Source organism: Nicotiana tomentosiformis, chromosome 12 (assembly GCF_000390325.3).
Source record: "Nicotiana tomentosiformis chromosome 12, ASM39032v3, whole genome shotgun sequence".
In the NCBI taxonomy this organism is placed as follows: Eukaryota; Viridiplantae; Streptophyta; class Magnoliopsida; order Solanales; family Solanaceae; genus Nicotiana; species Nicotiana tomentosiformis.
The window spans coordinates 80,826,200-80,898,288 of record NC_090823.1 but is presented as its reverse complement, the minus strand read 5'-3'; the positions used below and the strand labels follow the sequence as shown (position 1 = coordinate 80,898,288).

Here is a 72,089-nt window from a genome sequence, read left to right as displayed (position 1 = left end):
TGGATATCTGCTCCGCATCTCCCGCTCGGTCTCCCAAGTAGCCTCCTCAACTAGCTGACCTCTCCACTGCACCATTACTGAAGCTATGTCCTCTGACCTTAACTTTTGAACTTACCGATCCAAATTGGCCATCGGCTCCAAATCATAAGTCAGATCACCATCCAACTGAACTGTGCTGAAATCTAAAACATGATACAGATTGCCGACACACTTTCGGAGCATAAAAACATGAAATACTGGATGCAGACTCGACAAAATAGGTGGCAAGGCAAGCTTGTAAGCCACATACCTAATCCTTTAAAGTACCTCATATGGCCCAATATACCGAGGGCTAAACTTGACCTTCTTCCCGAACCTCATAACACCCTTCATGGGGTAAATATTGAGCAGTACCTTCTCCCCAAATATGTACGCAAGATCACGGACCTTCCTGTCGGCATAACTCTTCTGTCTAGATTGCGTCGTGCGAAGCCGCTCCTAAATCATCTTAACCTTGTCCAAAGCATCCTAGACCAAGTCAGTACCTTATAGCCTAGCCTCCCCAGGCTCAAAACACATGCTGCACAGAGAACTCACATGCTATAGTATCAATATCTCACAATCAGGCCCTCGACCTTACTCAGTTATAAATCTCTCCAGTCTCTCAGGCTCTCAGAAATCATGAAAATCAGCCCCAACAGAAACGATATAATGCATCAATAATGAACAATAGAGACTGAGGTATAATATACAAGTAAAACTGTGACTGAGTACAAAACAACAATTTAGCAGTTAATTTAGCATGTACGCGATCTCTATGGGTCCCTACAGTGTCAACACATGGTGTAAACATGATTCCTAACATGATTTGTAGTTTGATTTCTCTAAAATATGGAAAATGTACAGATAACAACAGATTTTACAACAACACAATTCTTACGAAATTCAACCAAGTCATAATTCCTATGGTGCACGCCCACATTCCCGTCACCTAGCATGTGCATCACCTCAAAGCCAAACACATGACATGTAATACTGGGTTTCGTACCCTCAGAACCAAATTTAGAACTGTTACTACCTCAATATGAGCCAATCTCTACTCCAATATACCCTTGCCTCGCGAAACGACCCCTGAATGCCTCGAATCTAGCCATAAACAATGCGATATAATCAATTCGGGTTAAAGGAATCAACTCTATAAGAAAATGCTAAGCTATTAATCAAAATCACAAATCAGCTTAAAAGCCGACCCCCGGGCCCACATCTCAAAATTCGATAAAAGTCACAAAACCCGAAAGGCCACTCAACCACGAGTCTAACCATACCAACTTTATCAAAATACAACACCAAATCGTCACCCAAATTCCCAAATCAAACTCTCCAAACCCCTAGCCTCTAACTCCCAATCTACACCTTAAATACACACCAATTAGGTGGGAAAACCAATGGGGAAGCAATATTATTGATAAAAAATAAGCACAAGGGACTTACCTCAAGAATACCCTCCAAAACCCTCTCAAACATCGCCTAAACAGTGCTTGAAATGTTTGAAATGAAGCCAAAAGCGCGAACCGTTGTTTTAATAATCTGCCCAGGCTTTTCGCACCTGCGGCCATATATCCGCACCTGCGGAACCGCTTCTGCGGTAAAATCTTCGCTTCTGCGGAAGCCACTTAAATCCCCCCAGGCTCGCATCTGCGCTCCATGTTCCGCACCTACGGAGCCGCTTCTGCGGCCTTCCATCCGCTTATGTGAAAACATGCCTCTCCCTCAACTCCGCATCTGCGGAGCCTCGCTCGCACCTGCGGGCTCGCAGATGCGGTTTACCCCTCGCACCTGTGCCCTGCCGAGGCCAGCCCAGCTCCGCTTCTGTGTAAAACCAGCCGCATCTGCGGCCAATTCCTCGTAGGTGCGATCACACTAGAAGAGCTCCAACTTCATCACTGCACTAAGTCCCATTTTCGCTCCACTAACAATCCGAAATTAACCCGAGGCCCCCGGGATCTCAACCAAACATACCATCAAGTCCCAAAATATCATACGTACTTAGTCGATCCCTCAAATCACCTCGAACAACATCAAAAACACGAATCGCCCATAGATTCAAGCCTAATGAACTTTAAACTTCCAATTTCTACAAACGATGCCGAAACCTATCAAATAACGTTCGATTGACCTCAAATTTTGCACATAAGTCACAAATGACACCACATGCCTACTCCAACTTCCAAAATTGAGATCAGACCCCGATATCAAAATGTTCACTCCTGGTTAAACATTTCCAAAAATTTAACTTTCGCCATTTCAAGCGTAATTCCACTACGGACCTCCAAATCTTAATTCGGACACGCTCCTAAGTCTAGAATCCCCTAACGGAGCTAACAAAACCATCAAAACCCCGTTCTGGAGTCATTTACTCAAATATTAACATCCGATAAATCATTTCAACTTAAGATTATAACCTCGAGACTAAGTGTCTCATTTCATTCGGAAATCTCACCGGACGTAAACCGACTACCTCCGCAAGTCACATAACAGCTATAAAGTACAAAACAAGCAGTAACTGGGGGAACAGGGCTACAACTCTCAAAACAACCGGCCGTTTCATTATATCCTCCCCCTCTTAAACAAATATTCGTCCTCGAACGGGTCTAGAAACATACTTGGAGTCTCAAAAAGGTGTGGATATCTGCTCTACATCTCCCGCTCGGTCTCCCAAGTAGCCTCCTCAACTGGATGACCTCTCCACTGCACCTTTACTGAAGCTATGTCCTTTGACCTTAACTTTCAAACTTGCCGATCTAAAATGGCCACCATCACGACATCATGAGTTAGATTACCATCCAATTGAACTGTGCTGAAGTCCAAAACATGAGATGGATCGCCGACATACTTTTGGGGCATAAAAACATGAAATTTTGGATCCACACTCGACAAATTAGGTAGCAAGTCAAGCTTGTAAGCCACCTCCCTAATCCTCTAAAGTACCTCAAATGGCCCAATATACCGAGGGCTCAACATGCCCTTCTTCCCTAACCTCATAACACCCTTCATGGGGGATATCTTGAGCAGTACCTTCTTCCCAACCATGTAAGCAACATCACAAACCTTCCTGTCGGCATAACTCTTCTGTCTAGACTGCGCCGTGCGAAGCCGCTCCTAAATCATCTTAACCTTGTCCAAAGCATCCTGGACTAAGTCAGTACCCAATAGCCTAGCCTCCCCAGGCTCAAACCAACCCACAGGAGATCCACACCGTCTCCCATACAAGGCCTCATACGGAGCCATCTGAATGCTTTACTGGTAGCTGTTGTTGTAGGCAAATTCCGCGAGTGGCAGAAACCGATCCCAAGAGCCCCCAAAATACAGGACACAAGCGCGTAGCATATCCTCCAATATCTGAATAGTGCGCTCTCACTGTCCGTCCGTCCGAGGGTGAAATGTTGTGCTCAACTGGACCTGGGTACCCAACTCTCACTGCACGACCCTCCAAAACTGCGATGTGAACTGCGTACCTCGATCTGACATGATGGACACTGGCACGCCGTGGAGGCGAATAATCTCTCGGATGTAAATCTCAGCCAACCGCTCCAAAGTATAAGTAGTTCCAACTGGAATGAAGTGCACAGACTTTGTCAGTCCATCCACAATCACCCAAATAGCATTGAACTTCGTGGGAGCCCCACTACAAAATCCATGGTGATCCGCTCCCATTTCTACTCTGGAATCTCTAACCTCTAAAGAAATCCGCCCGGTCTCTGATGCTCATACTTTACCTGCTGACAGTTGAGGCACCGAGCTACAAACCCCACTGTATCCTTCTTCATTCTTCTCCACCAATAATGTTGCCTCACGTCCTGGTTCATCTTCGCGGCACCTGGATGAATGGAATACCGCGAACTGTGGGCCTCCTCAAGAATAAACTCACGTAGCCCATCCACATTAGGCACACAAAGCCGACCCTACATCCTCAATACCCTATCATCCCCAATAGTAACATCTCTAGCATCACCGTGCTGAACCGTGTCCGTAAGGACAAGCAAATGAGGTTCATTATACTAGCGCTCTCTGATGAGATCATATAAAGAAGACCGAGAAATCACACAAGACAAAACTCTGCCCGGCTAGGAAACATCCAATCTGACGAACTGGTTGGCCAAGGCCTGAACATCCAAGGCTAAAGGCCTCTCTTCTACTGGTAGATATGCTAAACTCCCCAAACTCTCCGCCTTACGACTCAAGGTATCGGCCACTACATTAGCTTTTCCGGGATGATAGAGGATGGTGATGTCATAATCCTTAAGCAGCTCCAACCATCTCCGCTTTCGCAAGTTTAGATCCTTTTGTTTAAACAGATGTCGTAGACTCCGGTGATCGTTGAAAACCTCACAAGGGACCCCAAACAAATAGTGCCGCCAGATCTTCTCATGCGCCTTCAGCTATCTAGATGCGTAGGCAATCACCCTACCATCCTACATCAACACCGCGCCTAGACCAATGTGCGACGCATCACATTATACCGTATAGAACCCCGAACCAGTAGGCAACACCAACACTGGGGCTGTAGTCAAAGCAGTCTTGAGCTTTTGAAAGCTCTCCTCACAATCCTCGGTCCACATGAATGGAGCACCCTTCTGGGTCAATCTAGCCATAGGTGCTGCAACAGACGAGAAACCCTCTACAAATAAATGGTAATACCTCGCCAAGCCAAGAAAACTACGGATCTTCGTAACTGAATATGGTCTGGGCCAACTCTGCACTGCTTCAATCTTCTTTGAATCTACCTTGATCCCCTCACTCGATGGCCCGAAAATGCCACTGAATCTAGCCAGAAATCACACTTTAAAAATTTTGCATACAACTTCTCTTATCTCAAGGTCTGAAGCACATTCCTCAAGTGCTGCTCATGATCCTCCCAGCTCCGGGAGTACAAAAAATGTCGTCAATAAACACAATGATGAAGGACTCAAGATAGGGCTAACATACACTGTTCATCAAGTGCATGAATGTTGCTGGGACGTTGGTCAGCCCAAAAGACATCACAAGGAACTTGTAATGACCATACCGAGTCCTGAAGGCAGTCTTCGGGATATCTGGCTTCCGAATATTCAACTGATGATAGCATGAACGCAAGTCGATCTTAGAGAACACCCTGGCACCCTGAAGCTAATCAAATAGGTCATCAATATGCCCTGCCCAGGCCAGCCCAGCCCAGCTCCGCTTCTGTGTAAAATCAGCCGCATCTGCGGCATCGCACATGCAGCCAATTCCTCGAAGGTGCGATCACACCGGAAGAGCTCCAGCTTCAGCAATGTACTAAGTCCCATTTTCGATCCGTTAACCATCCGAAATTAACCCGAGGCCACTGGGACCTCAACCAAACATACTATCAAGTCCCAAAATATCATACGAACTTAGTCGAGCCCTCAAATCACCTCGAACAACATCAAAAACACGAATCACACATAGATTCAAGCCTAATGAACTTTAAACTCCCAATTTATACAAACGATCCTGAAACCTATCAAATCACCTCCGATTGACCCCAAATTTTGCACTCAAGTCACAAATGACACCATAGACCTACTCAAACTTTAGGAATCGGAATCCGACCCTGATATCGAAAGGTCCACTCACGGTCAAACTTTCCAAAAATTCAACTTTCGCCATTTCAAGCCTAATTCCACTAGGGACCTCTAAATCACAATCCAGACATGGTACTAAGTCCAGAGTCACCTAACGGAGCTAACGTAACCATCAAAATTCCGTCCCGGAGTCATTTACTCAAAGATCAACATCCGGTCAATCATTACAACTTAAGCTTTCAACCTCGAGACTAAGTGTCTCATTTCATTCTGAAATCCTACCGGACCCGAACCAATTACCCCGGAAAGTCACATAATAGCTATAAAGTACAAAATGAGCAGTAACTGGGGGAACATGGCTACAACTCTCAAAATGACCGACCGGGTCGTTACGTCGACACCAAATACATGAAGTTTGTGACCATAACCACGGAGAATCAACTACCACGAAATACCACAATCCGGAGAGAACGTAACCAAGGCACAATCAACCATTCAACACCCTAATATCCATCTTACTCAAATTCCGCTATAAGGACCAAATAAAACCACACCAGGTGTGCATATAACCAACAAATCACAACTCTTCGTAGCATAGAACAGTAACTCACAGAACATATCAGAACACGAATAACCTCAACTCTAACCGAATGTCATATCCCTCAAGAATAGCAGTACATAGTCAATCAATCCGACCTGGTGTAGAATACACATCCTCATTGGACCTACCAATGGGCCCCAAATCAACTCTGGTCATCCACAAATAGATAAATAACCCCCCGAAAGTCCACAATGACCTAACCAAAACACATATTATCATCTGGCTAACTTTGGCCACATTTACACAGTCCACAACCATGAAACAATCTGTTTCTGAGAACTCCCACTCTCCAGATCCATAGAACACATGAATCACCATATCTGATCCCAACTCCACCGCCCGAATGTCTGACACATCTCTTATACACGATCATCCCACGAGGAATACTTCTATAATTCTTCTGTGCCATATGGCAAAATATGAATATCAAAAGTCGATAAACCAGGCGAGTACCGCAATACCAATGAAGCATCCGTAAGTAAAATCTTAGTGCACTTTCTGAAATACGCACCATTATTAGGCAATACCAAGTAGTAATAGCATTCATCTATACATCTGAAACCATCCATGTTGTATAAGAATTCATGACCTTCCCTTCAAAACTGAACTGTGAACTTGCACATGCAATCTCAATCCTACACAACACACCGCATCTGTTATGCCATCATATGAAAAGTACGAGAATCTCATAATCAACTCTGAGTCACCAGCAGAATATATTGTCAATTAGCTAGGAAACTTCCATTTGATCTCATCCAAGAGAAAATCACAACACGCAACATGCTCCTCACGCCAGCAGGAAATATACACCTTGAACCGTGGTAGAAACCATTGAGAACACTTTGAAATCCATTTGCACATAACCAAGCCATTAGAACTGAATATCTCTAACTCAACCAAGCCGCGCAGGTCGTCAAACCCTAGAGTATTGCCAAAGAACACCTGTAGAAATTCACCGCATCATAAGTACCCAAGGAACCGATCATATCCATTGACGTGCTGATCCAACCTACTACCAAACTATCCTATTCCTCCGAGTTCCTTCCGAATTACCTTAAATGTGACACTTCTCCTTGCCAGAACAAAATGATCCTTAACCAAAACTCACCCCACGAGATCCTAGAATAAAATCACACCGCCCTAAGGCCCACAAGTCGTTGTATTCCCTCTTAAGCACCCCAAAAGTACCATAATCGAGACACCCACTCTGAAGAGACCTTCGGTGAATCCAAAACCATTTCCTTCACCCTTTTGACGCTGAAATGTAGAATTTATAATGATATAGAAATGCCACAAGTCTCGATACCATTCAACCTAAATCTCAGATTCTAGCCATATACAAATCCGCAAAATTCTCAATTGCTACATATAAATCTTGAATCTATTAGAACCTTCTCGAGAGTTATCCACTATGCTCAAATCTCAATTGCACCGATCAAACGGGTCAAACGACTCGTGCTTAGCACAACAACACCCAAAGAAGTGACCCACGCCTCTAAACAACCGAGTGAACCCCTACTCCATACATACTACATTCTTCACGAATAGCAAAATCAAATCATTCCATGATTTCCATATACCCATAAAGTGTAACACAACCCGTATCCAAAAATTCCCTTACTTGAGTCATCCTCAAATCAACCTCTACAAGTCATATCTGATTCACAAGTATGCCTTTAACCGAAACCAGTACCACCTAACTGCGCAATCAAATCGTCAATAGCAGACTCCCCCACTTGGCTCAAAGCCATATAACAAAACACTTGACAACTCATAAGGCCCACACTCTATTACTGAGATGATCCCGCACCGAAATTTAACTCAATCCTTCATAAGCCCATGTAACACAAACCCTCTAATACCTCAAATCATCTGCAAACCTCGTATTCATCCTCATGATAGTCAAGTCAACTATTACAATCGATCCAACTCAAATCTCACAAGTATAACCCACTGGTAGAAAAGAAGGCCTCCACACAACATCATAAGGATCACACATCCGTAGATTACCCCGCAGGTGATAACCCATATGCTTAGCCTCAACTGACATCTCTCTATTCCCTTTCACATCAATAACTACTACGCAATCACCTACTCTTCCTAAGTCTGAATTCATCAACAAGAAAGGAAAATCTAATTCGTTCTACAATTAAACAACATGAAAGATCCTTCAACACACTCATAACTCAAAACTATACAACACATTAAGACAGAAATCAAGCACCCAATAGTCCTTTCTTTACATCTCAAGCAAACTATTCTCGTCACAATCAAACCATCTGGACACATCCCGTAGTCACATAATACTCATCATATAGCCATCCAGCAACTCATCGAGTCATAAATTCCCCTCATAAGGACGCTACCAGACATATAATTCCAAAACAATGTGCTCACACAACTGAAACCCCCATTCTCAAGCTACAGTCATAACCCGGCCTCAAGTCCTCCATACTGGCCCATCATTAGCACACAGAAATCACATCTCGCTCCTCATCCATGGAATCACAAGCCGGCGATGCACAACTGATACCGAGCGCTCACATGCGCACATGAATGCGTGGAGGGAATCAATGTCGAACGATAAGGAAAATAAAGATGGGAAGTTTATCCTAAATGCACTATAGCCTCTCGAAGATAATTATGGACATCATCATACCGATCCGCAAGACTCTACTAGACACTTGCTCATGACTTGTAGAACCTATGAACCTAGAGCTCTGATACCAACTTGTCATAACCCAAAATCCAACTAGTCGTGATGGCACCTGACCCAAGCCATCAGGTAAGCCAATTAATATTTATCCAACTTAATGAGATTTATTAATAAAGAAATGATAATACAACTGCTTTTATACAAGAATTTCCCAAGAACTGGTAGTACAAATCATGAACTTCTAAGATTTAGAATTTACAAATCTGGTATGAAATAAAGTACATCATCTGTCTGAAATATACATAGACAGATTAAAATTCTAAAGCTACCAAGATCGAGAGGCAGCTATGACCAAAACGCAGATACATCTTCAGATCCATCTCCCGCCGTGCACAGCAACATCAACATCTAACATCTGCACGCAAGGTCCAGAAGTGTAGTATGAGTACAACCGACTCCATGTACTCAATAAGTAACAGACCTAACATTAGGTTGAAAGTAATGATGAGCTGGGGCAAGGGTTAGAGTCCAACTCCAATAACCAATAAAATCTCATAATAACACAATTTAAAGCAGCACAAGTAATAACTCAATAAATAAATGCTCAACTCGTATATAATTCCGGAAAATAAATATTTTCTTTTCAAGTATAACAATAAAACTCAAATCTTTTTGCCGAAATCACCGAAAATATGAGTAAGTCTGAAATCTGTGATTTTTCTCAAAACCTTTAATGATAGATAAGAAATTCCATTATCATATGGCATGAGGAAAAATACTTCTCTATGCCTACATTTCAAGTATGCATGTCTAATGCAATGCATCACACGGATGAACTCATGTACTCACACTCTCAGAGTACTCAATCTCACTGTCTTACATTTTCACTCTTCACGCTCAGTCACCCGATACTGTATAGGGCAGATCAAGCCAAATCCAATACCGAGCAAGCCAAACGATGCTCCAAAAATGCCATCCCGCATGTACCGACCTCTGAAAGGCTTGAAACTAGCCAAAAGAGGCAAAAATGCATCAAATAATTTGAAAGGAAACAAACCCAATCGATAAAGGTCAAATCTTTAATCAAAACCCGAAATCGACCCAAAATTCAAACCCAGGCCCGCGCCTCAAAACTATACTTGTTAATCGGGCCGGGCTGACCCGTTTACAACCCGGGTCAGCCCGGTACTGTAGCGTGGGGGGCGGGATGGGACGGGTTGGGTGGGGAGCGGGTTTCAAACGAACAGTTTTTTGATACCGGTGCACCGGAACCCGCTAAGCCCGTTAACCCGTTAATGGGTTGTTAATGGGCTACAGCCCGGTTCAGCCCGATTTTTAACGTTTTTTTTTAATTTTTTTTTGATCGTTTCCAACGGTCAAATTCAAATATGACCGTTGGCCAACGGCCCTTTTTTGCAGAAATGGCCATTTCGGCCTACCCCCTTAAGAAAATAGCCCCCACACCCCTAGTATTTGATAAATTATAATTTTAACCTTTTAAAAACTATAAATAGCCCCCTTTCTTCTTCATTTTTTCTCACAATTCACTCTCTTACTACTCTAAGTCTCTCTTGATATTATTGATTATTGTTCTTAAATTCTCAATTACTTATTATTTTAAGTTTCATCAAATATTTAGTTTAGCCATTACAAAATTATTATTATCAAATATCAAGTATTCAAGTGAAGTATGGTATTAACTATCACGTATCCATCTATCAATTGAAGTTTGGTTTTTGATATCAAATTTAGTGCGGCATCCGGAATCCCGGTACACTCGTTCTATATCTTTCTCTTATTTGGTGTACATTTATTTTATTATTTACAATTATTAATTTAATTTATATAATGAATATATTTAGAGCAGCCAAAAAAGCATGCACTAGTATAGGTGGTAGTAAGAAAACTTCCAAAAGATCAAGAGGTGGTGCTTGTTCTTCTAGTAGCTTTACACATATTTCTGAAAGTTCACGTGAAAATTTAAATGTAGATTATGAGGGACTTCAAGAAAATTATGGTATAGATGATGATTTAGATGATAATTTAGATGATATTCCATTTCCATCACCTGATAATCTTGAAACACCACCAGCTACACCTGGTAATGCTAGTCAAACTCAAAATATTAGGGGTGAAAGTCATGGTAATACAAGTAGGCCTCCCCTCCCTATTAAGAAGAATTGAAGATTAAGAAATAAGTGTTGGAATTTTTTTAACAAACTAGAAGAAGATAAAAATTATGTAAGATGTAGAATTTGTAAGGATATTTATAAACATGAGACCGGTAAGGGAGGGGGAACGGGTCAACTTCGTAGGCACATGATAGACAACCACCCTCTTGATTGGGGAGTAGATGAGGAAGATGGGCAACAAAAACTTAACCCGGGTACTGGAGGGTTAATGGGTAAATACGGTATTAAGAAAGATCGGGAAGAATTAGCTAAAATGATTGTTTTAGGTTGTTTACTTTTTTGTTTTGCTGCTTCACTATATCTTGTTACTTATATTCAAAGAATTTATAATCCTTTGTTTAAAGGTTTTCCTAGAAGTACTTGTAGAGCTGATATCTTTAGGCTTTTTGGACAATATCAGACATATATACGTTATTTGTTCGCCAGTCTTTCTTGTAGAGTTTCTCTTACTTCTGATATTGGTCGTACTATAAATGGTAATGATTATTTGACTGTTACATGCCATTGGATAGATGGTAATTTTTGTATGCAAAAATGTATTATTGCTTTTAAATATGATGAAGATCAAAGTCATACTGGTGCATTTATAAGTAATACTATCCATGAAGTTGCTATATTTTATAATCTTGCAGAAAAAGTTTTGTGTGTGTCATTTGATAAGATTGGATAAGATCAGAACGATGAAATCAAGGGCGTGACGAGGTAGATGAAGCGAGGACCAAGAAATTGGAGATATAATGGTTTATGGTTCTGATTCAACCAATGTGGGAAACCAAGAACCTCATATTGACATGGATGAACTTACAAAAATGATGCAAAGCATGTGATATACTATTTTTTTTTATAATTGTTGTAAACTTTTAATTTGCAAGTTCAAAAATAACAAAATCAAAAAAGAACTTGCAACTTAATTTGAAGTATTATATATTATTCAATAAAAATATCAAATGAAAGTCTTCGGAGCTTGATCCTTACATATTGCCTATTGGTCTTATTAAATAATTTTTGTAGCTACTTATTTTCAAATTTCAATTTTAAAATTATAAAATTCAAATTTAAAATTTAAAATTTTAAGCTTCAAAGTTTAATTCTAAGCCTTAAAAGTTTGTAAACACTTAAGTATCAATAATATTGAATAAGAAAAACAAAATTTACTTTAAAAAAAAAAATTCCACGGCCCGCTAACAATCCGCTAAGCCCGAACCCGGACGGACAAAAAAAAAACCCGAAAAAGTACAGCCCGCTAACAACCCGCAACGTTAAACGGACGGGCTGATTTTTTTTTGTGTCCAGCCCGTCCCAGCCCGCCCGTTAAACACCCATACTCAGAACCCAATGAAACTTATACAATCTGACAACCCATTCAATCACGAGTCTAACCATACTAGTTTCACTCAAATCCTACTACAAATTGACATTTAAAACTCAAAAACTCACTATATGAAACTTTAGGCTAAAACCCCCAATTCCTCTCTATAATTCATAATCCAATTACCAAAAAAGAAGATAAATCATGAAATATAATCCAAACTGAGTGTAGAAGACTTACCCCAATCCACATGATGAAAATCTCTTCAAAACACGCCTCAATCCGAGTCCCAAATCCCAAAATATCATAAAAGTGCCAAAACCTCGAAATATCTAGAATCCGCCCAGCAATTTCGCATTTGCGAACAAAAGGGCAGCTTATGCGGCGTCGCTTTTGTGACAAAACTCCGCTCCTGTGGAAAACAATGGAACTACACCCTTCCTCACCTGCGCACAGGACCCGCTTCTGGCAAGTGCAGGTGCGACACAAGTTGCGCTCCTGCGCACATCCCTGCTTCTGTGATCACGCCTACCGCTTCAGTGCTACCGCAGATGCGGTCCACTTCCCTGCTTATGTGGATGCCCTGTTCAAGGTTTACTTCGCTTATGCTTTCACTTGGATGCATTTGCGGCTTCGCACCTCTGCCCAGTATTCCTCAAGTGAGGTCACACTAGGTTTAGCAAGGGCCAACTATCCTACATGAATGAAAGATGATCCGAAACACGTCCGTAACTCATCCGGGCCCCTCGGGACCCCGTCCAAATATACTAACAAGTCTAATAACATAATACGGACCTAGTCGAGGCCTCAAATCACACATAACAATATCGAAACGACGAATCGCACCTCAAATCGAATTTAAATGAACTTGAACTTTTCAAGTTCCAAAACTAGCGTCGAAATACATCAAATCAACTCGGAATGAACTCAAATTTTACACACAAGTCCCAAATGACATAATAAGCTATTCCAATTCCGGGAACTACAATCTGAATTCAATATCCTCAAAGTCAACTTCCGGTCTAACTTATGAACTTTTCAAACCTTCAAATTTCCAACTTTCACCAATTAGTGCGGAATCCTTCAAAAATATCCAATTGCAAATCTAGGCATACGCCCGAGTCCAAAATCACCATCCGGACCTAACGAAACTATCAAAACTCCAATCCGAGGTCAAATGCTAAAAAGTCAAACTTGGTCAACTCTTCCAACTTAAAGCTTCAACAACAAAATTCATTCTTCCAAATCGATTTCGAATAACCTGAAAATCAAAACTGACAATTCGCACAAGTCATAATATATCATACGAAGTTACTCCTGCCCTCAAACTACTGAGCGAAGTGCAAATGCTCGAAACAACTGGTCGGGTCATTACAAATAGGTTCGTATCGGGATTTGTGACTTGCACGTAAAATTTGGCATCATTCCAGAATGTTTAAGTGTAATTTGAATGCGTTCAGAAAATTTTGAAGGTTGCAAAGTTGAAAGAAAGGTTTTGGCCATCGATTCATATTTTTGATGTTGTTTGGCATGATTTGAGGCTTCGACTAAGTTCGTATCGTATTTTGGGATGTGTTGGTGTTCTTAGATGGGGCTTTGGGGACCTCGAGGGTGATTCGAATTGGAAATCGAGATGAGTTTGGACTTGGGGAACTGCCGAAGTGCACCGGGTCTGGTATGATCACACTTGCAAAAGATTTGGTCACAGGTGCAAGACCGCGGGGGCATGTTTGACATCGCAGGTATGGAGTTGTGTTGGGCGTATAAGCGAAGGGGCGTGAGGTCGTGGTTTCTGCAGAAGCGGAGCCCAAGTCGCAGGTGCGACTTTGCAGAAACAGAGTCTGGTCCACAAAAGCGAAAGCGGGGGCCTTCAGGGGGAAACCGCAGAAGTGAAGATTTGGCCGCACCTGCGAGGCCGCAAAAGCGATTAAGTGAACCGCAGGTGTGAAATGCCTGGGCAGTGTATTAATTTGAAGGGTTCCAAGATTTCTTCATTTTTGGACTTTGCAAGCTCGGTTAGAGCTGATTATTGAGAGGGATTTCACGAGATTTCTTGAGGTATGCCACTTTTGGTCATTTTTATCTATTAATATTGAATACCCATTGAATTTCCCCCTACAATATGTGTTCTTAAGGTGGATTTTGGAGAATTTTGAGCTAGTTATTTGAGAGTAAGATTTGGGGATTTGAGTGGCGATTTGATGTCGGAATTGGGTGATTTTGGTATGGTTGGACTCGTTGTTGAATGGGTGGTCAGATGTTTTTGTAAAATTTATTGGATTCTATGGTGTGTGCCCGGAGTTGGCTCTGTTGACTTTTTGGACGAACTTGGAAATTGTTATAAATTGATTAATTATGAGTATTAGAGTATATTGTTATTAGTTTTCTAGTTTTTTGATCAGTTTCGGATTGATGGGCATCGGATTGAGGTGTTAGAGAGGCATTTGAGCCGGTTGTGGAACTTTATAGTGAGGTAAATCTCCTGTCTAACCCTGTGAGGGGGAATTTACCCCGTAGGTGTTATATTCTTATGTGCTACATGTTGTGGGAGCTACGCACGTATGATATGACGGGTGTCCGTGCGTATGCTAGAATTCCTGATTATGTCTGGGTAGGCTTAGGTGCACACCATTTATAATTGTATTATTTGAGTTATCTTTGCTTGTTTAATTCCTTTATTTCACGTTGCGAGTTGAGACTAGACTTGCATAGGGTAATAGACTCACTATTGTAGAGATGTGATAAGCTACTTGATAATCCACGAATTAATTTGTGTTTTCCCTTATGAAATCTTCGCACGTTATGCGTTTTCATTAAAAATCTTCTTTACATTTCATAACTCACACGTATCTTCGTGAGTATGGTCAAGGACCCGTTAAGTATCATATTCTCATGGGAGCGGGCCATTCGCCTCAGCAGTACAATAGATGCATATATGGTTCGTTCCGTTTGACCCTCGGCAGTGCACACATTATTACGGGATCGGGCCGTATGCCTTGACATTTCAAGAAATACTCTTATGGGATCAGGCCATTCGCCTCGGCAACATCGTATGTAATACTTGGCAAAAAGCCATCATATCCGTGAGTTTTCCTGATTTGAGTTATGACGATCTATCTAGTGGAGACCATTTTTCACATATACTCCGGTTGAGGAGGTGACCGATAATTAAGGGCTTGCGTTTACTATTCAGAGGAGGATCGTACCACGTGATTAACTTTGTTTACACTGTTTTTACCATGCCTCATACTTGTTTACTTTCTGTTGTACTTGATTTATTCGACCACTAGTAAGTGTCGATGTCGACCCCTCCTCACTACTTCTCTGGGGTTAGGCTAGATACTTACTAGGTGCGTGTTAATTTACGTACTCATTGAAGCTTATGCCTTCATTTCCTTCCTACTCAATCTTATATGACGTGGAATGCTTGTTATCAATTGGTCACCGAGGATTTGTAGTGGTACTGCAGTTATGGTGCCAGATGTTTCTCCCTGCGTATTCGGGCAGGATATTATCGTCCCCTTGCAGAAGGGTGTTCTGTCATTTCAGCTCAGTATTTGTATTTCCTATGGTTTTGAGGCTATGCACAGATTATTATGATGTTCATGCGTTGTCATCGCACAGTGTTGGTGTAATGGTAGGGTGCTTGTTCATGTATCGAGGCAGGGAATGACTTGAAAGGAGGATTTTTTAGTGCATGGTTTAGAGGTTCGGTATTTAATTCCAGGAGAGGAAAGGAAATCAGACTATGGATGTTCAGGTTTTGGTTGATAGGGTAACGAGACTTGATATTTTCAAACTTGGTGGAAATTCTTGTTTGTGATGTGGTGTCGTCGTCCTTGTTTGAACGCATTAAGGCTCGTCGGTGTTATAGTCTTCTTGATTTGACTTTGGGGTAGGGTGTGGTGAAATAGTGTCTAAGAAGCGATTGTCAAAGATAGAGGTGTGTAGCAGTTTCAGAATCAAATCGGTGTTTCGAATGTTGATGGCTCAAGAAAGATAATCTTCAAGGAGGCTTAGAGTTGGAAGCAATTTATTAGTTCAGGTGCTACAGAGATGGATTTTGATTTGATGCAACATTTGGATAGCAAAGGATGAGGAATGACATGGCAGGAGGTGTGTCGCTGTGGTTGAATTGCTAGCAGGTCAAGTATGAAAAGCAGAGATCTAGAAGTTGCTCAAAGGAGATGGTTTAACCGAAGTGGGAGTGGCAGAGTAGCATATGGATTCTGTGGCAGGATAGCCACATGACTTGAGAAAGTTTAGAGCGATTTGGGAATCATGGTGGAAGTTGACTAGTCTACAGAGTTTATTTGGGATAGTGGCTACTGTAGTGAGGAAGATTGAATATGGCAGAGAGGAGTTTGCAAAAAATGAAGAGGGGGTGGAAACTTGATTATCGTTTTTGGGACGCAACGTGACTTCGAGTTTGGAATGTATTGTCGGACTTTTAGTTGATATCTATGGGGAATGCACAGACTTTTACAACCGGTGGACGAACATGGGCTCAGGATGGTTTACTGATTTCGTGGTAGTTGTACCATGTGCAGCGTCATTGGAAGATGTCGGTATGGAATTCCACATATGGGCTATCTCCTGTGAACAGGTTAACGGTTGCATGATTTTGATGAAGTTTGTTCGAAGATTTCTACTTACTACCCGACAGAAGGTCGAATATGCGATAGTAGCTGATAATTCGGAATGTTCATAAAGAGTTTAACCAGGGACTACGAGAAATTTGGCAAGATGACAATGTGAGATCATAGTAATTGAGAAGGAGGAATCTTTATTTGTTCTAGATTATTTGATGGTAGCTTAAAGCTAAGTGGGGGAGCCCACCGTCTATGATTGGATCGCATGGTTGTCTGCTTGTGCGACTTCTGGTTATCGGTGGATTGGTGGATTATTTATGACTAAGAAAAGAAAACATCAGGGTAATTCGAGCAAATGACTTAATGAATGTGTGTTATATTTCACTTTGTCGATTCATGTACATGTTTTGGGAAGACTTAGAGTTTATGCTTCTTGTGGATGTGATGTACAAGGAATATAATTCATCCGGTTACTTCTTTGGGAGTGTTCATGTGCTAACAGAGTGTTGGCGTTTGATTATATTCAGGACCAGGTCAGAGTGGGTGACTCTCAATAACAATTCTAGTGGGTTCAAGAATTTAAGTGTAGTGCCTAAGAATTTTGGGTATGTTGTGTTGTTAAGGATTGAGTTATTGTAGTAGGTTATAAAAGGGGCTTGAAGTGTTCTATGCTATCATCGGGTCTGCGGTGCAGTATTGGAGAAATGGGAGGAAATGACTTTAGATTTGTAAAGGATCTTTCAGAATGGGTGTACCGGTTGGAGATGCTATTATGCACAGAAGGGGTGTATGAGATGGTTCATGGGTATTGAGACGATGTGGTCTCTTGATTCGGGTCAATCGGGATGAGTTCTGATTGAGTTCGTTATGATTTTGAATGGAGCTATTATTATTTCTAAGGCAAGTCAAGAGTAAATTAGAAGAAGTTGGGTCGGTTAGTAATGGTTGAATCAGCATGATTGTGGCAATGATCAGTTCCTTCGGCGTGTTAAGTTATACATGTGGTTTGTGGTTACACATGCGGGCTTGACAACCACTATAATTTGATTGATTTGAGAGGTATTTGATTCAAATGGACTTGTTATGTGTAAATGGATTCCGGAAGAGTTATGGCGGTCTAGACCACGACTAGAGGTTTGTATTTTCGGCGATTATGGAAATTCAGTTGCATGTTGCGATGGTTCTTTTGAAATGAGTTAAGTGAAAGGTTTCTAGCCAATGAAGTGTTTATTCAACTAGTAGTTCAAGGGTTATGATGAAATTCTGTACTCTCGCATAACGGCATGATAGGTGCAGTGAGCGGTATGGAAATTTTGAAGTTGAGGACCAAGGTCGAGGTTTAGTGTTGATAAGAATGTCACGAGCTCGGAGGAGCAGGGGAAGACTTTAAAGGTTCAGAGTGAGCTGGCATTTTCGTTAGTGTGACCTGAGAATGGTGTCCTGTGTAAGAGGCTTTGTGTATTGATTTGCGGATCCTTGATTTTCTTTACAAAATTAGTACGGCTGGTGGTATGGAGGTGCAGACTTTGCTACCTGGTGCGGAAGGTCGTGGGAGCGTGTCCCATGGGAAAATTTGTATAAGTATGACATGTTAGTCACTTGATTTTTAAGGATTGAAACCAAGTATGGAGAATCTGGTAGTATCACTAATATGAGAGTTTATGCCTGAAAGGCGCTTTATTCATTTGGTTGTGGACTATCGAAGTTTGTTCTGAATTGGACGGCTGCTCGTGTGTGTCATGAATAAGGCCATTGTGGATCCTTGAAAGGTTGCTGGACCAGTATGGTATGATCAAAATCGGTTTAAGGTCCGTTGGTGGGTCTAATGTGAATGTGTACTCTACGTCAGGTCGGATGTGTTCATTCGGCATAGCATTGCTTACGGAGGATTCTTCGGGCATTGGATGTTATTCCCGTCATCAGCTATTCCATGTAATACTCTATTGTGCCATGTGGGTTGTGAGATGGCTTGATTACTCGGACATGTGTTGTGATCCCATATAGTTTATAGTGTTATATGAGCAGGATGGATCTCGATATACAAGTCATTTATTGCACCTTAGCCGTGCTTGGGTTTTTGTAGCGTATGGCGCTACCCATCTACCCATGGTTGTATTATGCACTTGGCGTACTTGTGGTCGATATGCGGACATTCCGTAGGTATGAGCATTATGGCTCGATGAGTATTTACTTATTGATTGTTATGCGTGGATCGGGTGGCATGCCTCCATGGGTATGTTGTTTGGATCAGGTTGCACGCCGTAATGGTATCATGTGTGGATCGGGTTGCATGACACAACAGTGAGATGCTGAGTACGGTTCCCTATACTTATTTTTTGTGTATTTGTTTCTCATTCTCTGAGAAAGGTTCATAGCATCTCTTCGGCCATTTTATTCGTTACGCGGGCCGGGTAGTTCTTTTTCCAGAGTGCGTTCACCCTTATGTGTCGTATTCGGGTTGTATCTTGTTGATGCATTGAGGGCGTCATATGAGATCTTAGTTAGTGTTTGAGGTGGATTATTGCCTGAGCAGCTTGTACTGGGTGAGACGGGGTTATTGGACCTGAAGTCAGAGCGATCGGAGTTAAGTAGGGCATATTAAAGAGAAAATATCGTTATTCAATTCAAAATGAGGTAATAATGCTTGTCAGGTGAAGAGACCCCATGATTTATTATCTTGGCAGGTGGTTATGAGTTTCTACACATCTCTTTCAATGTGGCGGTATTGCAAGAGTTGGGACAGGGTTTACATGTGTTATGAGGCGTATTGCGGGTACCGAATTCGTGAAATTGCAGCTATTGCGGTCGGAGAATGTTATTATGGGCATGTGAATCATGCAGTGCATGGTGTGAAATCAGCAACGGTGTTCGTATGTTAGAATCAGGTCTTGTAGAAGAATTTGGAGGTTAGAATTTGGTTCTAAGGCTTATCAACTAAATAAAAGGGAGGATCTTCAGTCTAACTCGAGCTAATGTGCTCAACTGGGTTGCGGTGGCACGGGTAGGTGCACAAGGTGTTAAAAAGTGATTTTGGGGCAACTCCAGAGCAGTTCTTAGCACGTTCGAGGACGAACGTATATTTAAGTAGGAGATAATGTAACGATTCGACCGGTCGTTTTGAGCTCTAGTGCGTCGTTTGGCGGTTTGAGGCCTTGAGTAGCTTCACTTCATGTATTACGACTTGTACGCGTGGTCAGAATTTAATTTCGGAGGGGTTTCAAGAGGAAAATTCTAAATTTGGAAGCTTTAAGTTGGAAGAGTTGACTAAGGTTTGACTTTTGAGAAAATGACCTCAAAATCGGGATTTGAAGGTTTCAATAGTTTCATATGATGATTTTGGACTTGGGCGTGTGCTCAGGTTGAGTATCGGGTGGTCCGGGAGCATTTCGGTGCTTAATATTGAAAGTTGGCATTTTGAAGGTTTAAGACTTTCATAAGTTTGATTTAAAGTGGACTTTGGTGCTATCGATGTCCGTTTGGGGTTCCAAGCCTAGGAATAGGTTCGTATCGTGATTTGTGACTTGCACGTAAAGTTTGGCATCATTCTGGGATGTTTAAGTGTAATTCGGACGTGTTTGGCAAACTTTGAAGGTTGAAAGAAAAGTTTTGGTTGTCGATTCATAATTTTGATGTTGTTTGGTGTGATTTGAGGCTTCGACTAAGTTCGTATCGTGTTTTGGGATGTGTTGGTGTGCTTGGATGGGGTCCCGGGGGCCTTGGGGGGTGATTCGGATTGGTAATTGCGATGAATTTGGACTTGGGGAACAGCTGAAGTGCACCAGGTCTGGTGCGATCGCATATGCGAAGGATTTGGTCGCAGGTGCGAGGCCACAGAGGCGTGTTTGGCATCGCAGGTGCGGAGTTGTGCTGGATAGAGAGGATGTGCAGGTGCGAGGTTTTGGACGCACCTGCGAGATCGCAGACACGGGAAAGAGATGCACATGTGCGAAGGGGCATGAGGTTGTCGTTTCCGTAGAAGTGGAGCCCAGGTCGCAGGTGCGACTCCACAGAAGCGAATGTAGGGGCTTTCCGGGGGAAGCCACAGAAGCGAAGATTTGGTCGCACCTGTGTGGCCGCAGAAGCGGTTAAGTGAACCGCAGGTGCTAAATGCCTGGGCAGTGTATTGATTCGAAGGGTTCCAAGATTTTTTCATTTTTGGACTTTGCAAGCTCAGTTGGAGGTGATGTTTGAGAGAGATTTCACGAGATTTCTTGAGGTAAGCCACTTTGTGTCATTTTTATCTATTAATATTGAATACCCATTGAATTTTTCCCCTAGAATATGTGTTTTTAAGGTGGAATTTCGAGACTTTTGAACTTGAGAGTAAGATTTAGGGATTTGAGTGGCGATTTGATGTCAGAATTGGATAATTTTGGTATGGTTGGACTCGTTGTTGAATGGGTGTTAGGATATTTTTGTAAAATTTGTTGGATTCTGAGGCGTGGGCCCGAGGTTGGCTTTGTTGACCTTTTGGATGGAGTTGAGAATTGTTATAAATTGATTAAATATGAGTATTGGAGTATATTTTTATTAGTTTTTATGTTATTTTATCATTTTCGGATTGATGTCCATCAGATTGAGGTGTTAGAGAGGCATTTGAGCCGGTTGTGGAACTTCGGAGCGAGGTAAGTCTCCTGTCTAACCCTGTGAGGGGGAATTTATCCCGTAGCTGTTATATTCTTATATGCTACATGTTGTGGGAGCTACGTACGTATGAGGTGACGGGTGTCTGTGCGTATGCTAGAATTCCTGATTATGTCCAGGTAGACTTAGGTGCACGCCATGCTATAATTATACTATTTGAGTTATCTTTGCTCGTTTAATTCCTTTATTTCATGTTGCGATTTGAGACTAGACTTGCATAGAGTGATAGACTCGCTATTGTAGAGATGTGACGAGCTACTTGATAATCCACATAATAATTTGTGTTTTCCCTTACGAAATCCTCGCACGTTGTGCGTTTTCATTGAAAAACTTCTTTACATTTCATAACTCATACGTATCTTCGTTAATGGGGTCAAGGACCCGTTTAAGTATCATATTCTTCTAGGAACGGGCCATTTGCCTTGTCAGTATAATAGATGAATCTATGGTTTGTGTTGTTCGACCCTCAGCAGTGCACACATTATTATGGGATCGGGTCGTACGCCTTGACATTTCTATAAATACTCTTATGGGATCGGGTCGTTCGCATCGGCAGCGTCGTGCGTAATACTTGGCAAAAAGTCATTGTATCCGTGAGTTTTCCTGATTTGAGTTGTGATGATCTATCTGGTGGGGGACCATTTTCCACATATACTCCGGTTGAGGAGGTGACCGATAATTGAGGGCTTGCGTTTACTGTTCATAGGAGGATCGTACCACGTGCTTAACTTTGTTTACACTATGTTTATCATGCCTCATACTTGTTTACTTTCGGTTGTACTTGATTTATTGGACCACTAGTAAGTGTCAATGTCGACCCCTCGTCACTACGTCTCCAGGGTTAGTGTCACACCCCAATTTCCCCCTCCGTTGGGTATCGTGATGGCACCTAGTCTTAGGGACTAGGTAAGCCTAACATTTACTGAATAACAACAATAATAAATAACATCTAACAACTTTTGAAATAGAAATCTCTATAAAATTTACAATTTCCAAAACCGGTAGTACAAGTCATAAGCTCTACGGAGTTTGTTACAATTTTCTAAATACAATTGTTTGAAATAAAGTAAACAATGTGAATACAAATCGGAAGGTGACTCCAAATCCTGCGAACGCAGCAACAGGTTTACCTTGAGTCTTTACAGCAACAATCTGCACAGCTAGCTAATGATCAACTAACTTCAAAAATACCTGGATCTGCACACAAATGTGCAAAAGTGTAGTATGAGTAAACCACGGCGGTACCCAGCAAGTATTAAGAGTAACCTCAGTGGAGTAGCGACGAGGTACAGTCAAGACACCTACTGGACTAAATAACCTAAACAAGTATAAGTATAGCAACAACAGAGTATGATATCTACATAAAGACTACGCGAAGTGGCAATTAATACGGTAATTGCAATAAGGAAGGAAAATAACAACTATCAGTGGAACACCATAATAATGACATAGAAGAATGAACGAAAACACAGCCTAAGTCTGATAATCACAGATAAAGAAAGGACAAGTAACAACTCAACAATACAGTAGCTTTCACACCGGGTTTTAGTCAATAAACTCCAAGAGGTACCGAACCTCGGACAATCACAAATCACGGGTCTCAATACCTGAACCCTAATACTTGGCATCCTGTGCCCTCATTACACCTCATAACCGCACTAACGACTCGCGTGCTAAATAAAACCATTCTCACATAGAAGCCAAGTAAGCAAGGGTTTGCATCTATACACAATAATATCAAGGAAACCTCTTATCCGATAAGAGTGCTTAACTATGTGTATGCTTGTGCAAGTGTCCTAACATAGTTCATATCATCTAGTGAGCATAAGGAAAAGAACGGACAACACGTAGAATATTTTCTCCCAACTTTCACAAGATAAAGCTCACATAGATAAGTCTACCACTACACAAATATCAACAACAAGAATGCCCCCAGGCCATCACAATTCATCACAAATCAATCCGTGACATAGCCCACCTTGTCTCGCCGCGTGTGCAATAGTAAAGTAAATGCCCGCCTTGTCTCGCCACACGTACATAATAATGTTCCCACCTTGTCTCACCACATGCGCAACCCACATATATATATCCTGCCTTGTCACACTGTATCTGCAAATATCAATAGTAACAATAGCACGACAGAAACCACGTGCAACCCCATAACAAAGAGATGTCAACAAAGGGCACTCCCGAGATACCGTCTCGTAGTCCTAAAAGTAAATATGCAAGACAGGGGGATCTCCCGAGGTACCGCCTCAGAGTCCCAAAGTAAATATGCAAGAACAACAAGTACAACAACAACAATAACACTAATACAAGGGTACGACAAATAAATCAACTCAGAAATTCCAAAACTCAAAGGAACGGAGGAATTAATTCACGAGGAGTGGCCACAATAGAGAATGCAAGTCATAATAAGAACATCTCAACAAGAAAGAAAATATTATGTAACAATAGTCCACGATGTACAGTTCGACAACGAGGGAGCTAACACAAGGCGAATAATTCCAAATAAGGACAAGTCAACTAAAATATAGGATATCTAACTTCTTTTAAGGTTGGCAATTAAGAAAGAGATATAACAAATTCAATTAGGGATAAGCAGCAGAAAGATAATCATAGCATCAATTAAGGATGAACAATTACAAAAGAGATAATTATAACTTCAAATAAAGATAAGCAGTTAGGGGAAAGATAAAACGGCAATAGAAGAAATAACAATTTCATTTAAGGCACAAATGACTCAAATAAGCATCAAAGGCGGATCATGAAGTAATTAATTCTAATTAAAGCAGGTAGAGGTGAAACTAGTATTTAAGAGACGTATTCATAACATAACAACTGCATAATCAGTGAATACAAGGACCTAAGAACCCAAAAAGGCCAACTTTTCACAAATAAGTCCGAGCACGTACTCGTCACCTTGCGTATACGGACTACAATTAGCATAGAAGACTCAAATCCTAAGGGTTAGTTCCCCCACACGAAGTGAGGCAAGATACTTACCTCGAACCAAGCTCAATCAATCTGTAACAATTCTCTTTCCATAAATATCCAACTCTGAATGGTCCGAATCAAGCCAAAATCAATTACATAACATAAATATAACTACAAGGAACTAATCTAGCTAATGAAATCAAAGCTAAAGCAAGAAATTGGAAAATTGCCCTAAAAAGCCTCCCCGAGCCCACGTCTCGGAATAGGGGTAAAAGTCACAAAATATGAACACCCATTCACTCACGAGTTTACTCATACCAAAATTACTCAAATCCGATACCAAAATCTCGATCAAAATCTCAAAATTCGGTCTAAGAACTTTTCTTAACTTTTCCCCAAATTTCAATCCAAATCCGAAACTAAATGATGAAATGAACCATAGATTAGTGGAATATAACCATAAAGGAGTTAAGAATCGTTACCCAAAAGCTTTCTCTGAAAATCCCACGAAAACTCACCAAACTCCGAGCTCTCAAGTCCAAAAATGAAGAATGAAATCAAACCCTCGCACTTAGCCCTTTTTCTGCCAGTCAAACCGCTTCTACGGGCCTACAACCACATCTGCGGTTCCGCACCTGGGAAAATTCCATTGCAGGTGCGGTTTTCACTTAGAACTCATCGCCTGCTTCTGCGATCAAAAGGTCGCACCTGCGGACCTATGTCCGCTTCTGCGGTCCTCCACTGCTCCTGCGATCTCTCCAGCGCATCTGCGGGCATCGCAGATGTGGAACTCACCTCGCACCTACGGCCCCTGACCACTCCCTTCAAATCCACTTCTGCGCATAATTATCCGCATGTGCGGCCCCGCACCTGCGGTTCCCCCACCGCAGGTGCGAAACACCAGAAACCAGCAAACTTCAAAAATTTTCTAAGTCCAATATTTCCTCTGTTAAGCATCCGAAACACACCCAAGGCCCCTGGACCTCAACAAAACATACTAACCAATCCTGAAACACCATATGAACTTAGTTGAGCCCTCAAACCATATCAAACAATGTTAATCACGAATCATCCTCCGATTCAAATTTAAAGAACTTGAAACTTTAGTTTCTATAACCGATGCCAAAACCTATCAAACCATATCCGGTTGACCCCAAATTTTGAACACAAGTCATATTCAACATTAAGGACCTACTCCAACTTTCGAAATCGGAATCCGACCCCGATATCAAAAACTCCACTTCTGGTGAGGAGGTGACCGATAATTGAGGGCTTGCATTTACTGTTCAGAGGAGGATCGTACCACATGCTTAACTTTGTTTACACTGTGTTTATCATGCCTCATACTTGTTTACTTTCCGTTGTACTTGATTTATTGGACCACTAGTATGTGTCGATGTCGACCCCTCGTCACTACTTCTCTGGAGTTAGTGTCACGACCCAATTTACCCCTCCGTTGGGTATCATGATGTCATCTAGTCTTAGGGACTAGGTAAGCCTAACATTTACTAAATAACATCTAATAACTTTTGAAATAGAAATCTCAATAAAATTTACAATTCCCAAAACCGATAGTACAAGTCATAAGCTCTACGGAGTTTGTTATAATTTTCTAAATACAACTGTTTGAAATAAAGTAAACAGTGTGAATACAAATCAGAAGGTGACTCCGAAGCCTGCGAACGCAGCAACAGGTGTACCTTGAATCTCCACAGCAACAATCCGCACAGCTAGCTAATGATCAACTGACTTTGAAAATACCTAGATCTACACAAAAATGTGCAGAAGTGTAGTATGAGTACACCACGGCAGTACCCAACAAGTATCAAGACTAACCTCAGTGAAGTAGTGACGGGGTACAGTCAAGACACCTACTGGACTAAATAACTTGAACAAGTATAAGTATAGAAACAACAGAGTATGATTTCTACATAAATACTACGCAAAATGGCAATTAATACGGTAATTGCAATAAGGAAGGAAAACAACTATCAACGGAACACCATAATAATGACATAGAAGAACGAACAGAAATACCGCCTAAGTCCGATAATCACAGATAAAGAAAGGACAAGTAACAACTCAACAATACGACAGCGTTCACACCGGGTTTTAGTCAAAAAACTCCACGAGGTACTGAACCTCAGACAATCACAACTCACAGGTCTCAATACCTAAACCCTAACACTTGGCATCCTGTGCCATCATTACACCTCATAACCGCACTGACGACTCGCGTGCTAAATAGAGCCATTCTCACATAGAAGGCAAGTAAGCAAGGGTGTGCATCTATACTCAACAATATCAAGGAAACCTCTTATCCGATAAGAGTGCTTAACTACGTGTATGCTTGTGCAAGTATCCTAACATAGTTCATACCAGCTAATGAGCATAAGGAAAAGAATAGACAACACACATAATAGTTTCTCAAAACTTTCACAAGATAAAGCTCATATAGATAAGTGTACCACTACACAAATATCAACAACAAGAATGCCCCCAAGCCATCACAAATCATCACAAATCAATCCCTGACATAGCCCACCTTGTCTAGCCACGTGTGCAATAGTAAAGTAAATGCCCTTCTTATCTCGCCAAACATGCATAATAATGTTCCCACCTTATCTCGCCACATGCGCAACCCATATATATATATATATATATATATATATATCACTCCTTATCACGCCGCATGTGCAAATATCAATAGTAACAATAGCACGGCAGAAACATCGTGCAACCCCATAACAAAGAGATGTCAACAAAGGGAAATTTCGAGATACCGTCTCGTAGTCCCAAAAGTAAATGCTCAATAGGGGATCTCCTGAGGTACCGCCTCGTAGTCCCAAAAGTAAATATGCAAGACATGGGGATCTCCCGAGGTACCGCCTCGTAATCCCAAAGTAAATATGCAAGAACAACAAGTACAACAACAACAATAAGGGTACGACAAATAAATCAACTCAGAAATTCCGTAACGCAAAGGAACGGAGGAATTAATTCACGAGGAGTGGCCACAATAGAGAATGCTAGTCATAATAAAAACAACTCAACAAGAAAGGAAATATTATGTAACAACGGTCCATGATGTACATTTTGACAACGAGGGAGCTAACACAAGGCGACTAATTCCAAATAAGGACAAGTCAACTAAAATATAGGATATCTAACTTCTTTTAAGGTTGGCAATTAAGAAAGAAATATAACAAATTCAATTAGGGATAAGTAGCAGAAAGATAATCATAGCCTCAATTAAGGATGAACAATTACAAAAGAGATAATTATAACTTCAAATAAAGATAAGCAGTTAGGGGAAAGATACCATAGCAATAGAAGAGATAACAATTTTAGTTAAGACACAGATGACACAATTAAGCATCAAGGGCGGATCATAAAGTAGTTAATTCTAATTAAAGAAGGTAGAGGTGAAACTAGTAATTAAGAGACATATTCATAACATAACAACTGCATTATCAGTGAATACAAGGATCTAAGAACCCAAAAAGACCAACTTTTCACAAATAAATCCGAGCACGTACTCGTCACCTCGCGTACACGGACTACAATTAGCATAGAAGACTCAAATCCTAAGGGGTAGTTCCCTCACACGAAGTTAGGCAAGATACTTACCTCGAACCAAGCTCAATCAATTCGTAACAATGCTCTTTTCATGAATATCCAACTCAGAATGGCCCAAATCTAGCCAAAATCAATTACATAACATAAATATAACTACAAGAAACTAATCTAGCTAATGAAATCAAAGCTAAAGTAAGAAATTGGAAAATCACCCTAAAAAGCCTCCTCGGGCCCACATCTCGGAATGGGGTAAAAGTCACAAAATATGAACAAGTATTCACTCACGAGTTCACTCATACCAAAATTACTCAAATCCGATACCAAAATCTCGATCAAAATCTCAAAATTTGGCCTAAGAACCTTTCTCAACTTTTACCTAAATTTCAATCCAAATCCGAAATTAAATGATGAAATTAACCATCGATTAGTGAAATATAACCATAAAGGAGTTAAGAATCGTTACCCACAAGCTTTCTTTAAAAATCCCTCAAAATATCGCCAAATTCCGAGCTCTCAAGTCCAAAATGAAGAATGAAATCAAACCCTCGCACTTAGCCCCTTTTTCTGCCAGTCAAACCGCTTCTGCGGGCCTTCAACCGTATCTGCGGTTCCGCACCTGAGGAAATTCTATTACTGGTGTAGTTTTCACATAAAACTGATAGTCCGCTTCTGCGATCAAAAGGTCGCACCTGCGTGTGCGCACCTGCGGACCTATGCCCGCTTCTGCGGTCCTCCACCGCTCCTGCGATCTCTCCAGCGCATTTGCGGGCATCGCAGATGCGGAACTCACCTCGCATCTGCGACCCCTGACCACTCCCTCCAAATTGGTTTATACGCTTAATCATCCGCACGTGCTGCCCCGCACCTGCGGTTCCCCCACCGCAGGTGCGAAAGACCAGAAACCAACAAACTTCAAAAATTTCCTATGTCCATTATTTCCTCCGTTAAGCATCCGAAACACACCCAAGGTCCCCGGGACCTCAAACAAATATACCAACCAATCCTAAAACACCATACGAACTTAGTCGAGCCCTCAAACCACATCAAACAATGCTAAAATCATGAATCATCCTCCGATTCAAACTTAAAGAACTTGAAACTTCAAATTTCTACAACTGATGCCGAAACCTATCAAACCACGTCCGATTGATCCCAAATTGTGCACACAAGTCATACTCAACATTACGGACCTACTCCAACTTCTGGAATCTGAATCCGACCCCGATATCAAAAACTCCACTTCCGGTCAAATTCTCCAAAAACTCCGACTTTCGCCATTTCAAGCCTAAATTAGCTACAGACCTCAAATTCACAGTCCGGACACACTCCTAAGTATAAAATCACCCAACGGAGATAACGAAACCGGCGAAACTCCATTTCGGAGCCGTCTTCACACAGTTCCGACTACAGTCAAAACCCTAAGGTTTAAGCTTCCGGTGTAAGGACTAAGTGTCCCAAATCCCTCTGAATCTTCCGGTAACTGAACTCGACCACGCACGCAAGTCAATACACATAATACGAAGTTGCTCAGAAACTTATGCTACCGATCGGGACTTAAATTCTCAAAACGATCGGTCGGGTCGTTATAGTTAGGCTAGATACTTACTGGGTACTCGTTGATTTACATACTCATACTACACTTTTTGTGCAGGTATGTGTATATATATATATATATATATATAGTGATGACCCAAAATATTATATTTAAATTTAATAAGTAATTATGTGTTGTAAGACCTCGAAAAGTACCATTTATCATTCCTCGACTTGCGTGCACAGTCCGTACAATTTTTCGAAAAGTGTTTATGAGAAAAAAATGGATTAAAATGTGAAATAAAGCTTTAAAGCTCAACGGAGTTGACGTTGGTCAACATTTTGAGCAAACAAACTCAGATCGGTATTTTGATAATTCTGATAGGTCCGTATCGTGATTTGGGATTTGGGCATATGCTTGGAATCGAATTCCGAGGTCCCTAGCCCGAGATATGGGATTTTGATAAAAAATTAAAAGCTTGAAAGCTTAATTATTTTAAAGAAATTACTGATGTTAGATTTGTTTACCCCGGGTCCATATTTTGGTTCCGGAGCCCGGTATAGGTCCACTATAATATTTATTACTTGTCTGCCGAATTTGGTGAGAATCAGAGTTGATTTGACGTGATTCGGACGTCCGATTGTAAAAATATAAGTTTTAAAGTTTTCTTGAAAATTTCCTTTGATTTGGTGTCCGATTCATAGTTCTTGGTGTTATTTTGGCGATTTGATCGTGCGAACAAGTTCGTATGATGTTTTAGGACTTGGGTGCATATTTGGTTTGGAGCCCCAAGGGCTCGGGTTGGTTTCGGGTGATTAACGGACCATTTTTGGACTTGAAAAAAACTGTAGAAATCTGGTTCTGGTATCCTTCTTCGCGTTCGCGAGAGGGGACTCGCGTTCGCTAAGAAGAAACTGGAGGCAGGTAAAATTACTCTTCGCGTTCGTGAAGAGGGGGCCGCGTTCACGAAGGGAAGAGGGCAATGTTCATCGCGAACACGTGGAAGCGTTCACGTTCGCGAAGAAGGCGAGGCCTGGCCGGGCACCAAGCGATAAAACTTTGCGTTCGTGTAGGGTGTATCGCATTCGCGAAGGCCAAATTTGGCAAGGCTTCGCGTTCGTGAAGAGCAAAGTTTTGGCAGCACAAAAATGTGCTTCGCGAACGCGAGGCACTGACCGCGTTTGCGAAGGGTAAAAATTCGAGAAACAGAACTTAAGTTCTGAAAAATGGGATTCGTCCCATTTTCAACCCTTTTTCATTTTTGAGCTCGGGTAAGGTGATTTTTGGGCGATATTTACGGGAAAATATTGGGGTAAGTATTCCTTATCCTTTATTGATTATATTTCATGATTCCATACTCGTTTATATCATGAATCCGTGAATTTTTAGAAGAAAAATCTGATTTTTATAAAATCTTCCAAAAAAAAAAATTAAGATTTGAAGGTCCATTTGACATCGGAATTTGATAAATTTTGTATGGTTGGACTCGTATCGAAACGGGTATTCAGATTTCGTAAGTGTTTCCGAGGTTTGAGATGTGGGTCCCACTGTTAAATATTTTAATAAATTTCGAATTTTTATCTGAAAAATTTATAAATTCATGTGGAATTAATTCCTATGATTCGTATTGAATATATCGAATTGTTTGTGAATAGATTTGAAACTTTTGGAGACAAATTTAAAAGGAAAAGTTGTGGTTGAGTAATTTATTGGAATTTACAAAGTGAGGTAAGCGTCGTGGTTAACCTTGACTTGAGGGAATAGAATCCTTAAATTATTTGTTATGTGAATTGCATGTGAACGCCGTATAGGCGAGGTGACGAGTATCTATACGTTATTGAATTAATTGTTTGCATAATTATTTGAAAATCATAAATTATTTTAAATTATGAATGAATTATTATATTAATTGTTTCACTCATAATTCCTTGTCAAATATTAATTCTTGAATTCCTGTAATAATTACTACATGTTTATTTGAATTATGTGCATTAATTGCTACTTGACATTTAGTATATTAAACATTAAACTGCCTATTTCCTCCCTGATTTTCATAATAAATTATTATTTATCATTGTTTGTTTCATAATTAAATCATAATTATTGTGTGCTTGTTGTCTTATAATTTTATATTAATTGTTGTATTTATTGGGGTAATTTCTTCTATGAGAATTGGTAAACGAATATATTGGAGGATCGGGTTGCACGCCGCAACATAATTGATTGAAATAAATATATTAGAGGATCGGGTTGCATGCCGCAACAGAATTGATTGAAACGAATATATTGGAGGATCGGGTTGCACGCCGCAACATAATTGATTGAAATGAATATATTGAGGGATCGGGTTGCACGCCGCAACAGACTTATTAAAAAGTCTATATATATACTTGATAAAATAATTATATGAGAGGTTGGAAAATGAATATATTGTGAAAATGGGTTCACGCTGCAACGGAAATTGATTGAAATAACAATTGATTATGACTGCCGAGTTGGCTTCAACTATTAAAAATGAGTTATCTGATTTATTTGTATTATTGTTATTTTACTAATATTGCGTACAGGTTAATGTAAGTGACCTGCCTTAGCCTCGTCACTACTTCGTCGAGGTTAGGCTCAGCACTTACCAGTACATGGGGTCGGTTGTACTGATATTACACTCTGCACTTCTTGTGCGGATTTTTGAATTGGTCCCAGCGGCGTACCATAGACTTGCTCGGATTTCAGCTACTCAGAGGAGACTTGAGTTATAACTGCACAGCGTCCGCAATTCTGAAATCCCCGTCTATTTTACTTTAGCTGTGTGTTTGTTTCCAGACAACTTTATTTTATTCAGACCTTTATTTATATTTATTCTAGAAGCTCGTGCACTTGTGACACCAATTCTGGGATGGTATTTAGACATCGTTTATTTTTATGGATTATTCACTATATTTCAGAATTTACTTCCGCAATCGTTCTTTGTTAGTAATAAATATAAAAATTATTTTAAAAATGGATAATATTATTCTAACGTTGGCTTGCCTAGCAAGTGAAATATTAGGCGCCATCACGGTTCGAAGGTGGAAATTTCGGGTCGTGACACACACACACACATATATATATATTCTTGGTGGTATTTTAGGGCGCATGCGGGGACTTTATAATGAGCTGCATTCCATGTTACGACCAGCAACATATAGAGTCTTCATCAGAGTTATTTACATTCTCCTGTGTAAGTTGTATTCCAGACAGATATTGTATTTTATTATATTTTTTGGTAGATGCTCATGCACTTGTAACACCGGATTTTGGGGGTTCCTACTCGATGTTCATTATTATAGTTCGCGTAATTATTACCATTTCATCTTATAATTTATATTTTATACAGAGATTGAAAAATAAAAATCAAGGGGTTTTCTACGAGTACCAGGTTTTACTCTACTTATTTAACGGGATTCATGATTTCGAAAATAATAAAATATGTAACTAAGTTGATTAATCACTGTTGGCTTGCCTGACGGTGGCGTTAGATGCCATCACGGCCTATAGCGAATTTTGGGTCGTAACAAGTGCAACCCCAAACTGACCAAAAGTTTTAATTCAAATTTATTTAATTATATTTTTAATTTATAACTCAAACATAATTTTTAATAATATTTATATGATATTTAGAAATAATGTACTCATTGGAGCTAAAATATACGCATGACGCGCGTATCCATATTCACCTACCTATATCTATATTATTATATAAAAAAAATTCAAAGTTTTAGCAAAATGTTGTTCATCTTTTTTATCTCCTTTTTAAATATAGAGTTTACACTATACCAAAATAGTTATTTCAATATTTTTCTAATATAGTAATAATAATTTAGTTGTCCCCTATAATATAAGAATAATTATTTAATTCTTTTCCTAAATTAATTGTTCCCCTAATAAATCTAGGAAGGTTTTTCTTTCACTACACGCTAGGAAAGTTTGTCGTTCAAGTCCATTTATATTTTGGAAGGTGCTAAATCGCTCCTTTTATGTTTACCAGACTTTTTATAGTCAATAAAATTTTGCCGAACGAAAGTACACTAGAAAAGTTTGTCGTTTAATTCCATATATATTTTGAAGCACTAAATTTCTCATTTTATTTTTTGAGAATTAAACTTCTCCTTTTAGATTTAGGAGACCTTTTTTTGGTAGTTAATAAAATTTTGCATGATTCACAAAAAGTAGGAAAGTTTCGGAAGGAAAGTTTTTCGTTCTAAATTTTGCCTAATCTACATCTAGAAGGAAAGTTTCAGAAAGAATGTTTTTTGTTCAACTGGAGTATTTTTTTTGTACTTAATTAAATCAGGAGTAATGTACATATACTAGGAAAGTTGTATATATATATATATATATATATATATATATATATATATATATATATATATATATATACACACACACACACCCAGATACTTCTACAAAAATAGCTATCATTCCACTATTTCATCTTTAAACCTTTGCCCTTTTCGAGCAACATCTACAAAATTAAGTGTTCTAGTTTTTTTTTTCTTGTAGCAATTTGTTTTGTATTAGTAGTTGAATTTTGCATTTACGTATTTGTATTAATAGTTGAATTTTATATTTATGCATTTGTAAACTTTTTCTAGTAGTTAAATTTTGCATTCACATATTTTATGTATCTATCTATACTATATTAAAAGCACGAATGCCATTAGCGAAATGTCGTTCGCCTTTTTTACTCTTAAAAATAGAATTTATAGGGGATAAAGTAGTCATTTTATTATTTTTCTAATATTTAAACTTTCAAAATCAACTAAACTTTTATATATTTATTTTTTTCTTATTTGAATTATGTAATATACCATATTTATAAAGGAAAAGTAATAATACATAACATAGAAAAATCAGGATTTCTAGGTTTAAGAGTCTTTTTGTTTGTTCTTAGGAGTCTTAAAACCTCTGCGGCTAACTTGTGAAAAGATGTTTTGATTATTTGTATGCTTAACGATGAGCTCTGAGCTTTTCGTTATATTTTTTTCACGTGGTCTTCTTCGTGCGATTGTTGACGTTAATTGTTTCTTCATGCGGTTGTTGTTTTGTTTTTGTTGATTACTTCTGTATTTCAGTGTGAATCTGAATCTTTTTACCTATAGTAAACATATATTGTGTCGTATTTACTTGAATTGGTCTTTCTATTTTTGTTGCAAATATTCATCTATGATTCATTTAAATAATTGTGTAGTGTACGAGTCTATATAGTGTGGATGATAAAAGAATCATCTTTTTTGTGGTTTGGGGAACTAAAATTCAAAAAATGTAGGTTGAATAGAATTGGCTTGAAGGTATATTACTATGACCCTAATTTCCTCTTTCTTATTTAAGTAGTATAGTTCCTTAACTAAAAATAAAGTTCTAATAAACACAACTTTTGTGATGACAATTTAGTGCCAAAACAAGTACTCAGATGCTTCAATTTCATTCATCGCAACTTTCAGGTTATCATCTCTTACCTACCATTCTCATCTATGATATTTTTTACTTTGCAAGTAGATGTCCTGTGTAAACCTATATACCCTCATGCTCATAATTTATAATCTATCACGCGATTCCTTCTTTTTTCCGTTTCCTTTTTTCTTTATAGGATTAGTGTGTTTTCATGTATTAATACCAACAATAACTTTCACGTTCGATTTCAATGAGATAATTATATTTGCTGCCTTTTAATTTTTTTTATATGTTTTGTCAATGTAAACTAAACTCTTGGTGTTCCTTTGGACACATGTGATAAAATTTAAAATATTGTTGACCTTTTCTTTATGTAGTTTTTATTTTTGTTTTCGGGCTGATGATTTCGATTCTAAGAGCTTAATGAAAATACTTCGGTATATTACATTGGGCAACTATATTTTTATATATTTAAGCTTAAGGCTTGATTCGGTATGATTGACTTTCATATACCCATCTTACTCAGATTCTCGAGTTAATCAGATAACAAGCTTATTACATGAAATCAATTAAACTAATTTCTTTTATCACATGGCGTAGGAAAGATTTAGTCCTCCAGTTTATTAGAAATGGAATAAATGCACATAACCACAATTCAATATGTCCACCAGGTTGTGATAGCTCTTGATTCAACTGAAAGTGTAGTACCGCATGTGTTCGGTTGATAATGTTCTTAAGAATTTTTTTCTCATTTGTTCCTCGAGGAAGGTTCATTGATTTTACTTACTATTGATTTTCCACTTTTATTCATTTTATAAGGTTCAATGTATGAAGTCAGCTATGCAGACCATAATTTCTATGCAATTCTTGTATCGTTTGGCATAACTTTTGATTCTTTTTCTTTTTCTTTTGATTGTGTTTTTATTTTAAGGGTGAGAGAGAGGAAGTGGTGGAATAAAGAAAATAAAGAATAAGCACATATATTAAAGCAATGATAATATAGGGACTTCTGTATAGTTTACATTAATCGTTAATTTAATTATTTTTTTAAATCAGTAAATAGTACTTCATATCATGGATCGTAAAGCGCGAGCCGATTAGATTGAAAAATAATAACCGTTATTTAATGGTGAAACAAGCGACTAATGCTTGCTTTTATTTTTACATCGTACAAGTTCTCTATTATATTTTTAATAGATCTTCCTCTTATCTATATTTGAATTATGCATTGATTTATTTTCATGTTTTGGACTCGAGAGGCTTTTATCTGTGACTTAATTTATAATTTTTATACAGGTTGGTTGGACCATTGCAATTCATAATAGAAATTCACTATTATTTTTCTTTCTATGAATATCTTTCTTGCAATTTCAGTATTTTTGATTCATTTCATAGATGATTTATCTATATTCAAGAAAATAGTCCATTTTTTGTATGTATATTTTTAAGATCGTTATAAATATGATATTGTGATGTATCTTTTTGTTTGAATATTTTGTCAATATTTATGGTTTAAATGTGGAGTTATTTTGTTCAATAGGTCATGTAAATTTTTCTCCTTTTAATTTGTTTTCCTTTAATAAGTGTATTTGAATTCCCCCTCCCCCCTTTTTGCTCCCTTTTTTTTTTTGTGATCATCGAGTTATGTAAATTAGTTCTTTTTTTAATTATAATAGTTATGTATATAGGGTAGCAGATCAAAGAGAGTTGGAGATTGGAAAAAAGAAGAGGTGGTGGGTGAAGCACCGGAGAGGTAAAGTTTTTACTTTTTTTGTTGAACTATTTTTTAAAGCCAATATTTATCCTCTTTCCTTTTTATGTTATCTTTAGAAAGATGAGTTTTTACGAGTTAACTTTTTTTATTTAATTTTATCATGGTTAATTTTATAAATACTTCAGTTTCTGCTCAAATTAACTTTTTTGCTCTCAACCCCAATCCATATATTTATTCTGCTAGTTTTTTTTTCCGTAATTTTCTTTTTGACATGATTTAGTGATGGGGGCTTGTCACGACCCAAAATCCAACTAGCCGTTATGGCACCTAACCTCACCCGCTAGGTAAGACAAATAACAACAATCCGATTCAATTAATAATTAACTGACTCTAATATACTCTCCATGGACTGGTAGTACAACTTATGAGCTTCTAAGATTAAAATTTACAAAGCTGGTATGAAATAAATACATCATCTGTTCGAAACATACATAAACATATTTTTATAAATCTAAGGATACCATGAACAAGAGGCAGCTATGACCGAAACGCGGGTACATCTTCAAATCCAGCTCATGTCGATCACAGCAACATCAACATCCAATATCTGCACGCAAGGTGTAGAAGTATAGTACGAGTACAACCGACCCCATGTACTCAATAAGTAACAAACCTAACCTTAGGTTGAAAGAAGTGACGAGCTGGAACAAAGGTCGGGTCCAACACCAATAGCCAACAACAGTCCATAACAACGTAAAGCAAGTAATAAAAGAAGTAACTCAGAGATAAAATACTCAGCTTAATCATGATTTCTAAAAATAGCTCTACCTTTCAAGTATATCAATGAAAACTCAAGTCTTTTACCAAAGTTGCCAAAAATATGAGTAAGTTTGAAAACAGTAATTTTCCCAAAATTTCTTTCAACAATAAATAAGTTGTTTTATTTTCTTTCCACATAGCCGGTGGAAAATGCATCACTATGCCCATATGCTAATATGTGTGAGAAGTCATGAATGATGTGATACCGTACAACATGAGAAAAATGCATCTCTATGCCTATATGTCAAGTGTGCATGTCAGTGCGATGCAACTGAGTGATAAAACCATATGCATACTCTCAAAGTATCATTTCACTCAGTCCTCCTAGTCACTCAATTATCCCAATCACTTGGTAGTCGCACTCGGCACTCAGCACTCACACTCAGTAGATACCTGCACTCATTGGGGATGTGTAAGGACTCCAGAGGGGCTTCTTCAGCCCAAGCGCTATAAACCGCACGGACAACTCACGTGCTATAGTATAAATATTTAGAGCCACACGGACAACTCACGTGCTGCACGGACAACTCACGTACTATAGTATCAATATCTGAATCCGCACGGACAACTCATGTGCTGCACAGATAACTCACGTGCTATAGTATCAATATCTGGCCTGCTACGGCGTGCAACCCGATCCCAAAATAATAAAGTATATAAAGCCAATATGGCCTGCTGTGGCGTGAAGCCCGATCCTATAAGTATCCTCACAATCAGGCCCTCGGCCTCACTTAGTCATCAATCTCTCCAGTCTCTCGGGCTCACAATGTCATGAAACTAGCCCAAAATGATGATATGGTGAATCAATAAATAGCAACAGAGACTGAGAGATGATATGAAATGAATAAACATGACTGAGTATGAAGTTACAATTTAAACAAATAAATCGACAGCAGAAATGACCTCAGTGGGTCCCAATAATACCAACATTTGCCTAAGCATTATTTCTAACATGAGTCACAGCTCGATAATTCTAGTACATAGAGATTTCATGATTACAGATAAGTTCGGGTAACTACACAATACCACGGGAATAATGGAATCACAGTTCGCATGGTGCACGCCCACAAACTCGTCACCTAGCATGTGCGTCACCTCAATACCAACACATAACACGTATAATCAGTGTTCATACCCTCAGCTCCAAGATTAGAAGAGTTACTTACCTCAATCCGAGCAAATTCTTTATTCCAATAAACCTTGTCCTCGTGATTCGGCCTCCGAACGCCTCGAATCTTAGTCAAAATAGTTCGATACAATTAACACGAGGTATAAGAATCAATTCCATATGAAAATGTTAAATTTTACAATAAAAATCCGAAATTATTTTAAAAATCAATAGTGGGACCCACATCTCTAATCTCATAAAAATTCACAAAATTCGAACACCCATTCCGATACGAGTCCAGCCATACAAAAATTATCAAATTCCGACATCGGATTGACCTTCAAATCTTTATTTTATATTTTTGAAAGATTTTATAAAAATCTGATTTTTTCATAAATTCATGGATTCATGATGTAAATGAATATTGAATCATGAAATATAATAAATATAGGATAAAGAACACTTACCCCAATATTTTTCCGTAAAAATCGCCTAAACCGAGCTCCCCAAACTCAAAAATGAGTAAATATGACAAAACTCCTCGTTTTATGGGATTTTTACGTCTGTGGCGCCACATGTGGTGTGGGGCGCTGCCTGTGGCACCCTTTCTAGTACCACCAGCAGTCCCAGCGCTAGGGATAGCGCCTCACGCTACCCTGGGCGCTGACGGCGATAGAAAATCATTCCCGACATGGAAATGGGCATAACTCTTTCAAACTATGTCCGAATTCGACAATTCTTTTTGCTATGGTTTCATAATTTCAATACGGATCTAATACTTCAATCAAAACTGAATTTTGAGCTCATTTGATTAATGTAATACCACGTATTCTTGAAGAATCGACGTCGAACATTCTAGGAATATCCAACTTAAATTCCGTTAACCATCCGAAATCTACCCGAGGCCCTCGGGATCTTAACCAAATATACCAACAAGTCCTAAAATATCATACAAACTTAGTCGATGCCTCAAATAACATCAAATAAAACTAAAACCACGAATCGTATCCCAATTCAAGCTTAATGAACTTTAAATCTTTCAACTTTCAAACCTCGCGTCGAAACATATCAAATCAATCCGGAATGAACTCAAATTTTGCGTACAAGTTATAAATAACATAACAAAGCTATTTCAATTTCTAGAATATGATTCCGACCTCGATATCAGAAAGTCAACTCCTCGATCAAACTTCCAACATGAAATTTATTCTTCCGAACTAATACTGAAACAACTGAAAAAATCAAAACCGACTATTCACACACGTCATAATATATCATATGAAACTATTCAAGACTTAAAATAGTAGAAAGGAGAGTAATTACTCAAAACAATATGTCGGATCGTTACAGGGACGATATGAAGTCATTACATAGGATTTGTTTTCTAATCTCATAATCAATAGTTATATTTTCTAACCTAAATTGTTGCGTATGTCAATGTATTAATATTTATTTCTCCATTTAAATGATTGTTGTATTAATCTCGGCATCAATTTTTATTACACATAATTTATTTTTACTATGTACATTTTTATTGATAGACGTACAATACACGTGCAACACACGTACACTAAGACTAGTCTTCTATAGAAACAGCTACAGTTTTACTTTTCATTGTCAAAACTTTGCCCTATTCGAGCAACATCTACATGACAGTGATAGTGTTGGCGAGGATTTAATAAGAAAAATATTTTCCATCTTTAGATGAAAAGCCAAGTTGTGAGAAATACATGACAAAACGGGCTATCTCAGATAGCAGAAATAAGTAAGTTGGTCAACTAATGTGATGTTAATTGACAAGTTTCTTAGTGAAAGCAGAACTTTTCTAAGTTTTGACTCCGCAGAGGATGATATCAACAACTACTATTAGGAAGAATACTTAAATACTTTAATACGAAGTGGCCTTCCACCATACATGTTTGTTACCAAATTGCTATTCTCTATCTGTGTGTGAATTCATCTAAGTAATTTAAAAATAATTATTTATTGCTTGACATGTTGGTTTTGAAGAAAAATGCTCCAATCATGTCACTAAGAAATTTGAATTATGCGAATATTTTATGTAATGGTACCAGAATGATATGTAAAGGTTTTGACAACAACGTCATACATGCAAAAATAATAATAAGCAAAAATGCTTCTAAGCATGTGTTTATTCCTAGAATTTGACTTTGCCTATAGAAAATGAAGGTTACTATTTCAAATTCATCAGAAAATAATTTCTGGTAATTAAGATTATGCTTTTTGATGACAATAAATAAAGCACAATGACAATTAATACCTAATATGAGATTGTGCTTTCTACAAAATATATTTTTACATGGACAACTATATATTGCAATTTTAAGGAGAATATTTATGTTAATAACAAAGGTTATGGCCATGATCGACCAGCCGAAGCAAAAAAAAAAAAGAAACATACACCAAAAGCATGGTCTACAAAGAGATATTATGTAAGATTGAACACCAAAATATAACATCATCTCATAAAAGCAAAAGTCTAAAATAACAAACTAACTCATATAAATTATTTATTTTTACACGTTCAGAACTATTTCCTGAAAGCATCAGCCATACCACTATACTTTAGAGGTGCCTTGCTCTCACCAATAATAATAGAAGCAGCATTCTTTTAGCCGCCAATCTACATTATTTGACGGATGACATGAAGAGGGTAAGCGACTGTCTGCCCAATGGTTCCAGCAACAGTACCACAATCGAGCTTTGTTGTAACACTCAATTCAGTGTCTTGACGTTGAATACAACTATTGCTTCAGTTGTAATATTTGTTTTACCATTTAAATGATTGTTGCATCGTCAATGTGTAACAACTCGACCCGACCGGTCGTTTTTGAGTATCCCGACCCCCTATTTGATGCTTTACATAATGTGTATTTATGCTTATGCAACTTGCAGGGTTGATTGGTGTGATTTCGGGATAGTTTTGGTGTGATTTGGGATACGTAGTCCTTTGTTTGAAGGCTTTAGTTGTAAGAGTTGACCGGAGTGTAGCATTTGTGTAAACGACTCCGAAATAGTATTTTGATGGCTCCAATAATTTCGTATGATTATTTTGGACATAGGCGTATGTTCGGATATGAATTTGGAGGTCTGTAGGTTATTTTGGCTTGAATTGGCGAAAGTTGGAAAGTTGAAGGTTTGGAAGGTTGATAGATTTAACCGAATGTTGGATTTATTTATATCAGAGTTGGATTGTGATTTTGGGAGTTGGTATAGATCCATTGTATTATTTGGGACTTGCATGCAAAATTTGAGGTCATTCGGAGTTGTTTAGGCTTGTTCAGCGCAAGTTTTGAATTTGGAAATGTTCATTAGTTCATTAGGCTTGAATTGAGGTGCAATTCATAGTTTTAATATTGTTTGGTTTGATTTGAGGCCTCGAGTAGGTTCGTATTATATTTTGGGATTAGTTGGTATGTTGGGATGGGGTCCTGGGGGCTTCGGGTGTGATTGGGGTTTAGTTCGGATCAATTAGGGACTTGGAGGAATTGCTGAAAGTCTGCTAAGATCTGGTGTTTTTGCATCTGTGTTGTTTGGGCAGCAGGTGTGACACCGCAGAAGCAGCTAGCTGGCCGCAAATGCGTAGATGCGGACATGGAAGCGCAGGAGCAAAATGTATCCGCAGAAGCATATTTGAGCTGGTTGAGCATGGACCGCATGTGCGGTGCTTTGTCCGTAGAAGAGGAAGCGCATGTGCACATTTTGTTCCGCAGAAGCGGAATTTCTGGGTCTTAAGTGAAGGACACATCTACGATGCATTTTCCGCAGATGCGACCTAAGGACCGCAAAAGCAAAAAGCCTGGACAGAATATAACTTGGTCGAAGGTTTTTATTTTGTTTATCACACTTTGAGTTAGAGAGCTCGGCGTTGGGCGGTATTGGAGGAGATTTTCACGATTTGGTTTAGGGTAAGTATTTTTGAATATGATTTGTTATTATTTCATGATTCCAACCTCAATTTTAGTATTTTTTTTAAAGCAAATATACCACTCGGCTTGATTCCTTGTGGTGAATATATAAATAATAATCCAAAATAGGAATCTAGTTTGTACATAAAAATTAATTAAGCATAGAAAAAGGTATAAAAAAGCAATGTTCTAGCTATTACAAAAGTTTTAATTGTACAGATTCCAGCCAAAGGCCCAGTATGTATCCTGTAGCCCATTGCAAAACCTCTATGTAGCACCTCAAATGCTCTCATCAGGCGCCATATTTTACGAACCAAAAAGGTTAGGCTATCATGAATCTTCAACGTACTCCTTGCATAGCTTAGTCTGTCCATTAATCTGCTGATGCGCGCAACCAATTATGATACCTTTGTTTTTCTGTCGTGTCATATACCATTTGCATCTCATGGCTATTGTATATTCTAAAGAAAACACACCACAATAAAGAGGTTGAAATCATGTATTGTTCCTTGTCGATCACTGTCAGGCTAATCAGCAGCCGAAGAAAAATAATGCTCCCTGGTGTATGTCTAGGCAAATTGGTTGAGCTGTACCTGAGACATCAGCTAACATGCTGGCCACATTGCACTCGCAACCATTATTAGAACTTGTACAGGGTACCGGTAAAGAGTATGTTATGAGGTCAGCTGCTGCAATCTTGAACTTGGATATCTAGTTGTTTAGGATTGATATTCCTGAAGAGTTGAATATGGCCTGCTCCTTCTGTGGTTGAGGAGCTGTTTTGACTGATGATGTACATTTCACTTAGCATCTCTCTGGCATTACGAGAATTCTAACATCAATGATCCTTTGATTTTCAGTTTTGGATGAGCTTGTTAGTGCTGTCATAACTTGCTGCTGCTTTTTTGTGAAGAAGCAATTGTGATGATTATTGTGAAATCTGCTCAATCCAAAGCCTTCTTTTTGCAATTCTAATCCTTAGATTAGGAGTTTGAGACTTGTTGAGGTTTAGTAGTTTCCTCCCTTCACTATTCATCTCTATGAACGAGTGAAATATAGTTGATCCTGCAAAATTGAAAGCAATATGAACTATATAATCTTCCACTGTATTGCCTTCTCTATACACATATTGAAATATCACATTAAAGTATTCCCTCAATACCCTAATATTCTGCACTTCTTCCCCTATACACCAAGGTGTCACCCATTGCCCTTCGATGATTTTTTTCAAAACCAAAGAATTTGTCTCCAATATCAGTGGATGAAGGTCATGCGTCACACAATATTCCAACCCTTGAAGTATTGCTTTTGCTTCAGCTACAACATTAGTGGTCACTCATATGTTATCTGCCTTTGCATACATTAGATCTCCTGCTTCATTTCTAACACAGAAACCAATTGAACTAGGCCCTGGGTTGCCCTTTGATGCCCCATTTGTATTACATTTATACCATCCTGCATCTGGAGGCTGCCAAGTTACTCTTTTGGTGAGCATTACAGGTTTGTATGCTTCAAAGTAACAGATCATATCTGGCCATAACACGGGAATTTGTATTAACCATGGATACCTAACTCTTGCTAGGTAATGAATTATCTTGTTGATCTCGTGAATGACTTGATTAGTGAAGACTGTTCTCCCATTTTTCCCTGTATTCCTTTTTTTTCATAGTTCATATGTAATGACTGCTGGTGCTGCTTGAAAGAGAGGTTTCAACTTTGGACAACATTTTACATTCCACCAAGCTCTAATTACTTGCTTTATTTGGACTAGTGGTACAATAATTCCAGCAGCTGCCAAAAATGTTTTCCATACTTTTGATGAAGTGGAGCTTGTTAGAAAGATGTGTTCAAGGGTCTCCTCCTATAGATGTTTGCAACAGCAACATCTGGAGACGTGAATATATCCTTGCCTCCTCTATAGGTCATCAGTAGATAACTTTTGCCTCCACAATCTTCACAAGAAGAATGATATTTTGAATGGCAATCTTTTAGTCCACATTTGTTTATACTCTTGATTAGGGGCTGCCCTGTGCCTCAGAATTTGCCAAGCACTGTTGACTATGAATTTGCCTGAAGATGTTCGTATCCAGTAAGGTCTGTCCCATAGTTCTTCAGTGTCATCAAAATGAACATTTTGTATAATATGGTCAGCGATATCTTCAGGAAAGCTTTGATGTATCAGTTGTTCATTCCATGCTCTTTCTTGCCTCAGTTGTACCATGTCTTGCAACTCTTCATCTATTGAAAATTCTGGCGGTAGAACATGGTAGAGTACACCTATTTTTGTCCAGTTTTCATGCCATATGCTTGTTGCTCCACCATCTCCCACATGATTTCATGTTCTACTTCTTCCCTAGCATTCAACATTTGTTTCCATACATGGGAACCTTGTCGGAATTGTAATGTTGTTGGCTGCTCTTTTTTGCAATACTTGTTCCATATGAATTTTGACCAAAGTGATTTTGTTGTCCTAAAAATCCACCACAACTTAGAAAATAGAGATCTCGAAATATCGTCTAATGATCTAAAGCCAAGGACACCTTCTTCTATAGGAAAACATAGTTTCTGCTAACTTGCCCAATGTCTACTCCGCTGTTCTTCCTTTGTACTCCAGAAGAATCTTGCAAATATTTTGTGTAAGTGTGTCAGGATGTTCTTAGGAGGGTCAAGAATAGATAGTATGTGTATTGGCATGCTTTGCAGGACACTAGTAATTAGTGTGGCCTTCCCTCTAAATGATAAGAGTTTGCCTTTTCAAGAATGTAGTTTAGCCTTCACCTTTTTGATAAGATCTTTATAGTATCCCTTCCTTCTTCTAGTGTAGAAAATTGGGCATCCTAAGTATTTGAAAGGAAATTGGCCTCTTATGAAGCCTGTGGTATGACCAACATCTTGAAATAGCATGTTTGCAGTATTGGTATGCATGAAGTAAGAGCTTTTGGCTCTATTTATCTGCTGTCCAGAGATCTATTCATACCCTCTTAATACTGTCATTATCTTGTTCAAGGAAGGTTGATGTGCAGATGCAAAAATTATCGTATCATCAGCGTATGCCAAATGGTTAAGTGGATCAGTCCATTTGGGCATACCAAATCCCACAAATGATTTATCATCAAACAATTTGTTCAACGATCTTGATAGTACTTCTGTTGCCAAAATAAACAATGCAGGAGACAGTGGATCTCCCTGCTTCACACCCCTGGTTGATTTGAAAAAACATGTTGATTGCCTATTAACCAGTACTGAATACCAGTTGTTGGCTATTAGATTCCAGACCATGTTGATAAAGTGCTCTGCAACCCAATTCTTCTCAGCACTTGCATCAAAAATATCCATGAGACTCTATCATATGCTTTCGCCATATCAAGTTTAATTACCATATTCACATATTTGCCTCGTAATCTCATGTCTGTTACTATTTCCTGTGTAAGTAGTATGTTCTCAAAGTTGCTCCTCCCTTTAATAAAAACTGATTGATTAGGTGAAATGTATGCAGGAAGTAGCTTCTCCAATCTATTATGAATACACCTCGATAGGACCTTGTTGATGAAATTACTCAAGCTGATAGGTCTTAGGTCTGTAAAAGATTCTGGACGTCAGTAGAACTAGGTCTGTGTGAGTAATTGACTTTGGCAAGCTTGATCTTCCATTGAATTGCAGAACCATGTTATGTATGTCATGGCTGATGACTTCCCAACAAACTTGATAAAACCTTCCATTGAATCCATCTGGACCACTGGAGCAATCTCCACTAAGTCCGAACACTGCTGCCTTTTCTTCCTCCAATGTTGGATATCTAGATAGTTTAATGTTCTTCTCCACGGACAGCATAACTGGTACATTATCTAGCATTGTAAAATCAGTGGGGTCCCCTTGTTTAGTGAAATGTTTTTGGAAATATTCAACAACAACATTGGAGATTTGATCCTGATCTTCTAACCAATTTCCAGCTTCACTTTTTATTCTTTTCAGGTGTAACTTCTTCCTCTTTCCATTTACATAGTTATGGAAGAAGTTAGTGTTTCTATCTCCCTTCGCAAACCATGCCATTCCAACTTTTTGTTTCTAGTAGTGATCCTCTAGACTCATATATTCCTTTAGTTCTGACTGAGCTTTCTGTAGAATTACTCAGTTTGCAATTGTTAGTTCCTCTTCGAACAACATTTCCTTGACCTTTACAATGTCCTCTAGTATTTCCAATTGTTTGAATATATCCCCAAATGTATATCTACTCTATTTTGAAAGTGTTGTCTTAACATTCTTCAGCTTGTCTTTGAACACAAGAAATGGGTCTCCAATGAAATTTGCATTCCAGTTCTGTTTTACTACTTCCAAGAAAGTATCATGCTTTGTCCAGAAGTTCAAGAACCTGAATGGTCTGGGCAATTTTGCGTTTTGTTTCCAGCATTCATCAGTAAAGGAGCATGGTCTGATCCTGTTCTAATTAGGTGTTCAACTTCTATTGTGGGAAGCATATTTTGAAATGGTAAATTCACAAAGATTCTGTCCAATCTTTTGAAAATACATTGCGCATTAGGTCTTCCATTCCACCAAGTGAATGGACTGCCTTTGTATCCTTGATCAAAAAGGCCACATGAGTTAACACAGAAGGAAAAATCCTCATATTCTGATGGATAAACTGGTAAACCCCCTATTTTCTCATCTTCATGTAATATCACATTGAAATCCCCTCCTACTAGCCATGGGAGTTCCATATCACTTGCCAAATAATAGATATTATCCCAAAGCTCCAATTTTTCTAGTGATGTGCACTTAGCATATACAAATGTCATCATCACATGTTGGTCTAGGTCTTGACATAATACCTATACTGTCACCTGTTGGTCTGTTTCCATGATCAATTCCAACTCCACCACATCATCAAATAACAGCCATATCTTCCCACTGTGGTTTGAGAATGCATTGTCCGTGTTTAGACTTCTTTAATACCTTTGGATATGATTTGCATTCTGGAAAGGTTCCAGTAATGTAATAACAAAAAACTTGTGCTCCCTTTGCATATTAATCACCTTTGGGAAGGCCTGCGGGTGTGTACAGACCTAATATTCCAAATGAGTGTATTAATCATTATTTGGATAATGATCCCGCCCTCCTGGGCAATACTCTTGTTGGTTTCTTCTGCTCTTTGTTTTGAATCTGTTTCTTTGATTTCTTACCTCCTTTTGATCTTGTTGTAGGAGACAAGTCTGCTTCTCTTCCTACTTGCTGGAAATTCTCAATAGTTGATTCATTATCCTTTTCTTCTTCAAATTGTTGTTGTTCCATCAGCATTATGTTAATAGGTTCCACTTGGTGTGTGACAAGGTCGTGCAATGTTTGTAATGGTGTTATCACAACCCAATTTCCCCTCCGTTGGGTATCGTCATGGCACCTAGCCTTAGGGACTAGGTAAGCCTAATATTTACTGAATAACAACTATAATAAATAATATCTAACAACTTGAAATGGAATTCATTATAAAAACTTACAATTCCCAAAATCGGTAGTACAAGCCATAAGCTCTACAGAGTGTTTGCTAGAAAATTTCTAAATACAACTGTTCAGAAATAAGAATAACAGCGCAAAATGAAAACTTAAAGGTGACTCCGAAGCCTGCGAACGCAGCAGCAGGTTTACCTTGAGTCTCCACAGCAACGACCCGCACAGCTGCTAACGAACAAATACCCGGATCTGCACAAAAATTTCCAGAAGTGTAGAATGAGCACACCACAGTGGTGCCCAGTAAGTATCAAGACTAACCTCGGTGGAGTGGTAACGAGAAACAGTCAAGACACCCACTGGTCTAATAAACTGAACAAGTAAAAGTATATGATCAACAGAAATATGATATCTACATAAAAACTATGCAATATGGCTCACAATACAGTAATGAAAATAAGAAAGGAAACAACAAGTATCAGCGAAATACCATAAAAATGAAATAGAAAAGTGAATGGAACACAACCTAAATTCGGAATTAGAACTACAGCAAGGACAAGTAATAACTCAGCAACTACAGCCGATTTTTCATTAGGTTTTAGTCATCAAACTCCACGAGGTACCGAACCTCGGACAATCACAACTCATAGGTCTCAATACCTGAACCCTAATACTTAGCATCATGTTCCCTCATAACACCTCATAACCGCACTAGCGACTCGCGTGCCAATAGAGCCATTCTTACATAGAAGGCAAGTAAACAAGGGTGAGCATCTATGTTCAACAATATCAAGAACACCTCTTATCCGATAAGAGTGCTTAACTACGTGTATGTTTGTGCAAGTATCCTAACATAGTCCATACCAGCAAATAAGCAAAAGGAAAAAAGAACAGACAACAAGCAAAATATTTTCTCACAACTTTCACTAGATAAAGCTCTCATGGGTAAGTGTAACCCTACACAAATATTAATAACAAGAATGCCCCAGGACATTACAAATCATCACAAATCAATCCCGGACACATCCCACCTTGTCACGTCACGTGTGAAATAATAAGGTAAGTGCCCGCCTTGTCATGCCACACGTGCATAACAATGTTCCCACCTTGTCTCTCCACATGCGCAACCCCACACACACACACACACACATATATATATATATATATATATATATATATATATATATATATATATACACACACACACACACACACACACACACGCGTCACGTGTGAAATAATAAGGTAAGTGCCCGCCTTGTCATGCCACACATGCATAACAATGTTCCCACCTTGTCTCTCCACATGCGTAACCCCACACACACACACACACACACATATATATATATATATATATATATATATATATATATATATCCCACCTTGTCACGCCGTATGTGGAAATATAAATAGTAACAATAGCACGGCAGAAATCGCAACCCCATAACAACAACCGCACGACAGAAACTGTAACGACCCGACCGGTCGTTTTGAGTATTACAACCTTACTTCCCCCTTTACTGCTCAAATTGTACTTTACAGTTGTTGTGTGAATTTCTGGGGTAATTGGTTTGGGTCCGGTGAGGTTTTGGAATGAATTGGAACACTTAGTTCTAAGGGTTAAAGCTTAAGTTAAAATAGTGATCGGATGTCGACTTATGTGTAAACGACCTCGGAATTTAATTCTGATGATTCCAATAGTTCCGTATGGTTATTTTGGACTTAAGAGCGTGTCCGGAAAATTATTTGGAGGTCCGTAGTGGAATTTGGCGTGAATTGCCGAAAGTTGAATTTTTGGGAAGTTTGACCGGGGAGTTGACTTTTTGATATCGGGGTCGGAATCCAATTCTGGAAATTTGAATATGTCCGTAATGTGAAACGTGACTTGTGTGCAAAATTTGAGGTCAATCGAACGTGATTTGATGTGTTTCGACATAAGTTATAGAATTTGAAGTTTCAAGGTTCAATGATTTCGGATTGAGGTGTAATTCATCGTTTTGATGTTGTTAGGTGTAATTTGAGGCCTCGAGTAGGTTCGTGTTATGTTATGAGACTTTTTGATACAATTGGTTGAGGTCCCGGGGGCCTCGGGTGAGTTTCGGATGGTTAACGGATCAAATTTGGACTTAAGGAAATGCTGGAACTGCTGCCTACTAGTGTGATCGCACCTGCGAAGATTTTGATCTCAGGTGCGAAGCCGCATGTGCGTTAAATAAGCCGCAGAAGCGGCCAAGAGTGGGACTGGGCAGTGCACGCAGGTGCGAGGAATTTGTCGCAGCTGCGAGGCCGCAGGTGCGAAGGGGAATGCGCATCTGCAAAGCCCGCAGATGCAAGAATATCGCCGTAGATGCGAGTTTTTAGAGGGCCAGTTTTTTTCCGCAGGCGCGTATTCTTGTCCGCAAATGAGGATGTGCAGGTGCCAGCCCAGGCACCGCAGGTGCGGAAATGCCTGGGCAGTGTTTAAAAATGAGGGTTCCGAGAATTGTTCTCATTTGGGACATTTTGGAGTACGGTTTGGGCGATTTTGGAGAGGAAATTTTCCACACAACTTGGGGTAAGTGTTCTTAACTCCCTTGTGATTATATTCCCTGAATTCATCTTCATTGTTTGTGTAAGATTATTGAATCTTCAAGAGAAATAGAAAGAAATTTCTATAATGTCACAAAACGAACTTTTCATGTTTGAATACCGATTTGAAGTCGGATTTGAGTGAAATTAGTATGGTTGAATTTATAATTGGATGGGTTATCGTATTTTGTGAGTTTCATCGGATTTCGAGACGTGGGCCCACGGGTATTTTTGGGGCATCATTTTGGATTTTGTGAAAATATTAATATTTTGATATGGAATTAATTCCTATAAATTTTGTGGGCTGAATCAAATTAATTGTGACTAGATTCGAGTCATTTGGAAGTTGATACGCACATAATGGGATTTCTGGAGCATTGTTTATCTTGCTCGACATTGGATTCAGCTTGTTCGACGTAAGTAACTCTTTTAATCTTGGAGTTAAGGGTATGAATCCTGAATATATGTATTTTGTGAATTGTTGGGAGACGACGCACATGCTAGGTGACGGGCGTGTGGGAGTGCACTATAGAAATTATGACATAATTGTTTCGTTGGAATTTTATTGTTAAATAATCTTGGCATTTTCCATGCGGTTTTATGTGTCAAAGAAATTGAGCTGAAAAGCATATTAAAAATCATGTTGAGCCTATGTGCCAGTATTATTGGGACCCACAGAGGTCATATTGCTATGAATTATTGTGTTAAATTGAAAATTCATACTCAGTCATATTCATTTCATTGCATATCATAACTCAGTTTTATGACTCTATTTTGATGCATATAAATGTTTTGGGCCAAATGCCCTGTTTTACTGAAATGCCCGAGTGGCTTGATTTGTGAGGATGAGTGTGGATCGGGGCTGCACGCCTGCAGCATACTTTATGACTGAGTGAGGCCGAGGGCCTGATTTGTGAGGATGAGTGTGGATCGGGGCTGCCCGCCTGCAGCATACTTTATTATTATGGCATGTGAGTTATCCGTGCAGATTATAGCGCTTGGGCAGAAGGAGCCCCTCCGGAGTCTGTACACACCCCCAGTGAGCGCAGGTACCTACTGAGTACGAGTGCTGAGTGACTGGGAGGCAAGAGTGATTGTGAGGTATGCCCGAGTGGCAAGAGTGATTGTGAGGTATGGCCGAGTGGCACGAGTGACTGTGAGGTTGCCCGAGGGGCTGTTTATGATTTTATCACTAAATTGCATCGCATTGGCATGCACACATGACATACAGGCATAGAGAGGTATTTTTCCTCATGTTATACAACATCACATCATTCATGATTTCTCACATATTTTTGACAGATGTGCATAGTGATGCATTTGTTTTTACACGGGTTATCCGGAAGGAAAATGAAACATCTTATTTATTATTGACAAGATTTTGGGAGAAATTTATTGTTTTCAAACTATTTATATTATTGGAAACTTCAGCAAACGATTTGGGTTTTCACTGAGATATTTGAAAGAAAGAACTATAATTTTTGAAATCATTATTTGGCTGAGTATTTTATCCCTGAGTTATTTCTGGTATTATTTGCTTTATGTTGTTATGGATTGTTGTGGACTACTGGTTTCGGACCCGACTTGGTGGAAGCTCGTCACTACTTTCAACCTATGGCTAGGTTTGTTACTTACTCCGTACATGGGGTCGGTTGTACTGATACTACACTTCTGCACATTGCGTGCAGATGTTGGCTGCTGTTGTTGTTGTGCTCGATGGTTGCAGGACTTGAAGATGTACCTGCGTTCCTGTTGTAGCTGCCTTTTATTCAGGGTAGCCTTAGATTTATAAAAGCTCTGTTTATGTATTATTCAAACAGACTATGTATTTATTTCATTTCCGCTTTGTATACTCTATTCTTAGAAGCTCATGATTTGTACTACCAGTTCTTGGGGATGTATAAGATTAAGATGTTTATTCACTTAAATTACTTTAAATAATTGTTATTGGAATTGTATAGTTGAAAGTTGGCTTACCTAGCGGGTTGGGTTAGGTGCCATCACGACTAGTTGGATTTTGGGTCGTGACAAGGTGGTATCAGAGCACTAGGTTCATAGGTTCTACAAATTATGAGCAAGTGTCTAGTAGAGTCTTGCGGATCGGTATGATGACGTCCATACTTATCTTCGAGAGGCTATAGGGCATTTAGGATATATACTTCCCATCTTTCTTTCCTTATCGTGCGAGATTGATTCAGCTTGAGACATAACTCTTTGAATTCCTTCCACATATTCGTATGCGCATATGAGCGCTCGGTATCAGCTGTGCATCGCCAGCTTGTGAATTTTTGAACGAGGTTCTAGAGGTGTATTCTGTGTTTTGGTAATGGGCCAGTCTCGAGGACTTGAGGCCAAGTTTTAGACCGCAGCTTAGGCTTGGTAGCTTCAGTTGTAACCTGTATATTTGGACTCATATGTCTGGTAATATCCCTACGAGTGGAAGTTGTGGCTCGATGAGCGGCGGAATGGCTTTGTGATGAGTATGATGTAAATGCGGGATGTATTAAGACGATTTGAATATGATGAGAAGTGTTCCCTTGAAATGTAAATAAATGGCCACTAGGTGCTTGATTTTCGTTTTAATGTAACGTACAGTCTCGAGTATGAATGTTTGAAGGATCTTTCATATTGTTAACCTTTTGGGGTAAATTAAATTCTCATATCTAGGTAATGAGTTTGGACGCAGATTGACTAAGTGATTGCATAGTAATTGTGACTGTGAAAAGATATAACAAGATACCAGATTAAGGCTAAGTAGGTGGATTATCCCCTGCGGAATAATCTATGTAGGAGTATTTCTGCCGACGGGTTATATGGGTGGAGATTTGAATTTGAATCTGGTTGAGAAAGTTGACTTGTGTGTTAAGAGGATGAATACGAGCTTAGCGATGATTGAGGTATTTTTATGGTTGGCGTTGTATGAACTTGGGAAGAAGTTTCGTTGGACTGACTGTGGCATTATGGCGGTAAGAGAGTATTGGTATTGTGAGTTATGGAATATTTTAATCTATGGTTTTGAGCCAAGTGGGGGAGTCTACTATTGACCATTTGATTTCATGGTTAGGTGTTAAATTTTAATTTTGGTCGGAGGCACACTTGTGGGTTAGCTATGACTTGCAGAGGTTGAGATCGAGGATGACTCGAATAAGAAAATTCCTGGTTAAGGATTATATTTCACGTATGAGTAACTGAAATTCGCGGGATGAGTGAGTTGTTATTGGTGAATGATGTAGTGCGCACGGAGTATGAATTTGATATGTGGTGTTAAAGTAGAGTTACTTCTTCGAGTGTTGTGGTGCTAATGGGGCACGTGTCTTTTGGCCCATTTGGGCGGTGCAATTAGGTTTGAGCAAAGTGGGTGACTCCCGAGAATATTTCAGTGGGTTTGAGAATTATATATAGCAATTGAGAATGTTTCCAGACTTATGTAAATCTGAGATTTGCGTTTGATGGTGCTTGGACTTGCGGAAATTCTATATGACTATGGATTCTACATTTGTTTTTTGTGTAAGGAAGGTAAGAAGAGAAATTTCAAATTCACATAATGTATTCTCAGAGTGAGTGTTACAGTTGTGGTATTTTTGGAGGTGCTTAAGAAGAATACTATTATTACTTGGTGTTGTATGAGAAAGGGGCGAACTTCAGAAGGTGCATTGTATTTTTACTTACAGATGTATAAATTAGTATTGTGGTACTCACATGGTTGATAGACTGTTGATATTCAAATTTTTGTCAAGTGGCACGGAAGAACTTTTAAAGTATTTCTCGTGGGATGATCATGTATAAGAGAGGTGTTAGGTATTCGGGCGGTGGAGATGGAATCAAATATGGTGATTCGCGTGTTCTATGGATTCGGAGATTGGGAGTTCCTAGGAGTAGATTGTTTCATGGTTGTGGACTGTGAAGTTGTGGCCGGAGTTAGTTAATGATAGAATGTGTTATGATTCAGTCATTATGGATTTTCGGAAGAATTTTTATCTATTTGTGGGTAACCCGAGTTAATTTGGGGGTCCATAGGTAGGCCCAATTAAGATGTGTATTCTACACCGAGCCGGAATGGTTGGCTTTATACTGCTATTATTGAGGGATGTGTGATTTGATTGATGTTGAACTTATTCGTATTCTCAAGTGATCTGTGAGTTATTCCTTTATGCTACGAGGAGTTGTGATTCATTGGTTATGTGCACAGATGGTGCGGTTCTATTTGAGCTTTATAGCGAAATTTGAGTGTGATGAGTAATTGGGTATTGCATGATCAATAGCGTAATGGTTATGTCCTTTCAAGTTTTTGTGTGGTATTTTTGTCATTTGCCTCTCCGTCATTATTAAATTGGATTAGGGTGGCTCGGAGTATATAATATGAAACTTGTGTTAGAATCGGGTGATGGTTCTACGGTGTATGATGAATTTTCAGCATTTCGTTGTGGAAGTACTTGTTAATCTGGCGGGGCAGTTCTATCATTTGAGTCATTTTCCATGAATGGGTACATTTGAATTGTTGCGTATTAGTGCACGGATGGCACGAGTTGTGGCTCCGAGTTATATTGGTGCGGTATGTCTATGGAGCAGTTATGTTTAGTAATATAAGGTCATTGGACTTGGAATGGGTACTATCAGGTTTAATTTCGGTATATTCAGGAGTATAATATTGAAAGTCCGCTCAGAAAGTGATTATGGTTTCGGTTGGGGCGAGAGACCTCCATGACTTGTTGGTCTGATAAAGGGTTACGAGATTTTGCATGTTTCTTTTATTATCAACAGTGTACGAAGGTTTTGGGATGAGGTTTGGTTCGATATGGGTTTAATACTAGTATGCAGTTGGTTTTGGAGTAGTCACTGCGATCAGGAATAGTGCTACGAGCATGCGAGTTGTTTAATATGCTAGGTGATTATATCCGTGGTTATAGTTATAGCTCGATGCAGCTTATTCGGACTTATACAGTGTGTAAATGTAAGATTCATGTCTTGAAAGAAATTTTAAAGGTTGGAAATTAAACTCCAAGGTTTATGGGCTAAGGTTAAATTAATGATTTTTAGTTGCATTGTGTAGTCAAAGCCTATGTGGGATAGGGTGACGTGGGTTCACCCCCGGGTACGTGTGTGGTAAGATAGAACGGTGATTTGATGGCTTGGAAACAACTCTTGGCACGTTCGAGGACGAAGGTATGTTTAAGTGGGGGAGAATGTAACGACCCGACCGGTCGTTTTGAGTATTACAACCTTGCTTCCCCCTTTACTGCTCAAATTGTACTTTACAATTGTTGTGTGAATTGCCGGGGTAATTGGTTCGAGTCCGGTGAGGTTTTGGAATGAATTGGAACACTTAGTTCCAAGGGTTAAAGCTTAAGTTAAAATAGTAATCGGATGTCGACTTATGTGTAAATGACGTCGGATTTTAATTCTGATGATTCCAATAGCTCCGTATGGTGATTTTGGACTTAGGAGCGTGTCCGGAAAAATTATTTGGAGGTCCGTAGTGGAATTTGGCGTGAACTGCCGAAAGTTGAATTTTTGGGAAGTTTGACCGGGGAGTTGACTTTTTGATATCGGGGTCGGAATCTGATTCTGGAAATTTGAATAGGTCCGTAATGTGAAACGTGACTTGTGTGCAAAATTTGAGGTCAATCGAACGTGATTTGATGTGTTTCGACGTAAGTTATAGAATTTGAAGTTTCAAGGTTCAATGATTTCGGATTGAGGAGTAATTCGTCATTTCGATGTCGTTAGGTGTGATTTGAGGCCTCGAGTAGGTCCATGTTATGTTATGGGACTTGTTGATTCAACTGGTTGAGGTCCCGGGGGCCTCGGATGAGTTTCAGACGGTTAACGGATCAAATTTGGACTTAAGGAAATGCTGGAACTGCTGCCTACTAGTGTGATCGCACCTGGGAAGATTTTGATCGCAGGTGCGAAGCCGCATGTGCGTGAAATAAGCTGCAGAAGCGGCCAAGAGTGGGACTGGGCAGTGCTCGCAGGTGCGAGGAATTTGCCGCAGCTGCGAGGCTGCATGTGCGAAGGGGAATGCGCATCTGCGAAGACCGCAGATGCGAGTTTTTAGAGGGCCGGTTGTTTTCCGCAGGCGCACATTCTTGTCCGCAAATGCGGATGCGCAGGTGCGAGCCCAGGCACCGCAGGTGCGGAAATGCCTGGGCAGTGTTTAAAAACGAGGGTTCCGAGAATTTTTCTCATTTTGGACATTTTGGAGCTCGGTTTGGGCGATTTTGGAGAGGAAATATTTCACACAACTTGGGGTAAGTGTTGTTAACTCCCTTGTGATTATATTCCATGAATTCATCTTCATTTTTTATGTAAGATTATTTAATCTTCAAGAGAAATAGAAGGAAATTTCTATAATGTCATAAAACAAACTTTTCATGTTTGAATACCGATTTGGAGTTGGATTTGAGTGAAATTAGTATGGTTGAACTTGTAATTGGATGGGTTATCGTATTTTGTAAGTTCCGTCGGATTCCGAGACGTGGGCCCCACGGGTATTTTTGGGGCGTAATTTCGGATTTTGTGAAAATATTAGTATTTTGATATGGAATTAATTCCTATAAATTTTGTGTGCTGAATCAAATTAATTGTGACTAGATTCGAGCCGTTTGGAAGTTGATACGCATATAATGGGATTTCTGGAGCATTGTTTAGCTTGCTCGACATTGGATTCAACTTGTTCGAGGTAAGTAACTCTTCTAATCTTGGAGTTGAGGGTATGAACCCTGAATATATGTATTTTGTGAATTGTTGGGAGGTGACGCACATGTTAGGTGACGGGTGTGTGGGCGTGCACTATAGAAATTGTGACATAATTGTTTCTGTGGAATTTTATAGTTAAATAATCTTGGCATTTTCCATACGGTTTTATGTGTCAAAGAAATTGAGCTGAAAAGCATATTAAAAATTATGTTGAGCCTATGTGCCAGTATTATTGGGACCCACAGAGGTCATATTGCTGTGAATTATTATGTTAAATTGAAAATTCATACTCAGTCATATTCATTTCATTGCATAACATAACTCAGTTTTATGACTCTATTTTGATGCATATAAATGTTTTGGGCCAAATGCCCTGTTTTACTGAAATGCCCGAGTGGCTTGATTTGTGAGGATGAGTGTGGATCGGGCTGCCCGCCTGCATCGTACTTTATGACTGAGTGAGGCCGACGGCCTGATTTGTGAGGATGAGTGTGGATCGGGGCTGCTCGCCTGCAGCATACTTTATTATTATGGCACGTGAGTTGTCCGTGCAGATTATAGCGCTTGGACTGAAGGAGCCCCTCTGGAGTCTGTACACACCCCCAGTGAGTGCAGGTACCTACTGAGTGCGAGTGCCGAGTGCTGAGTGCTGAGTGACTGGGAGGCAAGAGTGATTGTGAGGTATGCCCGAGTGACAAGAGTGATTGTGAGGTATGCCCGAGTGGCACGAGTGACTGTGAGGTTGCCCGAGGGTCTGTTTATGATTTTATCACTGAATTGCATTGCATTGGAATTGCATTGCATTGGAATTCCGATATGAGTTTAACCATACTACAATTATCAAATTCCGATACCAATTCATCCCTCAAATCATGATTTTTTATTTTGAAAATTTTCTTCAAAAATCTCCTTTTTCCCCAACTCAAAGTACAACTTAAATAATAAAAATAAAGATAAAATTATGGAATGTAATAAATTCTAGATGAAGAATACTTACCCTATAGATTTGCTTGAAAAATTCACAAGGAATCGCTCAAAATCGAGCTCTATAAGTCAAGATATGATAAAACAATGGCCTAACCCTCGATTTGGAAATCTTATATTCTGCCCAGGTCTTTAAGCATCGCGAACGCGGAAGAACAATCGTGTTCGCGAAGAAGAAAAACAAAAGCTACCCAATTGTGCTTCGCGAACGCGATAACACGTTCGCGAATGCGTAGAGGAAAAGTCTGATGGCCCAACGACTGCTCTTCGTGAACGCGTTAAGTAGTACGCGAACGCGAAGAGTGGAATGGCATAGCTACGTGAACGGTGGGATGAACGCGAACACGATGAAGGAAAATATTGGCTTCCGTGATCACGGAATGAGGAATGCGAATGCAAAGAACAAATATTCCCTCCTCCAAAATTACTCTTCGCGAACACGAAGGAGAAAACCAGATGACAGATATCAGCTGTCCAAAAATAGAAGAAAATGGCCCGTATCCCATCCGAAACACACCCAGGCCCCCGGGACCCCGTCCAAACATACTAACAATTTCCATAACCTAACACGAACTCACTCGAGGTCTCAAATCACATCAAACAATGCCGAAAATATAAATCACACCATAAATCAAACTTATGAACTTCCAAAACTTCCAACTTCGAAAATTCGTGCCGAAACCAATCTAACCAACCCGGAATGATGTCAAATTTTGTATGCAAGTCCTAAATAACATAACGGAGCTGTTCCAACTCTCGGAATCGCATTCCGACCATGATATCAAAAATGTCCACTTCCGGTCAAAGCCTAAATGAGCTATCGACATCCAAAATACAATCTGGACACGCCCCTAAGTCCAAAATCACCCAACGGAGCTAATGGGACTAACAAACCATTCCGGAGTTTTCCCCATATAGTTCCGATTATGGTCAAAATCATAAGACTTAAGCTTCCATTTTAGGGACTAAGTATCCCAAATCACTCCGAATCACCCGGTAATTAAATTCAACCACGCACGCAAGTCAATACACATAATACGAAACTGAACAGGGCCTTATGATGCCGGAAAGGACTTAAATTCTCAAAACGATCGGCCGGGTCATCACAGGTGTCTTATATGGAGTACTGAGGTGAAGTTGCACAACCTGATCATTGGCTGGTGTACAAGCTAGCTGCATATTTTCAGATATTTCAGACATCTTTTTTGCAATCATCTGCTGTTCATTTAGTTTATAATCTTACTCCGAGTCCCTCCCAGCCTCCTGTATCCTTATTAACTGAAGGCCATGTTCCTCTAAATCATAGCATTGGTCATTATCAGCTTCATCCCCACATTCTTCAGCCTGCATGTGATTGTGTCCATCTTCCTCTAATCCAGAGAGTAAGGACTTGTTTATTTGGTATTGTTCCACCTGTGTTATAGCTGCTTCATGTTCCCTAGAAACTGTTTCCTTTAGCTTAATATTGGGTGACCCTCGTGCCATAGTGCTTGTTGCCTCAAAATCAGATAATTGTGCTTCTGCTGGTCCAGCTCCTATTACCTTTGTCCTAGGTGATGGTGTTATTGGTCCATCACCTACTGTTGTTGTTTCTTCTAGGTGAGGCAATGAAACTGCTACTGATGATATTTCAGCCCTTGTATCTACCTTCTCGAGGTTACTTTGTGTTTCAGTAGTTTCCTTCAATCCATCCGATTCTTCATTCTGAGATTCCACTTTGCTGGCAACATTTTCTGCTTCCACTTCTATTGAATAAGTTTGCTCGATAGCCTCCACACTTGCCTGTGCCTTCTCATTATTTTGTGTAGCTATGCCAGTGGTATCAGCAGTTTGAAATGATATATCATGACACGATTGATTAGTTGTAACTAGGCTGCCTCCAAAAGTTCTACTCACCCATTGAGCAGTGGACTCCTTTTGTGATTGAGTTTCATGCACTTTGTCATTAGGAGTAAAAACATCAGCTTTTGGATTTACCTTCTGTGACAATTGTTTGATTCCATTCCTATTAGCAGTATGACTTGAAATGGGACTGCGCTGCACATTTGTGTTTTCAATCAATGCCAACCGATTATCCTCCTCCATAACCCCTTGTGTCTCTACTAATACTGCAAATTTGTTAGCTACTTGAATCTGCTGAGACACCCCTGAAACAACTGGAATTATTTCCTTCTCATTACTGCCTTGCATTTCATTCTGGTTATTACCATTTTTGACGCGATTATCTTTCACTTCTTTCCATTGTTCTTTTACATTCCCAGTACTTTTTCCTCATGTAGAGATTGTAAGAGGTCCATTACAATTAACCTTATCTTTCTGCTGGTCTTGAACAGTGTTGTTGTCCCTTACATTGTCCTGCATTGAATCTGGATGCATTCTCCCACATTCTTGTTTATTGTGGCCTTGTATGTTACATACTTTGCAATTCTTTGGCAGAGAATCTTCTTGACAATTCACCAACCCCCTATTTTCTGGAGTCATATTTACAGCTCGTTTTGCATTCAATAACTCCATAGTATCACCCTTCAACTGCTCAACATTACACTGCTCCATAGCATTCCGATCAACTTGTTCTGTATTATTTTCAGTTGCCTCTCTATTTCTCCCCTTCATCGCTCGACATGAATTTTCATCATGTCCTTGATGCTTACAGCATGTACAATACTTTGGGAGGTTATCATATATCACTTGTTGATGAAAGTCCACAGATTTTCCAGAAACTCTGTCGACGATGTAAATCTTAATTCTTTTCGGATGCTTGTCCAGAAGATCCAACAACGCCTTAACTCTCGCAGCACTTGGCCTAGTACGATCTTGTGTTGCCTTGTCTACAACATGTGGTTTCCCAACTGCTGATGCAATAGACATTAAAGATTTTTTTGCAAACATATTAGGCGGAAGGTCTGGTAACGAGATCCACACAACAGACTTCGATGTCTCTTCTTTTGGATTGAAACCATTCGTCCATGGGAATGTTCTGAAGAAAAAATCATCGCCTTTAGAGCTAATATATCCGGTAGATCTGGAAACAAACTAGACATAGTCATCATATAGATCAAACCTTATTAAAATATGTCTAAATTCCAGTTGCCCGATGTTACAGTACCCTTTAACATTGAACTGTTTCGGAAGGTTCTTTCTGAGCTCGTGCAAATCTGGTTATCCATATGAAAACTTGACGATGACTGCTTGGAGTAAACCTTCCTCGATGGCGAACTCATTAACCTCTTCAATGGTAAATTCGATGGCTGGTTCTCCATGTTCGAGTCTGACAGGCAGTAACACTGGATTTTGGTTTTTTCGAGTAGTGTCGTTGGTGATTTGAGCAGCATATGTTTGTTTCAGATTAGATGTATTATTTTTTGCATCAGTATGGTGATTCTGCTCTCCCACAGCCAAAAGCTGGGGAGAGGATATAGCAGCCATGAAAGAGCTACTCTTAGAGGTCCATTTAAGCGCTGAAATGATATGCCACTCTTAGTGTTTGATTAGTGAGTTGAATAGGAAAAATTGGGGATCTTGGTAAAACAATTTCTAAAACATAAATTGATGATTTGAAGGTCGACTTGAGGTCGGAATTAGATGATTTTGGTATGGTTTTACTCATATCGGAATGAGTGTTCGAAATTTGTGAGTTTTGTCAGGTTCCGAAGTGCGGGCCCGGGATTGAATTTTGAGTTGACTTTTTAATTTTCATAAAAGATCAAATATTTATTATTCGAATTTATTTTCTACGGCTTTTTTTTTTTTTTATATTAAGTTATTTTGGCTAGATTCAAGCCGTCCGGAGGTTGATACACGTGGAAGGGCTCGTTAGAGGAGTGATTTAGCTTGTTTGAGGTATGCACCTTGCCTAACCTTATGTGGATGAAATACCCCTTAGGTGATAGCGCTAATTGTTGATTTCTATGAAGTTATAAGTGGCGTGTACATGATTTGACGAGCGTGTGGCACCATGTGTGGTTTTAACCGAAATAGACCATATGTCATTAATATGCCTTAATGTGATAATGAACTTTATTTGAAACTTGCAAAATCACTTCATGACAATTTTATCATGCTTAATTCATTGACATAGCCATAAACAATCTTTATTTATTGAACATCTCTCCGCTTCTATGATTATTTATTATGTCTTCGTGCAAGGTTGTTGAAAGTTATGAACTTATACTTTGATGGCACTTGGTAGTATTGTTGGGATATTGTGGGACTTGGCATTATTGTTTCATGATACCGTGGCACTTGTGGACATGTTGAACGCATTGATTGGGGGTGTCAGCACGAGGTTTTGCCATGCAATTTCTTTGCCTATAGTTGTGCGCGTGGGGCGAAATAAGGGCGGCGCTATCTCGGGCTGCCTATGTGGCGAAATAAGGGTGGCTATGTGTACATGTGGCGAAATAAGGGTGGCATATCATTTATGTGCATATGCAACATAATAAGGGTGGCATTTTGATGATGTTATGTGATATTTCAGGTGTCCTCATTATTGTTTTCATTGTGTTGAGACGGGGATGTTAATCTTATCTCAAACTTTGTTTTGAAAGTCTCTGTTGTGCACTTACATGAAATAAATGGCACATGCCTTACCTCTCTTTGATGTTTCGTGATCAAAGATGGATTTACTACACAGTGTTGTTGGTATATGTTCTAAGGGAGTTGTGATTATTGTTTTTAGTTACATTCCATTATCAATTTTCTTCGATATATTCATTGCACGGGTAATTTGTCTAGTGAGTATAACATGACTTGAACCTCGTCACTACTCCACCGAGGTTAGTCTTGATACTTACTGGGTACCGATTGTGGTGTACTCATGCTGTCACGACCCAAAATCTACTATAGGTCGTGATGGCTCCTAACACCGCCGTCAGGCAAGCCAACATTGCTTTATCAATTTAATTACTCCATTTAGTATTTTGAAATCATAATTTTCCTTAATTGAACAGTATAAAACAGGATTTACAGAGTAAATGAAAATATTTGTACTAACCACAGTAATGAATAACCTGAAGGAACCCCAAAAACCAGGTGTCATAAGTGCGTGAGCATCAATTAGGAAATATAATAAAATGCAACATCTGTCTGGAATACAAATTAGACACTAGAATATAAATAACTCTGATGGAGACTCTGTAGGCTGCAGATTGTAACATGAAATGCAGCTCACGCCCAAAAAACCACCAGACATATATGTACCTGCACAAAAAGTGCAGCAAGTGTAGCATGAGTACGTAAATCAACGCATACCCAGTAAGTATCTAGCCTAACCCTAGAGAAGTAGTGACGAGGGGTCGACATCAATACTTACTAGTGGTCCAATAAGACCGATACAATAGAAGTAAACAGGTGTGAGTTAGAGTAGATAAGCGAAAAACAAGTATAATACATGATACAATCCTCCTCTCAGCAATAACTCAAACTCTCAGCTAGTAGCTACCTCCTAAATCGGAGTATATATATAATGGACCTTACCAGATAGGTCGCGACAGTTCAATCAGGAAAAACTCACAGATATGCTGGCTTCTAGCCAATTATTACGCACGACTTCATAAGAGTATTTTATAGAAATACAGAGGCATATGACACAATCAATCATAACATTTCCAAAGCATAGATACATCTATTTTATTGCAGAGGCGAACGGCCTGCTCCCATGAGAGTGTGGTACATAAATCCTGCCGAGGCGTATGGTCCGATCCATCATAGTGTGTGCACTGCCGAGGGTCAGATAGTACGAACCATAGATGTAACTATCCTGCCGAGGCGAACGGCCCAATCCCATTAGAATAAGAAGCTTTGATGGGTCCGTGACCCCACTTACGAATAAACGTATGAGTTATAAATTTTTAAGGGAACTTATCAATGAGAACGCATAACGTGGGAGAAATTCGTAAGAGGAGTACAATTATCTGCGGCTTATCATGAAGCCCGTCAAATCTCTACAATAGCAAGTCTATCACTCCACGCAAGTCTAGTCTCAAGTCGTAATGTAAAATAAAGGAATTTAATAGGCAGGAGACAACTCAAGTAGTACAGCTATAGCATGGTGTGAACCTAAGTCTACCCGTACATAACATGAATCTAGCTACGCAAGGACTCTCGTTACCTTGTGCGTACATAGCCCCCGCAATAAGTAACACATAACAATTACATCACCTAGGGGTAGTTTCCCCCTGACAGAGTTAAATAGGAGACTTACCTCGCTCCGAAGTTTCATAACCGGCCCCAACGCCTCTCTAACACCTCAAACCAAATGGCCGTCGATCCAAAACAATTCAAACAGATGTGCAAACCAATCAAAATATACTCTAATACCCATAATTAATTATTTTATACATTTCCCCACTCCGCTCGAAACGTCGATATAATTACCCTCGGACCCACGTGCCCGGATTCTATATTTGTTTGAAGATAAACCTTACCCATAACACCAGGAACTCAAATATATAATTCATTCCTAATTTCATATCCAATTTTGTGGTCAAAATAAAAAATTACCAAATTCTAGATTTTCTATCAAAAATCCCACAATTTCTACTAATTTCCATGTTTAAATCCTTATACAAACCATGTATATAACTTGTAATAGGTGGGAATCACTTACCTTGTATTGCTAGGTAAAAATCTCTCCTGAAAGCTCTCCAAAAATCGCTTCTATCAATTGAGAAAATGAGGGAAATGAGCAAAACCCCGATTTTAAAACAATCTGCCCAGTCGACTTTCCGCACCTGCGGATCCGCCAGCTAAAATCCACTTTTGCGGGCCATTTTACGCTTCTGTGCGACCTCTTCTGCAGTCCACCATGCGCTTCTGTGCTCCCGCATGTGTGGATACCCCTTCACTTCTGCGACCCAGCTACCCCTCTCTTTTTTTGCTTCTGCGGAGTTCCCTTCACATCTACAGCCACCCTGCTTAGTCTAGAGGTCTCTTATGTGGCCATAGTGCCGCTTTTGCAGCTCCGCACCTGCGGCCAAAACCTCGCAGGTTCGGTTGCACCAGATATGCTGCCACCAGCATTTTCATAAGGCCAAATTCAATTCGTTAACCATCCGAAATCCACCTGAGGCCCCCGGGGCCTCGACGAAATGTACCAACCAGTCCTAAAACATAATACAAACTTAGTCGAGTATTTAAATTACATCAAACAACGCTAAAACCATGAATTATGCATCGATTCAAGCCTAATGAATTTTAAAACTTCATACTTCTACATCCTACACTGAATCCTATCAAATCAAGTCCGATTGACCTCAAATTTTGTACACAAGTCCTAATTGACACTAGGGACCCTCTCCAACTTTCGGAATCAGAATCCGACCCCGATATCAAAATGTCCACTCCCGGTCAAACTTCCCAAAAATCATCAAATTTCCGACTTCCGCCAACTGGCGCCGAAATAACCTACGGACCTCCAAATCAACATTCGGACACGCTCCTAAGACCAAAATTGTCATACGCACACATTGGAACCTTCAAATCCCGATTTCGAGGTTAGTTAATCACAAGTCAAAACTTAGTCAATTCTTCCAACTTAAAGTCTCTGAAATTAGAATTTTCTTTCCAAATCAATCCTGAACTTCCCGAAATTCAATTCCGACCACACGTACAAGTCATAATACCTAAAGTGAAGATACTCAAAGCCTCAAACTGCTGAACGACGTGCTAGATCTCAAAACGATCAGTCGGGTCGTTACATTCTCCACTACTTAAACATAAGTTCGTCCTCGAACATGCTAAGAACTGCTCTGGAGTTGTCCGAAATTACTGTTTAACACCTCGCACACCTACCCGTGACACCACATTTCAGTTGAACACATTAGCTCGAGCCAGACAGAAAATCCTCCCTATAACCTTAGAACCAAGTTTCAACTTCCGAATATTTTTACAAGGCCTGATTCTAACACACGAACACCGTACCAATCACCACACACTCCACCAAAACATGATCATGCATCTATGCTGTAATTACACCATGCACCACATAAGTCGATTGCCGATAATAACATCTCCGACCACAATAGCTGTAATTTTCACAATTTCGATGCCCGCAATCATCTCATGACATAACTCTCGCAATACTGCCATGACGAAAGAGATGTGTAGAAACTCATAACCACCTGCCGAATCAATAATTTATGGAGTCTCTCCTCCTGACAAGAACCATCACCTCATTCCGAACCGAATAATGATATTTCCCTTTAATGCACCTTATATATATATTTGACTACACAAAATTCAGGTCCGATAATCTTGTCTCACCCAGTACAAGCTGCTCAGGCAGTAAGCCACTTTGAACACTGACTCAGATCTCATATGAAATCATCAATGCGCCAACAAGCTACAACTCGAATATGACACACAAGGAGGAACAGACTTTAGAAAAGAATTACCCAGCCCGCGTAATGAATAAAACAATTGAATGGATGTTATGAACCCTCCTCATAGGATGAGAAACAAAATATGCATGAATACATGTAGGAAACCGTACTCCACATAACACTGTTGCGACGTGCAACCCGATCCAAACATGATACCGTTGCGGCATGCAACCCGATCCGAATAACGTACATGTGGCGGCGTGATACCCGATCCACTCATCACAATAAATAAGGACATAGTCATAAAGCCATAATGCTTCTACCTACGGGATATCGAATATCGGCTACAAGCATGCCAAGTGCAAAAATACAACTCTGGGGAGACGGGTAGCAGAATACGCCACAAAACCCATGCACGACTAAGGTGCGATAAATGACCTGTATCTCGAGAGCCATCATGCTCATATGACACCACAAGCTACACGGGACCTCAACACATGTGCGAATAATCAAGCCGTCTCAATCCGGAACAACCCCCATAATTCACAACCAAAGGAATAAAGTGCCTTCTAGGCATAAACCCTCACATTAACGATAGTACCAAAAATCTCCATACTTGGTTTCGATCTTTAACGATCAAATGACTAGCATGTCACACTCATAAAAGTTCCTCGTGGGGTATGCTCCCACAACCTTCCGTCCAGGTAGCCAAGTCCGCATATCCATACCACCAGTTGTACAAATTCTGTAAAGCAAATCACAATCAGCAGATCAATACACAATGCCTCTTTCACAGAACACCATTCTCAGGCGATACTAAGATAATGCCAACTCACTCTAAAATGTGAATACTTCCCTGCTCATCCAAGCTCGTGACATTCTTATCAATCATTGAACCGCAACCTTAATCCTCAGCTTTCAATTTTCCATGCCGCTCACTGCACCTATCAATGCCGCTACGCGAGAATACACGAATTCATCATAACCCCTGAACTACCAGTAGAATAACACTTCATTGGCTAGAAACCTTTCACTAAGCTCATTTCCTAAGAGCCCATGCAACACGCAACTGAATTCCCAAATCACAGAAAATACAACCTCAATCTGTGATCTAAACCGTCATTACTCTTTCGGAATCCATTTACACAACAAAACCATTTGAATCAAATACCTTCCAAATCAATCAGGTCACGGTGGCTGTCAAGCCCGCACGTACAACCACAAACCACATGTATAACTTCACACAACGAAGGAACTGATCCTTGCCACAATCACACTAGTTCAGCCATTACTAACCGACCCAACTTCTTTCAACTTACCCTTGACCTGACTTAGAAATATGATAGCTCCATTCACAACATAACGAACTCAATCCGCACTCACCTCGAGTGACCCGAATTGCGAGACTACATCATCTCAATATCCATGACTCATCTCATACCTCCTTACACGCACAATAGCATCTCCAACTGGTGCACCCATTCTGCAAGACCTTCCGCGAGTCCGAAGCTATTTCTTCCTTTCCTCTAATATTGCACTTAAATTCTTGAATCCACTAGGACCGTTGTCAAGAGTCACCTACTCTGACCTGGTCCCAAATATGACCAAACTCCAATGCTCTATTAGCACATGAACACCCTTTCGAAAAAGCAACCAACTGAACTCTTTTGCTCGTACATCACATCCATAAAAGCATCAGCTCCGAGTCTTCCCAAAAACCTGAACATGCATCGATAACGCCGAATTATAGCACATGTCCATCAAGTTCTTTGCTGAATTACCCTTGATAGTTCCTTTTCTTGGTCAAACAAAATCCGCGAATGCACCGATAACTAGAAACCACACAAGCAGAAAACCACGCGATCTAATCGTAAACGGTGGGGCTCCCCCACTTAACTTTAAGCTACCATCATATAATGTAGAGCCCATAATTATTCCTCCTTCTCAATTACCATGATCTCGCACCATTAACCCGCCAAACTTCTCAAAGTCTTTTGTTAAGCTTTTCATGAACATCCTGAATCACCAGTCATAGTCACATACTCGACCTCTTACCAGGTAGCAAGTAATATTCCTCGCAGAAGCTTCAACAACATCACGCCACCGTTAACCTGCTCACAGGAGATAACCCACCTGTGAAATTCCTTACCGACATCTTCCAACGACTATGAACTTGTCACAACTACCTCGTAATCAGTAAGTTCTCCTAAGCTCATGCTCGCCACCAACTGTATACGTTTGCTCCTTCCCTATTGACATCAACTGAATGTTCAACAATACCTTCCGAACTCAAGTTATATTGCACTTGAAACGAGAATCAGATCTTCACACCCCTCTTCATTTCAAACAAGCTCCTTTCTGCTATATTCAACCTTTCTTCGTACAGTAACCATCACTCCCAATAAAATCCGTAGGCCAAATCACCTTCCATCACGATTCCCAAACCGTTATACACTTTCTCAAGGCACGCTGCTACCCTACCACCGAATCAATATGTTAATCTACCACTCTTACTTCGGTTAAACCATTTCCTTTAAGCAACTTCTCAACCTCTGCTTCTCATACTTGACCTGCTAGTATTTCAACCACCGTGAAACACTTCCCTCTATGTCTTCCCTCAGACATTGCTGCCCAATTATTGCATCAAATCAAACATGCACCTCTGTAGCACCTGAACCAATAGATTGTTAGCGACTCTAAGCCTCTGCAAAGATTATCTCTCTCGATCCATCAACATTAGAAATACCAATTTAATTCTGAACCGCTACATACCGCTACCTCTGACAACCGCCCCTCGGGCACCATTTCACAACACCCTGCCCCGAAGGCAAAATCCAAGAAGACCATAACACCAACAAACCGTAATGCGTTCAAACAAGGACGGTGACACCGCATCACAATGAAAATTCCACTACGCTCGAAAATATCATGTCTCGTTACTTTATCAACAAAACATGGACATCTATAGTATGATTGCCTTTCCTCCGCTGGAATTAAATGTTGAACCCCTTAATCATGCACTAAGAAATCCTCTTTTGAAGCCATTCACTACCTCAATCACATAAACAAGCACCTTACCATTACATCAACATTGTGCGATAACAACGCATAAACATCGTAGCAAATCCGTGCACAATCTCAAAACCATAAAAAATACAGATACTGAGTTGGAACAAAAGAACATCCTTCCGCATGACGACGATAATAGCCTGCCCGAACATGCAGGGAAAAAAATCCTGCACCACGTCTGCAGTACCACTAGAACTCCTCGACGCCCAATTGATAACAAGTGCTTCGCGTAGCATAAGATTGAGTAGGAAGGAAATAAAGGCACAAGACTCAATGGAATCAAACAGCACGATGAGGAAATCAATAAGGGAAGTGCTCCTAACAGACTTGTAGCTTCTCGAAGATAAGTACAGACGTCTCCGTACCGATCCATAAGTGTAACGACCCGATCGGTCGTTTTGAGCTCCAGCATGTCGTTCAGCGGTTCGAGGCCATGAGTAGCTTCACTTCAGGTATTATGACTTGTAGGTGTGGCCGAAATTGAAATTTGAGAAGTTCGGAGTTGATTTGGAAAGAAAATTCCCATTTTGGAAGCTTTAAGTTGGAAGAATTGGCTAAGGTTAGATTTTTGAGTAAACGACCTCGGAATTGGGATTTGAAGGTTCCGACAGGTTTGTATGAGGATTTTGGACTTGGGCTTATGTCCGGATCGGGTTTTGGATGACCCGGGAGCATTTCGGTGCCTATTGTGGAAGTTGGCATTTTGGAAGAATTTCATAAATTTGGGTTGAAGTGCATTTCAATATTATCGGTGTCCTTTTGAGATTCCGAGTCTGGGAATAACTTCGTATGGTGATTCTGGTATTGGGAGTAGGGCTGCTTATCGGGTGGATCGGGCGATTATTTACGCCTAACAGTTTGGCTTATCGGTTATCGGTTTTTAAATGTATTAATCTGCTAGCCACCGGATAAGATATCGGGTGAATTGGTATCAGTTTAGCTATTATCGGGCAGCTATCGGGCGATTTATCGGTCTATTTATATATCTTCTATGTATGTTTACATATTTTCCTAGAGATGCATATGATATTCTTTGACTTTTAGAAAAACAATTATGCAATTAGATGTTTAGAGACTTGACTGGAATTGTTACTGATTCACCCACCGAATTAATGAGATGCATTATTACCTTAATTAATAGTATAAAACAACTACAGAACTAACTAAATTCTGTTTTTCACTTTGTGAGTTGGTTTAGGATGATCCTCACTTAAAGGAAATCCAAATAAAAATAAACTACTGTTCGAAAAAAAAATAGCAACAGAAAAGAGGTAGCAGGCTAGCTTGCTAGTGTTCGAATTCTTACCAGATATATTAAAACTGAATCAAAATTGAATTAGAAAGTAAATTAATTTCCTGACAAAGTATGATGAGGAAAATGACATTCTTGTGCCACGAAATTCCTCTTTTAATCCCCAGAATATTTTGACAATTTCCCAAATTTTTACATAGATTTGGTCTATTTTATCAATAGCAGAACTAAAGATTCGACCATCAAGTAAAGATTCGAAAATGAGAAGAAAGAAACTTATCGTCCGCTGCTCTGGCTATGGCCATAACTGAGAGTCTGAGATCTAGTTATGAGATTAGAGCTACAGAGCTATGGAGGAAAGACCCTTGAGAACAGAATGTGAGGAGAGAGCGAGAGGCAGCGGCTGGAGAAATTCAGAGGTCTAGATTTTAGGGTTTCTAAATTCTAAATTTCTAATAGAGTAAATTGTACTATACATCTTTTTCTATATATTTAATACAATGGTGAATGATTACCACTAAGGCACTAACCGGAAAAAATAGAAAACAAAAGGCATATATTTTGGCTACCAATACCAACACTTGTTAATGGGAAATTGGGAATTGATACTTGACACTTGACAGAAGCTATATCATTAGGATATATATATATATATTCTTAATGGGTTAACGGATTATCCGTTAATAAAATTGAATAATCCGCCCCCAAATCGATAAGCCGTTAATAAAAATATTTTAATCTGTTCCCCGTCCGTTAAACCGTTAACCCGATACCAATAAGCCATTAAGCTTCAGTTTCGGTTTTGTTTTCGGTTGTGGTTCAGTTTTGAACACCCCTAATTGGGAGCGTGTCCCGAAGTGGATTCGGAGGTCCGTAGGTCATTTTGGGGCCATTTGGCAAAAGTTAGAAAATTGAAGGTTTTTGAGAAGTTTCACCGAAAGTGAACATTTTGATATCGGGGTCGGACTCCAATTCCGAAAATTGGAGTAGGTCCGTAATGGCGAATGTGACTTGTGAGCAAAATTTGAGGTCAATCGGACGTGATTTGATAGGTTTCGGCATCGATTGTAGAAGTTGAAGTTTTAAAGTTCACTAAGTTTGAATTGAAGGGTGATTCATGTTTTTAGCGTTGTTTGATATGATTTAAGA

The 72,089-nt window shown here is 39.5% G+C and overlaps 1 protein-coding gene across 1 annotated transcript; it reads right to left on the bottom strand.

Moving 5' to 3' along the window:
* Positions 1-46,969: 46,969 nt before the first annotated feature.
* On the bottom strand, positions 46,970-47,401 carry LOC138902932 (uncharacterized). Its single transcript, XM_070190835.1, has one exon. The coding sequence runs from the start codon at positions 47,399-47,401 to the stop codon at positions 46,970-46,972; it is 432 nt and encodes a 143-aa protein (XP_070046936.1).
* Positions 47,402-72,089: the final 24,688 nt, after the last annotated feature.

Bases quoted from the DNA above. Each gene is read 5' to 3' on its own strand.
- LOC138902932 (XM_070190835.1), bottom strand. From the start codon at position 47,401: ATGACATTTGTATATGCTAAGTGCACATCACTAGAAAAATTGGAGCTT.